General features: G+C 40.1%; 3 protein-coding genes, 2 long non-coding RNA genes and 1 other non-coding gene across 18 annotated transcripts; 3 read left to right on the forward strand and 3 right to left on the reverse strand.

Annotated features, from left to right (window-relative positions):
- The first annotated feature begins 10,977 nt into the window (after positions 1–10,977).
- trnal-aag (transfer RNA leucine (anticodon AAG)) lies at positions 10,978–11,059 on the forward strand. The gene has a single exon. It is a non-coding gene; the product is annotated as a tRNA-Leu (tRNA).
- A 610-nt stretch (positions 11,060–11,669) lies between these two features.
- On the reverse strand, positions 11,670–16,636 carry LOC108183698 (uncharacterized). 3 transcript variants are annotated; one of them, XM_073948761.1, is made up of 3 exons: positions 16,322–16,636; positions 13,417–13,459; positions 11,670–13,117 (listed from the first exon to the last, which is right to left on the reverse strand). In XM_073948761.1, the coding sequence occupies exon 3, from the start codon at positions 12,860–12,862 to the stop codon at positions 11,786–11,788; it is 1,077 nt and encodes a 358-aa protein (XP_073804862.1). In that variant the 5' UTR covers positions 12,863–13,117; positions 13,417–13,459; positions 16,322–16,636; the 3' UTR covers positions 11,670–11,785. The 3 variants fall into 3 exon arrangements, with proteins under 3 accessions (XP_073804862.1, XP_073804861.1, XP_073804863.1); XM_073948760.1 differs by having other exon boundaries at positions 11,670–13,302; XM_073948762.1 differs by having other exon boundaries at positions 11,699–12,909.
- Positions 16,637–29,814: 13,178 nt separating this feature from the next.
- Positions 29,815–41,401, reverse strand: LOC101882060 (protein NLRC3). Of its 10 annotated transcripts, none has more exons than XM_073948294.1 (12): positions 41,354–41,374; positions 40,559–40,653; positions 39,987–40,100; positions 39,291–39,390; positions 38,837–38,950; positions 36,095–38,050; positions 35,007–35,180; positions 34,182–34,355; positions 32,497–32,670; positions 31,623–31,669; positions 31,026–31,096; positions 29,815–30,786 (listed from the first exon to the last, which is right to left on the reverse strand). In XM_073948294.1, the coding sequence occupies exons 5-12, from the start codon at positions 38,902–38,904 to the stop codon at positions 30,754–30,756; spliced, it is 2,697 nt and encodes an 898-aa protein (XP_073804395.1). In that variant the 5' UTR covers positions 38,905–38,950; positions 39,291–39,390; positions 39,987–40,100; positions 40,559–40,653; positions 41,354–41,374; the 3' UTR covers positions 29,815–30,753. The 10 variants fall into 10 exon arrangements, with proteins under 10 accessions (XP_073804395.1, XP_073804393.1, XP_073804392.1 ...); XM_073948292.1 differs by having other exon boundaries at positions 30,960–31,096; positions 41,354–41,372; XM_073948291.1 differs by having other exon boundaries at positions 30,900–31,096; positions 40,834–41,370.
- A 13,444-nt stretch (positions 41,402–54,845) lies between these two features.
- On the forward strand, positions 54,846–58,248 carry LOC141381864 (uncharacterized). Of its 2 annotated transcripts, none has more exons than XR_012402708.1 (5): positions 54,846–54,916; positions 56,155–56,260; positions 56,385–56,451; positions 57,633–57,817; positions 57,982–58,248. It is a non-coding gene; the product is annotated as an uncharacterized lncRNA (long non-coding RNA). The 2 variants fall into 2 exon arrangements; XR_012402707.1 differs by having other exon boundaries at positions 56,385–56,455; positions 57,982–58,120.
- Positions 58,249–60,438: 2,190 nt separating this feature from the next.
- LOC141381990 (uncharacterized) lies at positions 60,439–63,209 on the reverse strand. Its single transcript, XM_073949095.1, has 6 exons — positions 63,159–63,209; positions 62,659–63,045; positions 61,896–62,241; positions 61,256–61,425; positions 60,929–61,183; positions 60,439–60,849 (listed from the first exon to the last, which is right to left on the reverse strand). The coding sequence occupies exons 1-6, from the start codon at positions 63,207–63,209 to the stop codon at positions 60,439–60,441; spliced, it is 1,620 nt and encodes a 539-aa protein (XP_073805196.1).
- Positions 63,210–64,259: 1,050 nt separating this feature from the next.
- LOC141381922 (uncharacterized) lies at positions 64,260–66,937 on the forward strand. The gene is made up of 3 exons (XR_012402829.1): positions 64,260–66,483; positions 66,565–66,753; positions 66,828–66,937. It is a non-coding gene; the product is annotated as an uncharacterized lncRNA (long non-coding RNA).
- The last annotated feature ends 5,152 nt before the right edge of the window (positions 66,938–72,089 follow it).

Here is a 72,089-nt window from a genome sequence, read left to right on the forward strand (position 1 = left end):
GGGACTAAGCCGACAAGAAAATGAATGAATAATGTGCAATACTAATTTAAAATACGTATCACTAACCTTATATGTGAAATAGCAGGGCCCGCTGTAGCACTTTCTCAAGAAGAGCAAATGTCAAATTATTAGCGCAACGCACATGTAGCGAGCTCATCTGTTTGTCGGAACTACTAGACACAAATTTTTTATCAACTATAATGTGTTTAATTAGTTAATTTGAAATTTATTTCATTATTCCAGCAATAATTGTTGAGTGAAAGAATGCGCTAGAAATATGCATTGCGGCTCTCTTTATTGTACAGGCTTATTGCACTTAAACTTTTTTAGGTTCGGCTCTCGAATTAGTAAGGTTATGAGTAAATGTTATTTAAAATATTTAAAGCCTGCCATCTAGCCTACAATAACAGCAAATTTAATAATAAAAAAATAATAAGACAGGCCTACTTTGGCGTTGCAATAAAATAGTATTAATTAGCAAATAAATAATTACAATATATAATTAAAATAGGAAGAAATAAATGAAAACAAATGGTACCCTTTGTTTTTATAGCAGGGCCCAAAGTGTTCTTATTCTGGTTCTGCTAACAACTATTAAAAAGAAAAAAAAAACACACCAAACAATAAAAACACTAGTAACTGATAATAATAATAATAATAATGATAATAATAATAATAATAATAATAATAATTATTATTATTATTATTATTATTATTATTATTATTATTATAAAGCCCTTGCTCTGAAACAATAATGCAAACCAGGTGCTGCTCGGAAATGGCTATCTTTGCTCAGCATCAGGTGCACAGCAGCAAGAAGCTTGGCAGTGTACTATGACCTTATTTTAATGACAAATGTCTAAGTATACTGCTTTATGTTTTTATTTAATTTATACATACGCAATGAATGTAAGCCTGCTAACTGTGTGTGGTTCAAATGATATATGTAAAGTTAGTTAATATATAATTAAATAATAATAATTAAAAGCCTGCGTGTAAGGCTTTTATTTTGAGGGTGACGTCACGAGCGCAGATTTGGTTGACCAATTAGAGGAAAGTGGGCGTTTCAGCACCGCCTACATGTGTAAAATGAATTTTAAAGTCGTTTATCCGTTTTCCTACCCTAAACCAAAAAACGAAAATCCAGCCAAAATCTCGTTTTTTCGTTTTCTCGTGAGCAAAAGAAAAACGGAAAAACGGCCGTTTTCTCCATTTCCTTTATTCCGTTTGAAAATGGAAAACAAATGAACAAAACGTACACGGACCAAAGTGCCTGTATTGTAAACAGGAGATCCTGGGCTCAAATCCCAGCAGCGCCTTAGGCCAGGTGGTGCGTGTGTTTGTTTTATAGAGCTTACCGGAATGAATTATAAAATTGTATAGCTTTGAGGCGTAATGAGTACTGTGACAAATAGAGTTACAGTTTTTTACAATTGCTATGACACTTTTATCAATACATTTAACAAGTTTCCTAAACTCTTAACACAGTTAGCACAACATCCGTCTTCGTGGGCTATACAATTAACACATTTCTTGTTGTTTTGACACAAAATGCATCCAGTTAACACAAATTTAAAATGCTTTAACTTCTTTTACACACAAGCACAACCAAGAACAAAACAATGTAATTTTACAGTCAAATTTACAAATGCTTTAACACAGTATGTCAGAACAGATAACACCATGTTCTAAACAGAAATTATATAGGATAAAGTCAAAAGGAACAGCTGTTCTAATTGTGAATTGAAACACAAGTTTATTCCCTGTATTTTATTCAATTGCCAATGAGAAACAGCATATTGCGGTTATATAAATAAATAAATAAATAAATGTATATATATATATATATATATATATATATATATATATATATATATATATATATATATATATATATATAACTGCAATATGAGTCTCTCATTTATATATATATATATATATATATATATATATATATATATATATATATATATATATATATATATATATATATATATGACAGCTGATTCCCATCTAGAAAGCACACTCATGTCTTGTTTTGGTTTTTCCAATCACATGATCATGTTCTAATAGAGGACTCTTGAGGTTTTTGAAAGGAACATCAAAGAACTCTGTCACCAATACGTCCATGTAAGATTATGCAATACAGTCATTACTGTACTATACACAGTGTGTTTTGCAGTAAACTACTCTTTAAACCTGGAGTTCATTAGTACATACAGTACAGTACAGCATTTGCATACACTGTGTCTAATTACTTTCAGAGAGTCATGAAGTTAGAGGCCAATCAAGTACCACATGAAATTTTCAATGTTGACAAGGCTGGGGATGTCGCCGTAGGAAAAACATAATAGGCCAAAGGGCCACAGTTACCGTGCCGGGCCAAAGAAGATATCAAGTATAATGTGGATGAGAACATGTGGCAAAAGACCGGGCAGTATAGAAGATTACTTTGTTATTTTATTATAATTGTGGTGCTTTTCCTGTTTGCAGTGATGTCCTTCTGCAAAAAAAGTCTGTACTGCAGAAATTCTGTGTCTGTATTTTTTTTACATAAACTGTAAATTTTATAAAGCAATTTTTTTTCTTCGTTTTGTATAGAATTTTTGCCGTAAACGAAAGAAAATGCATGCATTTACTTAACCCAACGAAACAAAACTGTAACGAGACTTCAAATATAAGGGCAGAGCTGACACATAAACTAATGGAGTTTCTGTAATGTCAGCTGATGATAGTGTTTTTATTGTCAGTGTGTTCTGATTGACAGAATGTTTATGTTGGAAGAGAACATGTGTTTGTGTTTTGAACAATAATTTCATTTTGAAACATGATTGCAGTGTTTTGTTAGACATGGTGTAGTGTGTTCGTTTATTATTGTATTTTGAAAAGTAGTTTAGAGGTTTAGTTTACAATGTGTGATTTTGAGCATAAAATTAACTGTTTTGCCAATTGTGTATTTTAGGTGTGTTGTTGCGTTAAGAGTTTAGCAAACTTGTTAAATGTATTGAAAAAAGTGTCATAGCCATTGTAAAAAACTGTAACACATTTCTTGTTGCTTTGACACAAAATGCATCCAGTTAACATAAATTTAAAATGCTTGAACTTCTTTTACACACAAACTCAACCAAAACCAAAACAATGTAATTTTACAATCTAATTTACCAATGCTTTCACACAGTATGTCAGAACAAATAACATTATTTTCTAAACAGAACCTATATAGGCTAAAGCCGCCACAGTAAACAGCTGTTCATATTGTCAATTGAAACACAAATATATTCCCTGTATATATGAATGTATACACACACACACACACACACACATATACATGTATATATATATATATATATATATATATATATATATATATATATATATATATATATATGACAGCTCCCATATGAACATGATTCCCATCTAGAAAGCACACTCATGTGTTGAGATTTTTCAAATCACATGATCATACTGTATGTTCTAAAAAAGGACTCATGAGGTTTTTGAAAGGAACAATGAGCACATTGCAGAACTCCATCACCAATACGTCCACATAAGGTTATGCAATACAGTGATTACTTTATGCAGTGTGTTTTTCAGTAAACGACTCTATAAACCTGGCGTTCATTAGTACATACATTAGCTATAGTACAGTGAACCATTTACACTGTGTCAAATTACTTTTAGAGAGTCATGAAGTTGGAGGTCAATCAAATACCACATGAAAATATCTATGTTGACGAGACTGGCTTCAACTTGGTGAAAAGGCGTCGCCGTAGGAGAAACATAATAACATAATGAAGCCAGAGAAGAAGTCGGGTAAATGCAGAAGACCAGGCAGAATAGAAAATTATTTTGTTTTTTAATTATAATTGCGGTGCTTTTTCTGTTGGTATATCTTGCAGTGATGTCCTTTTGCAAATAAAGTCTGTACTGCAGCAATTCTTTGTCTGTATTTTTTTTTTACATCAACTGTAAATTTTATAAAGCAATTTATTTCTTTATTTTTGTATTGAATTTTTGCAGTAAAAGAAAGAAAATGCCTGCATTTACTAAACCAAACAAAATGAAAATGTAGAGTCTTAAAATATAAGGACAGAGCTGACGCATAAAATAATGCAGTTTCTGTACTTTTAGCTGATGATAGTGTTTTTATTGTCAGTGTTTTCTGATTGACTGAATGTTTCTGTTGAAAGAGAACATGTGTTTGTGTTTTGAACAATTATGTAATTTTGAAACATGTTTGCAGTGTTTTGTTAGACATGGTGTAGTGTGTTCGTTTATTATTGTATTTTGAAAAGAAGTTTAGAGGTTTAGTTTACAATGTGTGATTTTGAGCATAAAATTAACTGTTTTGCCAATTGTGTGTTTTAGGTGTGTTGCTGCGTTAAGAGTATAGCAAACTTGTTAAATGTATTGAAAAAACTGTCATAGCCATTGTAAAAAACTGTAAACAACCTCTTTGCTTGCCATTTTTAGACTCGCTGTCTTTTTTAAGTCTCTGTGTGCAAAAACGTATTGCCTGCTTTTCATGGTTGGAGCTGTGGCTTAGTTGGTCAAAGCGCCTGACTCATAAACAGGAGATCCTGGGTTTAAATCCCAACAGTCCCCATGTACAGGTGCCAGGGTGGCTTTTTGTTAAGAGTGCATGCAGCGCTACAGTTGTTAGTTATTTTTCTTTTTTCAATTAAAAAATTAGCCCCTGTCAAGGTCGTTTGGCGCTGTAGCTTAGTTGGTCAAAGTGCCTGTCTTGTAAACAGGAGACCCTGGAATCAAGTTCCAGCAAAAGTGACTATCAGCTATTGTTGAGATCAAGCCTTTTGGATTTGTTGTACAAGAGCCTCTTTATGCACACACATACACACACACACACACACACACACACGTGATATGGCTGAAAAAAATGTAAACAGGGATTTTGACAAATTATTGACTATTATGAGATTTTAAATACAGTATGTCGAGACCAGTTGTAATTTCCATATGTTGCCATATATCATGCCATATATCAGCTTTCTATATGGGGACTTGCAGTGAGAAAAAATAACAGTCAACCTACATTATGATGGAATGAGAATTAGCCACTAAATCAAAAAGTTACGAATTGCCATGAGATTGCGTTGGAATAAACTTAGTTTAGTGTATCCACTGTCTGTACTGTTCCCTCTACACTTATGTATAAACCATTATGAAACCTGTATCATATATTTTAAACAAAAATGACTGAAAAAGATTGTTTATTGTAACAATGTGCATCTTGTGTGCTGGTGATCTAAAGTTTGTTCCTGTAGTATTTATATGATAACAGGATTATGTGAACCAATGATCCTTCAAATGCAAGACTTCTTAAAGGAAATGAATGCAGCATGCAGAGTATTGAACACTGGAGAGTCTGTGTTTAAAGTAGTGAATGTTCGAGTTTTGAAAATTGATAACAGGGTTCTGAAATTTGTGGCAAAACAAATGAAAAAAAACTGTAATCTGGGGTTGCCACAGTGGAATGAACCACCAACTTATCCAGCGTATGTTTTACATAGCAGATGCCCTTCCAACAACAACCCATCACTGGGAAGCACACTCACTTATTCAGAGACTCATACACTACAGTCAATTTTATCATGCTCAATTCACCTGTACTTCTTGCTGTGAGATAAGGTGCAACCCACTAGCATCACCCATTAGCAGGGCTCGAAATTAACCTTTTTGCTTGGTAGCACCGGTACTCATAACTTTAAAAATGTAGGCGCATCAGCAAAAATGTAGTCGCACCCACCAATTATAAGCATCATTACTACAAGTTTTATAAAAACATATTAATTGCATTTGAAATCAACAGTATAAATGCAAGCGTGAGGAAAATATGTCTAGTCCCGTTATCTCAAGAAAATACATTTTTATAACATAACTGAGTGTCCAAAAGATACACAGAGCGCCCACCGGCCCTGCACGCACTGCTTGACATGAAGAAATCTGTTAACGATATAACTGTGCTGTTCTCACGGGTGCTGTCTGATACTGCACTGATGCTTTTAACATGTACTGCACCTTATTATATGCATACGTCATGTTAATAGCAATACCGGTCTTTTCATGAGTAGCGATATTGGTTTACTCAGTGTAGGCCCGTTTGCGATGTCCGTTTAACTGAGTGATTGACAGCTGATATTTCAGTGCTAGAGCAGTGGGCCAATAAGAAGAGCGCGAAGGCGGGGCAAGGATTACGGACTTGGCTTTGTTTACTGCAGCAAGTTGACATGACAACTGTTTTAAACCATTCCTGAGCACTGCGTTTCCCGTTTCAAGCACAGAGATGCATTCAGCATGAATGTCTCCCGAATTCGCGCATGTGGTGAACATTTTGCAAAGTAAAACTGTCGCACACAACACATTCTTGCACTCGCACAAATGCTCCCAAATTTATTTTGAGGTCGCATAGATAAAATTTCGGGCACATATGTGACCAAAATGGTCGCAATTTCGAGCCCTGCCATACTAGTGTCTTTTTTCATGTTACTTGTGCTTATTTTTCAGATATCTTTTAAATTAAATACTTGTGCTATTAATTAAAAACTAGAGTTTTCAAAATATACTAGTGCTTACTCATTAGACACTGGTTTATTTTATTAGATACTAGTACTTATTCATTAGATAGTACTTATTAAATATATAGTTTTTATTTATTAGATACTAGTACTAATTTTATTAGTTACTAGTAACTATTCTGTTGTTTAGGTCTTGTTGTTGGTCTAAAACATTAGACCATGTTTACACAAAGATGGGGTAGACTCCACACTCCAGGACAGGTTTCAACACACAGACTGGGGTATGTTTGCTTCCCAGGCCACACATGGCTTTCAAACAGACATTGACAGTTACACTTCCTCTGTTCTGGAATATATCTGTTATAACCCAGAAACAGATCACTACATACCCGAATCAGAAGCCATGGATAAACAAGGAGGTGCTCCTCCTGCTGAAAGCACGCAACACTGCCTTCAGATCAGGCGATGCACAGGCCTACAGCACTTCCGGGGCTAATCTGACGAGGGGCATCAAAAAGGCCAAGCACTGTTACAAGCTAAAGCTAGAGGAGCACTTTTCCAACTCTAATCCTTGGCGCATGTGGCAGGGCATCCAGGCCATCACCAACTACACACCCAGCCAGTCCACACCCACAGAAGTCTCCTTCCTGAACGAGCTAAATGACTTTTATGCCTGCTTTGAAAGAGACAATAAAAAACCCTACGTCAGGATCACTTGCTCCACCGACCACTCACCTATCACACTCACCTCCTCAGAAGTACACAACGCACTGAGTCGGATCAATGTGCGAAAGCCTGCTGGACCAGATGGTATTCCTGGGCAAGTCTTCAAAGCATGTGCAGAACAGCTCGCTGGGGTATTCACAGACATTTTCAACCTGTCGCTTATCCTAGCAGCTGTGCCAACATGCTTTAAAGCCACCTCTATTGTGCCAGTGCTCAAACACTCCAACCCAACATGCCTGAATGACTACCGCCCTGTAGTACTCACACCCATCATCATGAATTGCTTCGAGCGGTTGGTCCTGGCACATCTTAAAGACTCTCTGCCATCCACACTGGACCCACATCAGTTTGCTTACCGTGGCAACAGGAGCACAGAGGATGCAGTCTCTATAGCACTGCACTCTGTACTCACACACCTGGACAATAAAAACACTTATGCAAGAATGCTGTTTGTGGACTTCAGCTCAGCATTCAACACTGTCATACCCTCCAAGTTACTGATCAAACTAAGAGACCTGGATATCGACACATCACTATGCAACTGGATTATGGACTTTCTGACTAACAAACCTCAAAATGTTAGATCAGGTCACATCTGCTCCACCAGCGTCACACTCAACACTAGTGTACCACAGGGCTGCTGAGCCCCTTCCTCTACTCCCTTTTTACCATCGACTGCAGGGCTGTGAACAGATCCAACATCATCATCAAATTTACAGATGTCAGATGCTAGTGTCAGGTTTTGCATTGCAGGCTCGCTGTTATGGCCCGTATGTAGTTAAAGAAAAGGTGAGTGAACTTGACTATGTGATTGCTACTTCTGACAGAAAGAAAAAAACTCGGCTGTGTCACATAACCATGCTTAAGCCTTACTTTGAACGATCGTCAAATGTGTCTAGAGAGAATGCTGCTGTTTTAACTGTGTTGCCCACAGAGACTCAGTTGACTGACGAGGCGCTGTCCGGTGCTGAAATTCCTGATCACCGTGCGCTGTCCAGTGCTAATCCGTTGATCAGTCCTTTGTCTCCCATTGTTGCTGACGGCGTGTTGTTGGAGGAAGACGTGGAGTTTCCTGCTCCTGAGTTAGTGGCGGGAAGACAAAAAAATTCTGAGATTGTCCAAAACCTTGACTTTTATCTTTCCTATTTAACAGTTGTTGAACGATCGGATGTGGTTGGTCTTACTGAAAATCATCTTGAGTTATTCTCGGATGTTTCTACCCGTACGTCTTTAATTGAGCATGATATTGATGTGGGTGACGCGTTACCAATAAAACAGCATGCTTATCATGTAAGTCCAGAAAAGCGAGAACAGATGCAATAAGAGGTGAATTTCATGCTCGAAAATAACATCGCTGAACCAAGCTCTAGTCCATGGAGTTCACCCTGTTTGCTTGTAAAGAAATCTGACAACACATTTCGATTTTACACTGATTTTAGAAGTGTAAAAGATCTCACTAAGCCTGATAGTTATCCGTTACCTCGTATGGAGGATTGCATGGATCGCGTTGGGAATGCGGTTTTTGTTTCAAAAATTGATCTGCTCCGAGGTTATTGGCAGGTGGGCCTTAGTGACCTTGCTAAGGAAATATCTGCGTTCGTTACACCGGATCGTTTTCTAAATTACACCGTAATGGCTTTCGGCCTTCGAAACGCACCGGCCACTTTCCAACGTTTAGTAAACCGCGTAATTGAAGGCTTGCAGAACATCAAAGCGTATTTGGATGACTTGGTTATTTATAGCACGTCTTGGTCTGAGCATATAAAACAACTAGAGACCTTATTCAACCGTCTGTCGAGTGCCAATCTCACTATCAATTTGGCAAAGTGTGAATTTGGTCGAGCAACTGTGACTTATCTTGGGAAAGTTGTGGGTATTGGACAAATCGTCCGGTCGAGTCAAAGGTGGAGGCAATTCTTAATTTTCCAGTGCCCACTACGCGCCGTGAACTCCGTCGCTTTTTAGGGATGGTTGAATACTATAGAAATTTTTGTAGAAATGTTACTGTAGTTGCTTGTCCCTTAACTGACCTTCTCAGTCCAAAAATACCATTCAAATGGTCTGAGGAATGTCAGATGAGTTATGAGAAAATAAAAGCCATTTTGATTAGTTCTCCCGATTTTTCTTCTCCCTTATTCTTGCTGTTGATGCAAGTGACACTGGTGCAGGTGCTGTTCTCCTCCAGACAGATATTAATGGAATCGAACACCCTGTCTGTTTCTTCTTGCGGAAATTTAATAAACATCAGCGAGGTTACTCAACCATTGAAAAGGAGGCGCTCGCACTTGTCCTTGCTCTCCAACATTTTGATGTTTATATTGGTTCTGTTTCGTATCCTTTAACTGTTTACACAGATCACAACCCCTTACTTTTCATTAGTCGGATGAAAAACCACAACCAGCAATTGATGAGGTGGAGTTTGTTTTTACAAACATTTCAACTAGACATTCGACACATCCGTGGAAAGGATAATGTTATTGCGGACGCTTTATCACCTGTCTGATAGAATAAATTGTAGTTTTTGTTTCAGGTATGTTTTTTCTTCCCTACAATTTATTCACTTAAGGTGAAGGGTGTTATGTAGGTCTGTGTTATTTAATTAATCTATTTATTCCCGGTTTGTGGTTGTTGCAATCAAGTACTAGGATGAGTGTTTCTACCCGGCTTATCCAGGATTGGATGATGCCCGTGACGTCACTGGGGATTCCCACTATATAAGGCTGACAGCGATGGCATCTCTGTCTCTCTCTGTCTTGCAGTCTCTCGCCCTCCCTCAGCTCGGTGGTGGCTTGCGCTCAGGCGGTCTGACTGGCGGTGCTCCGCAAGCCCAGCGATCATTCATCTAGATGCTGCTCCATTTAATGTTTTGCTCCTGTTCATCTTTTGATTCTTAGTTTGTAATGTGTTAACTAGTTTGTTTATTTTGATACTTTGTTTTGTAGCAGGTAGGGGTTTATTTTTCATAGTCACGTTCTGTTATTTATTTAGTTTAGCGAAGGTAAGCAGTGGCCCGGAAGACTCACCATATTTTTATTCCTTTTCACGGGAGTTTAGGTAAGATCTGTCCATTTAAAACAGTTTAGTCAGAGACCTGTTTACCTTAGCTTCCCTACCTGTCTACTTGATTTTTGTTAATGTTTTGTCAATTTTTGAAAACTTATGATTTATGGAAAAATAAAACGTATTGACGGAACGTCAATGTAACCATTTCAAACTTCTGTGTCTTTCATATGTTCGGCTCAAACCTTGATTGTTGTTGTTATTCGAGCCAGATTAGAGTTTGGGCCATAACACCCACGATTAGATTGCAGCATCTTAACAAAGTCTGCACTGGAAGTCTCTCTCTGCCATTGCACATTTTAGCAAGAGCCCTATTGAAACAGGAACAGTAAAGATTCACAATTAAAGTAGTAATACTCTAAAACTGGATTTTAATATAATAACAACAATGTGGGGTCTGCTGTGATGGAATGAGTAATTTCACTCGTTTGTGAAATAACAGTTACCTTGTAATCAGGTGCTTAAATGCATTGCAGCTGGCTGCCGTTTGGAGTAGACTTTAAATGCCTTCAGGGGTGCTCAAATAGAGAAAGAACTATGGTTGACAGGAAGGTGGGAGTGCTTCCTAAGCTGGTATTAAGGAGCTCTCTTTCTTTGTGGAGGAGCTCCAGCAAGATGTTGGTGCGAAAACTGCTCAGGGAAAGCAGCTTGACAAGGTAGCGTGGCCGAGTGGTCTAAGGCGCTGGATTAAGGCTCCAGTCGTTTCGGGGGCGTGGGTTCAAATCCCATCGCTGCCAGGCAGTCCTTTTAGGATGCTTGAGATGACCTCTCTGCTTGAGCAAACAGACTTGCAAAGTGATACTGCATGCTTCCGCTCACATCCAAACGTAGACTCCTTGGCCAAAGTATAAGAGCTTCACTAGGAAGCTCGGCGTCCTCTCTGCTTCCGTTAAATTGGGCAGAAAAGGGACCACTGCATGGAGTCATCTGGGATAGCATTGCCAAGGGTTCTAAGGCGCTGGTTTTTGGCTCCAGTCTCTTCTGGGGCATGGGTTCTAATCCCTCCGCTGCCAGGCAGTCCTTTTAGGATGCTTGAGAATGATCTCTCTGCTTGAGCAAACAGACTTGTGTAGGGGATCAACCTACGTTTTAATATCGATCAGGGATTAAATAGCTCATTTCAATGAATCGGATCCTGAAGATTCAAATCATTGTTTTGACTCAAATGAGTCAGATTGAATCAGATCAAAAGATTCACACTTTATCTACCATTTGTCCCGCAAATAGAAGACATCGTATCTTACCAATCTTGTTTATAATATTTACGTGGCCAACGATCATAACATAACACAGTATTGGGTTAACTTTTAGCAAGGTAACAAGATCTACAGCTCGAGGCAATGACTTAGAAGCACATAAACAAGAACACAGTTCTTACAAAATGAGTACAAAGATTTATTGAGCTACACCACGAAAAATGAAACTAACTACGTAATAAGCAAACAACAAACAAACACACACATTCACACATACACACAGAGGCAGTTCAGAGAAGACTCATGGCGACCTTGTTTCGTCTCCAGGGCAGCTACAAGTTCTTGTTCAGACTCGATGTCATCAAACTCTCTGATGAGGGCTTCTCGGAGCAGGAGGTAGTCAGTCTTTGTGTGAGCCGGCTGACGGTCCAGGAAGCTGCGCACTTCAGGGCTGGAGGTTGCTCGGAGCAAATACAGTCTATCTTTGTCAGTGACATTGGGTCTCATTTCCAGGTGAAAGTCAATGTCTTGCAGATAGGCGTGAACATCTTGGCTACCTGGCAAATTCGGCGTGAACTTGCCCAGGTTCTTGACTAGCTTGTCAAGGTCTCTGAGGTCCAGGCCACATAGTGATACGTGGCTGTCTGGAACAGAAGGAGATGGTGAGGGTTTTGGCAGTGACCCCTCAGCTTTCTCATTGTGTGTCAGTTCATTTGCATGCTTGAGTTCATCTTTAATGCTGTTGGACTCTTCTTTGATGTAGTCCAGCTGCTGCGTTAGTCGTCTGACCTCATGTCTAGCTTCACTCAGGTGAGTTTCGAGGGCTTTGATTCTGCTGTCCTTGTCTTTAGAGTCAGCATTTACCTCTTCCAGTAGCTGTTCGACATACTCAAGCTTGTTAGCGACGTCAGCATGTTCGGCTTTGGCTTGCTCCATTTCTTGGGTGGTGGCGGCTTCAGTCTCTTGAAGTTTATCGATCTCCTCTTTGGCAGTTTGATCAGTCTCATCTGGCTGTTCCGGTCGTTCCTGAGCCTCCAGTTCTAGCTGGTTGATGCGGGACTGCACATGTGTCAGCTTGTGCTGGAGCTGGGCAGAATGCCTGTCACTCAACTTAAGGGTGGCGATGAGGACGTGACTCAAAGTACCTGTGATCTTGGCTAGGTCTTTGTGATTGTAGCTTTTGCTCGGGTCTTGCTTCATAAGGCTGTTCAGGTTCTCATCCAGCTGGTCCTGTGTCAGATGCTGTAGCGTTTCGGCGGCCTTAGGGAGGAGGCTATCCATTGCAACACTTAGCCATGCTTCTAGGTCCTTCCAGTGGCCAACAGGGTCTTTAGGGCGAGCCATGTTTGCGGCGGTGAGGGGGAAGACCTATAACCGACACTGATACAGACCTAGGGGAGAGAGAGAGAGAAAAGAACAAAAGAAAACAAAAACAAATGGCAAACAAAAAGTGTCAGGGTGTAATGTCAGGTGTGAGCTACTGTTGAGTGACGAATAAACAGATGGGTGTTATTCTCTGTGACTGTGATCCTCTAGGGGGTGTGCATCTAACTTGTAGTCTCCGTGGGGACAGTCAGTAAACACACACAGTTAGGACAGCTAGAGAACAGAGAAAGAGAAGAAGACTGATAAGGAGAAGAGTGATAATTGGCTGCTTCCAGGTTCCTAGTGAGAACGATTCCTTTAGCTTTGTCAAGCATGAGGTGAAAGGATGCTTCTCTGCTGGAAGTTGGAGATAGGGAGCTCTAAACACCAGGACTGTAATTGTTATTAAATTTCCTCCGCTGTGAAAAAAAGTACAATAACAATGACAGTATTGGTTTCTTACTCATTAGGATTGACACCATACACCAAGTAGACCACTTTTGATGCGGATCTAAAATCAAATTTTAAAACACCTGTCTTCTGGTTGACTCGTTTCGTCCTTAATCAGGTAGCGTCCTATGGCGAGAAAGGGTAGAGAGTCAGATAATTATAACATGAAATGTTTAAGTTTCACAACATCTGTTAAATGTTTCTAACATTCTCTGCTTTCATGATTCACACAGGTACAATCTCAAAATGGCAGCGGTAGTCAACTCGGAAGAAGACAATTAAAAGAAACAATAGAAAGTGAAGCAAGTTTTCAAATTACAAAGTTGACAAAGTGGTGGCACTGTTGAGTCAATACATCAAAAGGGGTTGGTTTATTGTGTTATCAAGATAACTAATTAGCCTAAGTAGACAGGAAAATCCTATATTTCCTTCTGTGTTTGGCTAATCGAAGGCTACTGCTCTGGTATGCTAGGTTTAACGATGACTTGAGTTCAGTTGTAGCCACCTACAGGCAACACTGTCTCATTGCATCAACCAGACACCAGGGGGAGCACTGTCCTGTGAGGCAATTTAATACCTGAAGGATAATAAAAAAAACTTGATTGCAAATTAATTTAAAACTAATTCAAATTAGTAATGACATGAAACGATTCAGAAATATGATTTTTATCAATAACCTTGATTAAGAGTTGCTATAATTAAATAAATCAATAATTGTAATAGAAAAGGGAAACCAAACACCAATTAACTATTAATGAAATTAAAATTTTCAAATAGTAATAATGTTGGTTGAGACTAACACTCAGTGAGGTTGTCATTAAAGTCATAAACACAATTATGATTTAATTAATCAGTAAGCATTCCTGCAAATCAGTTATGAGAACAAATCAATTTCAAAATCAATGATGATAGGGAATGCGTGGTATTCCTGATGTCATTAAATTTGATCAAAAGTGTTTATTTAAAATTAATCAATAACTGTTATTGAGATAGGGCAGCCAAGCATCAATGAACTATTTAATGAAATAAAAATTTCAGAATAGTGATTGTGTTTGTAAAGTCCTAGTACAATAAATGTTATAATTTGATTAATCCGTAAACACTGTGCTTATAAATCAACTTCAAATATCAACAGTCATAGAAAATGGTTGTTCCTATAATGTTGATAAGTTTCAGAAGAGCAAAGCATTAATCTTTAATTAAGCATTCATTTGATTGAGCAATCAAAAGCATTATGTTATAGTCATAAACTATAATTCATTGCTAATAAACCAACAACTTATGAGCATTTGAATTAATAAAACAGGCCAGGTTAAACAGGAAAAGCATTTGACAAATGTGATTAAACCAGCGATGAGATCGCGTACAATGGGGTTTACTAAATCTGCATTAGTCAAAGCCTTTTCCAAGAAAGGGAGAAAAATGAGAAATAAGGCAAATATAAAGAGTGAGAAATCAAGATTCAAAATCTCGCTAGCGTGAATTAGGTTGTCACTTCAACTTAACACACTGCATTCAAGACCACAAGAAGAGCGCTACTACACTAGCCTTTAATGCTATAATGGCATAGCCATACCACACACTTCACTGCAACAGCGTGAGCTTCAGTTAGCTTAGCCTTGTGCTAATGTCTACAGCCGATGCAAGCGCGGAGGACTGCGCATGCGCACTTGAGAGTACTCTGAAAAGTCTTCCAGGACTTTCGGGAGGCTGTTACTATGACGACGTACACAGAATGAACCAATATGCGGTTATGCCCACAAACATACATGCATTACATGAAATGGCGGCGCATTTCACACTGCTCAACATAATATAGCACTATTAAGATCTCGGCGGATCCTAGCGCTCTGTGTCAAGACTATTCACAGTCAAAGACACGCGTGGATTCAATCACGCACACTTTACTTGATCAAGATAAGTTCTCCCGTGAGAATACGCTCTGCCGCTCTCTCGAGCGCGGCGCGCTGAGTTCACTAACTCTGATGCTAGTGAATTAGATGGCAAAAAGACAGTTAGCTACCCTGTGCTTAATTTGACCAGGGAGAAATGCACAGTTAGTCTTTAAAGCTGGGACACGCACCTTTAAATCAACTGTGAAGGCCTTATAGGAGAAAGAATAAGGAACACACTTATTGTTTCTCAATCCGTGCGCTTTACAGCGACGTATCGTTTTTGTCTCGTGGACAAATAACTATTTACTGCAGTTCGCTTTCTCAGAAGCACTCGAGTTGCGCATTCATGCGTTTAAACACACTGGGTACCACAATAAATTATACAGTAACACAACAACTTTGTTTCTCTGTCTCTGATCTATTCTTCCGGACAAAATAGAAAAGATAAACAATGTTTTTGTGCTTAAAAGTCAGATCGTGCTGTGCCTAAAAATTCTCCACCATTAATATGTAGGGGATCAACCTACGTTTAATATCGATCAGGGGTTTATTAGCTCATTTCAATGAATCGGATCCTGAAGATTCGAATCATTGATTCGACTCAATTGAGTCTGATTGAATCAGATTAAAAGATTCACACTTTATCTACCATTTGTCCCGCAAATAGAAGACATCGTATCTTACCAATCTTGTTAATATTATTTACGTGGCCAACGATAATAACATAACACAGTATTGGGTTAACTTTTAGCAAGGTAACAAGATCTGCAGCTCGAGGCAATGACTTAGAAGCACATAAACAAGAACACAGTTCTTACAAAATGAGTACAAAGATTTATTGAGCTACACTACGATAAATGAAACTAACTACGTAATAAGCAAACAACAAACAAACACACACATTCACACATACACACATAGGCAGTTCAGAGGATGCAAAATGAGTTGACAACGTCCCAAATTAATTCTAATACTTCTTGCAAGATCTTAGAATAACACCTGAGAAACCACAAAAGCAGAGATATGGCTTATCTTTAACTGCTTAAGATCAATCTGCACAAGATCAGCAAGAGACAACATTAGTTTGTGTTACTTGCGCCCTTTTTGCTGAAGTTGAATCTCCCTCGCCGGCTGGCCTTGGGGAAACACGGTGCTCCTGATTGGGTGGTTTCTCGCTTTGATGACGTCTTTGGGATTCACGCGCTCGTGAATGGCTGTTGTCCTGGGTTACCGAGGTGACAGACTGCTGAGAGTTGGTTTGCGGAAGTTCATGCAGCTTCGGGAGTCCCGAAACTTAAGAGGTTTGCGTGGAAGTTCGTAGTGACCCAATCGCGTGGCGGCGCGGTGTCCGGGCAGGCGAAAGGGGGCAGAGAGCAAAAGCATGCGCAAGCTAGCTGATGCAAAAAGCAAAGTTTCTTTGTTGCAGGGCGTTTTTAAGTGACCTGGTCTGGTTCGTCCCCATGGCACTGTCTGCCAATGAGCAGTTGCCATGAAGGGCGGGGCCACGCCCCGTACTGACGTAGGAAAGGTCAATAATTAACAGACTGCATGTAGATTTCACGTGGTAGAACTCTTGCAAGATTGAAACTATCTTACATCAAACGTTACAAGTTGAATACTGTTTGTACTACTAGTTTTTCATTTACACCAACATATTGCAAATGTCACTAGCTTTCGTTCAATACCAGACATCATACATTTCAGACACATACAGAACATTTTACTCTGTTATAAGTGTTAAAACAACACATTGATTAACCTAGTTGAATGGAATAAACAGCATATGAGGAATATTATGGCATATTATTCAAAGATACATCTGCCTTAGTTCTAACATTAAGAGATTAGCTTTTATTCATATGCATTAATGTTTCTAGAGATCTCTTTGTCTCTACGAAATTGTGCTTCTAGCAGGATGTGCCCAAGGCGAGCACATGACCAGGAGTCAATTAAAAGTCTCGTGAAATGGTTTCCGCTGAAGATCCTGTAAGGGCCATTGTTTTTAATTTAACTGATTTAATTAATCATTGGCTAGTTAGCCGAAGGGTACTAGAACATCTGCGGAGAAGTACTGGTCAGAGGAGCCCGAAATCAATTGGCGCTCTGTTATCCTGATGGTATAAGCCCTCAAGCTAGTTCAATGAATGAGACCATTGGAGATGCCCAAGATTTCAGATTCAACTTGTGTTGACCACTGAAAAAATGCCGATGAGTTCCTACACCACTAATATATACAAATAAAAAGTCACTTTCTGTTTAATTATCACATACTGAGTATAATACATATCATTTACTGGGAAGTCAGTTATAAACTCACCCCAACTGTCATTTTACTGGTACTTTCATCTGAATCACTCCTCTCAATTAACAACTGTAAATATGCTATTCACTTTAAAAAAAACACATAGGAAATGTGTACTCATATGTTTTTACATGAATTATAATAAACATATTGACTTTTTTATGAAACATACCTGAATTATCAGGAGAAACAAAATCACAAGAAAACTTCAGTGACTTTCCTCAGGAGCAGCTTAGTAGCATCTGAAGTAAACACAACAAGTATCGCCATGGTAACCCACAGCGCATGCTTTCTCAACTGTTGATGTTATTTTGTTTTAAACCCAGTCATTAGTAGTGATAATAAATGACTTTTACAGTATATACATAAATAAATAGATACATTAATGACAAAACAAACATTACTACTGTGGATACACAATGGTGTATCACACGGTCATACACTAAAAACAGAGCGGCACCTATTTCAAACGGCGGCGGTACATGCTGCAGCGTTAATAGCCACTTTGAACTCTCACCTACTGTAGTTTAGAGATGGACTGCAACATGTGCTCAAAGGCTGCATGTGCTGAAGAACGATGGCAAAGCTAAGTGTGATCACTGTAATAAATGAATGTTGCAGCAGGGTGTCTCCATCAACATGAGCAGTATCTGCGCTCGCTTCACCAACAGCAGAGGAAAAGAACGCACTGTGTTACATTCATTGTGCATCCCAGCTCAACCAACAAGTGTTGTGTGTTTTAGCTCAAGAGTTTGGAGCGTGTAGCTCCAAAGCTCAGTGCTAGCTTTAGCTTATTAGCTGAGGGGGAAACTAAACAGCTCATTCTCTCCATCTGTTTGTGTTTACAGTCTGGATCATGGAGGACACACGAGGATTACAGCAGGACCGCGCAAATGTAGGACTACACACACACACACACACACATATATATATATATATATATATATATATATATATATATATATATATATATATATATATGTGTGTGTGTGTGTGTGTGTGTGTGGCTAGTTTTTTTTTATATTCACAATATAGTCAAAACACTCAAAACATAAAACTCTTTGTAAAATAAGAAAAAGAAAAACAAGCATGATATATTTGCTTGATTGTTTCTGCTGCAAACCTAGAAATATGATACTGAATTCAGCATAGCTATTTTTTTTTCACAATTTGTTACTGCTAATTATTTTACAGAACAATTTTTTTTAATAATAATTATTTAATTTAAGTGTTGATCTGGAAAAATGAATCAAATGTTTTTTTTGTTTAGAATTAGTCTTAATACAAAAATCAATAAAAAATCCAATTAAGCAAAAGAAACAAATAATAACAATGAAATCAACAAATTACTTAAACTTCTTCATAATAATTTGGGGCCTAATGTAGCATAATGTTTGTAACACATTTGCACATTCATTTGTGTGATTGTATAGCTAACGTTAATTTACATGGTACAGAATTTTGTTTTAATATAAATCTTAATAAAATCTCATTAGTCCATTTGGTCTTTTTATAAAATTATACAGTTATTTTAAAAAATTACATTATCTGAAATATGTAAAGCTTACTTACAGTATATTGTAGGTGATTTTTGACTTGAGTTGATAGACTTCATTTGGGTTGTAATGACATCAACGCTACTTAAAATGGCACATTCACACTGAATCAAAACAATATTGGGTCTTTTCGATTCTAGGGACTGGGTGGGTCAGAGCCGGCATATGTTATAGTAGGTCTGCTATAATGCAGCATAGTCTCTTTTTACACTAAATTCTAAACAGACAGAGACCCGCTTTTTTGACTCACAAAGGTGAGCTGATGTCTGAAGTTTTGCATGGAAGACAAAACTTGCAAAAATTCAAATTAAGTACATGTTAATGTATTCATATACATTTAACAATAAAAAATGAAATAATATGACTTAAAAAAACATATATATATTTTTTTATTAATCCCTTTAAAAAAAATTATCCTCAATGAATCAATTTATTAAGATTATCATTTACGTATTATGTTCTTTCTGTCTTTATTCTTTTAATGCTTTTGTTTTTCATTTGGGGAACAAATTTGTCTTTCTATGTCTGAGAAATTGCCAGCTGGTGTCCCTCCTTAGTATTTAAGGCTATGAATTTGAAATCTAAACAAAAATAAATATGTAATATATATATTTGTATATACACAGATGTAACGGTTCACAAAAATCATGGTTCGGTTCAATATGCATGAGAACATTTTTTTGATTCCACTTTTTTTATTCATCAAAACATCATAAAACCCATCTTCTGGGATTTCTTCTTAACAACAAATAAAAGAAAACCTCATTTATGCCCAAAACCAAAAAGCTATTTATAAAAAATGAAATGTGCTATTGTATATGGAATTTATAACAAACCTTTAGGCTGCAAGAGCTTAGTTTTCAGAAGCTATATATTTATATAGCACATTATCAATATGCATACAATGAATCATCCATTGTACAACCAATACATATTAGTTGTTTATCCTGTCCCAAACAAAACTGCATGTAAATATATATATATATATATATATATATATATATATATATATATATATATATATATATATATTTTTTTTTTTTTTTTTTTTTTTTTTTTTTTAATCTCTAGGGTGGAGATTTATTTGTTTTGGACGAACCAGAGGAGAACACTTTTAGCACATCTTCTGAAGACAGAAGATCCAACGCCAACTGATGATCCTCCTCAAAAAATTGGCACGGACAAAGGCATGGACAATATTCTCAAATCTACTGGCTCCGTCACAAAGGCTGAGGCTCTACTGCTGATAATGACTCATGCTGCTGTGCATAACATTACTGGCTGTCAACTAGATGACTTGTTCACCCTGATTAATTTCCTGTTTGGTAATGATGTTGTTCCAGGTTCAAAACATTTGTTTAACAAGGTTTTCAAGAACAACTCAGAGACTGTAGACTTTCACCTTTATTGTCAGGCCTGCAAATGCCACTTAGGCACACAATAACAAGTCACTGACCAGAACATAAATCAATGTCCATCCTGCAGCAAAACAGTTGACATCACTACTTTAAATAATGGTAGCTTTTTTATCAATGTGCCAGTTGCACCACAAATCCAGAATCTTCTGGAAAATCCAGAAATACAAAAGCACCTCGGCTTCGCTTTGACAGACCACACAGTGTTGAGAATGTTATCTCAGACATATTTGATGGAGCATTTTATGAAAAGCTGTCTGAACCAGGAGGGATTCTGTCAAATTCTAACAACTTTTCATACAATTTTAATTCAGATGGGTCTCCTGTTTTCAAATCTTCAAAATTTTCTATTTGGCCAATACACCTATACTTGAATGAACTGCCTCCCAAAATGAGATTAAAGCATGTGATTCTTGCCGGTCTTTGGTTTGGAACCCATGAGCCATCTATGCAAGTTTACCTGAAACCATTTACTGAACAAGCAAAGTCACTCAGCTCTAAAGGTGTTTCATGGAGAAAAAATGGTGTTCAGATAAATAGCAAAATTGTTGGCATCTGCTGCTGTGCAGATTCTAAAGCAAGACTGGCAATGCAGAACATGACCCAATTTAATGGCTATTATGGGTGTGGCTTCTGCCTTCATCCTGGTGTTTTAGTTGAGCGACACGTAAAGTACACTGTGTCAACTTCAGGATACGATGACAGAGACTCAAAATCTATAATTAGAGATATGAAGATTGCCTTTGCTGAAGGTAGGCCTGTCAGAGGTGTTAAAGGTCCATCCCAACTGATAAACATGCCGTTCTTTGACGTAGTGTGGAGCTTCGTACCTGATTATATGCGTGCTGTCCTTCTTGGTGTTACCAGACAGATTACTGAACTTTTTCTTCAGAGTAGTGATAAGCCCTATTATATTGGTAGACCAGACACATTACGTGTAATAGAAAATCGCATCAGAAGCATCCAGCCTCCACATCTCATTACCCGCTTGCCTAGGCCAATTAAGGAGTTCAGGTACTGGAAGGCATCAGAATGGAGAGCTTGGTTGCTTTTCTATTGTTTGCCATGTCTTGAAGGTGTGCTTGATACTCGGTATTTGAAACATCTCAGTTTACTTGTATCGGCAGTATTCCTTCTTTTGCAGGAGTCTGTCACCTATGAGGAAGTCAACAAAGCAGACATCATGCTCCTTGAGTTTGTTGTCAAATTTCAGTTACTCTATGGAGAGACAGGCATGACTTTCAATGTACATCTTCTCACTCACCTTGCGAAGTCAGTGAAACTGTGGGGTCCATTGTGGGCACACTCGGCTTTTGTTTTTGAAAATGCGAACAGACGTCTCGAAGTTGATCCTCGGAACTAAAAGTGTTGCTGTTCAGATTGTCAACAAGTTTCTGTTGCATAAAGCCATGTCATGCTTTGCAACAAAACATGTGATCAGTGACCATGTGTTAAACTTCTGCAGAGAATTCAGTGAATATCCAAGAGTGCAGAAATGTCTGCGTTGGCAGGGCAGTTTTAGACAGTGGCACAACTAAGCAGTTAAAGGATGAGGAAATGAGTGCCTTCATCTCAGCAGAGAGACAAGTACCAGAAATTGTACTAGTACACAATAGGATGGTCCATAGTGGTCTGGTTTTTACCAGCAAGGCCTACTGTCGGTCTAAGAGAAGAAGGGAAAGTGCCATTCTGTTAAATAATGGATGCCATGGAGAAATACAGGACATTGTGTCATTTACAGCAGAAGGGGAGACAGAAATTGGTCTGTTCTTCAAGAGATTTGATACACAGCCGATCTTTGCACTTCCTCAAAACTTTGGTTTTGTGCCACATGTAAAACTTGTTAGAGATTGTCAGTCCCCTCTGCAATTTGTCCCATTAAACAGCATCAAACAAAAAAGTTTTACTATCTGCTCTTCAGATAATATCTTTATCTGTGACTTTCCAAACTCATATGAGAGGGATTAAACGGTGTAGAAAGTGTAGGTTGAGTTTTGGGTGGGATTAAGTGAGGGAAGAGAAACAGGCTGACAGCGGTGACAGAAACATAGCAGCTCTACATGGCAAGAGCTGTACTGTGACACACCTACATCTATGATCACTGTAAACGCTCACCCTAAACAGCCAGATACACATCACCCACTCTTCCTCATCGACACCCCTCACTCAAACCTCCAACGGCCATACACCTAGATCCCACAAACCCACTCATGCTACCACACTTTACTCATCCAACTCACCTTTCTACACCCGTATCCACTACACAACATATACACAAATAACCCCTTACACAAATAAGTCAGACACTCAATACCACTCCTACAAACACACTATACATCCACTAACACTCAAACCTCCACTTACGCCCTGTATACACATTTACACTCAAACCTCCACAAACACCCTGTATACACACTAACACTCAAACCTCCACTAACACCCTGTATACACACTAACACTCAAACCTCCACTAACACCCTGTATACACACTAACACTCAAACCTCCACTAACACCCTGTATACTCACTAACACTCAAACCTCCACTAACACCCTGTATACACACTAACACTCAAACCTCCACTAACACCCTGTATACACACTAACACTCAAACCTCCACTAACACCCTGTATACACACTAACACTCAAACCTCCACTAACACCCTGTATACTCACTAACACTCAAACCTCCACTAACACCCTGTATACACACTAACACTCAAACCTCCACTAACACCCTGTATACACACTAACACTCAAACCTCCACTAACACCCTGTATACTCACTAACACTCAAACCTCCACTAACACCCTGTATACTCACTAACACTCAAACCTCCACTAACACCCTGTATACTCACTAACACTCAAACCTCCCCTAACACCCTGTATACTCACTAACACTCAAACCTCCACTAACACCCTGTATACACACTAACACTCAAACCTCCACTAACACCCTGTATACTCACTAACACTCAAACCTCCACTAACACCCTGTATACTCACTAACACTCAAACCTCCACTAACACCCTGTATACTCACTAACACTCAAACCTCCCCTAACACCCTGTATACACACTGACACTCAAACCTCCACTAACACCCTGTATACACACTGACACTTTTAGTGTGTATACAGGGTGTTAGTGGAGGTTTGAGTGTTAGTGTGTATACAGGGTGTTAGTGGAGGTTTGAGTGTTAGTGAGTATACAGGGTGTTAGTGGAGGTTTGAGTGTTAGTGTGTATACAGGGTGTTAGTGGAGGTTTGAGTGTTAGTGTGTATACAGGGTGTTAGTGGAGGTTTGAGTGTTAGTGTGTATACAGGGTGTTTGTGGAGGTTTGAGTGTAAATGTGTATACAGGGCGTAAGTGGAGGTTTGAGTGTTAGTGGATGTATAGTGTGTTTGTAGGAGTGGTATTGAGTGTCTGACTTATTTGTGTAAGGGGTTATTTGTGTATATGTTGTGTAGTGGATACGGGTGTAGAAAGGTGAGTTGGATGAGTAAAGTGTGGTAGCATGAGTGGGTTTGTGGAATCTAGGTGTATGGCCGTTGGAGGTTTGAGTGAGGGGTGTCGATGAGGAAGAGTGGGTGATGTGTATCTGGCTGTTTAGGGTGGGCGTTTACAGTGATCATAGATGTAGGTGTGTCACAGTACAGCTCTTGCCATGTAGAGCTGCTATGTTTCTGTCACCGCTGTCAGCCTGTTTCTCTTCCCTCACTTAATCCCACCCAAAACTCAACCTACACTTTTAGATCTTCACTGCAATGTCTGCCATGTCCTTTGCTATTGAGAATTGTATTCCATAGTAAGTGTTGAAAGCCAGATGACAGTATGTTTAGTGTATATAACTTAAAATACTTTTGTATAAATTCTCTGACTGAATTAAATTAATAATAATTTTAATGCTTTATAAATTTGATGCCAAATATATTGTAAATATTGTTTCTAGTTTTTGTTATCACATAAACTATATAAATTTACTATAGATTTACTGTTGAAAGACAGTTTTTTTTTGTTATTTGTGTACACATCTATTCAAAACCATGGTGAATGTGTTTCTTTTAATGTGATTTGAGTCAGTGCTACAGATTTAGGCTGTACTTTATGCCAGGGGCAGAATGGGAAAATTTACTTACACAGGCTGTCCTTTTGCAAATTAACCATCACTGGCTGAATGTTTGGCAAATGAAACGGTATAAAAATGACTTATACCATTAAATGTCAATAATTAAATCCTTTCTCTTTAATGCTACCCTCTCTTCCTTTGTCCATCTTTTTTTTCCACCAGAATCATCAGGGCTTCTGGTAGTACCTCGAATAGCAAAGTCGAGTAAAGGAGGTCGAGCCTTCTACTTTATGGCTCCTACACTCTGGAATAGCCTTTCTGATAACATCCGAGGCTCAGACACACTCTCTCAGTTCAACACTAGATTAAAGACCTATCTGTTTAGTAAAGCATACACTCAATGCATCACTTAGCGGGTTTCCACACAAGTTTCTGCATCTTGTTTATATACACTATGAACAGCAGCAACGCTAATTATTCTCTTTATTGTCCATTTCCACCTGGGTGTAACCACAGGGGGGAGTGACAGAGGCAACTGGAGGTAAGATCCACAATGCAGGTTTATTCAGTGTCAGGCAAGCAATGATCAAACAGGTGCAAACGGGTATATTCAGGCAGTCCAGAATTGTAGTCGTATAAACAGGCAATAGGTCTATAGGCAGGCGGCTAAACAGGAGGACAAAGGTAAACAAGGCTAGGGTCTAACACGGAGAAACAAGACAGGGAGAAACGTGTTGTAATGTGACTGAAACAGCTAACAAGACTCGGCCAACTGGATGAGTAAATAAGTGTCCTATGTAGGGTGTGTAATCAGTCTCTGACAAGGCTCAGCTGGTGAGAGTGTAATCAATCTTGATGAGTGAGCATGTGAATGTGACCGGAAGGCATGTATGTCTATGTAGTCCAGAGGAAGGCGGAAGTGTAGTCCATGGTATTCGTGTGAGAACCAGCGATCTCTGGCGAACGATCGCTGGTTATGTGACATTGCCCCCCCTCTAGAGTGGATTCCAGACACTTCAATTCTGTTCAGGTGAGTGGTGGAGTGGAGGTGGAACAGGGGGAGGGATGGAGGGCCAGAACCATGCAGCTGGGGTGTACCTGGGGCGTGGAGCTGCGGAAGGCCTGGAGAGTGGACTGCGGAGGGCTTGGAGCATGGAGCTGCAGTGGCCCTGGATCATGGAGATCCAGATCCAGGAACTGGAGTACTGCGAGAAACCGGCAGGGCTGGAGGCTTGTGGGGAGCCGGCAGGGAGAGCTGCCTGTGTGGCGCCGGCAGGGCGAGAAGTCTGGCTGGGATCGGCAAGGCGAGGAGCCGGGCTTAGGAGGCGGCGGCCCTTCGGGAAGCTCAGGCGGCGGCGACTTTGGCAGCGGCGTTGACTCTGGCAGCGGCGCTGGCTGCGGCGTCGACTCTGGCTGCGGCATCGACTCTGGCTGAGGTGCTGGCTGCGGCAACGACTCTGGCTGCGTCTCTGGCTGCGGCGTTGACTCAGGCTGCGGCGCTGGCTGCTGCGTCAGCTCTTGCAACGGCGCTGGCTGCGGCATCCTCCAGTGCTGCCAGACACTGGGGATACTCATCCCGAGACCCTCAGATTATGCGGAGTCACTGATTGGACCCAAGACCAGCGACGAGTTGATCCCAAGGTGTCCATATCTGGGACCAGGCCGTATCCTGAGCTGCTGCTGCGCTGTTGGTCATGGGTATTGGAGAGTATGAGACTGATTACAGTGACGCTCCAGGGACAGACGAGTCTTCGCTGAGGCCAGCTTCCAGCCTCCACCGCTGAGACTGCAGCTCTGCACAAGACTTTTGGCCAGCGGAGAAATTAAAATGGTCGTGATGAACTGAGTCTGGTTCTCTCAAGGTTTTTTTCTTCACTCTCCTATAGAGATCTGCGCGGGACAAAATTTTGAATCCGGCTCCCGCCCGCACCCACCAGATTTTAGCCCGAACTCGACCGCTCCCGCTTATATTAAGAATTTATTGTCCCACTGCCCGACCCGCCCCGTTTTCTGGCCGCCGCGCCCGATCCTACTAATGAGCGGGGGAGAACAAAACCAAAAATCCCCCAGCTATACAGTCCAGACAGCCAAGCTGTCTGTATAAACACACACACAGCAGACACACACACACACACAGACAAATCTCTCTCAAATCTCTCGCACTGACACACACACAAGCACCAAGCAGACACACAGGTGTTTGCTGTTATATCAACTCAAAGGCTTGTAATACCATGTATCAAGTACCAATGTAATACCAAAAGGTTTTATATAAAGGTATATAAATACTGAGTCGCGCCAGCTCCGGGTCGCAGCGCACATTACTCTCAGGCCGATTCCGGCGCGGATGCGGCAGCGTCGGCTCGCTTACGGCCGCCGCATCTGGCCCGATTGATTCGGGCCAGAATCGGGCAGTAAGTCCACAAGCATCCGGAGTCCGGCAGCCGGAGCCTGGCTGAGTGGTAAGTCTCCGGCTGGCGAGAATCTTGCCAGATCTGGCCCGAGTGTATTTTGCTATCTGGGAAAGCTCTCTCTCTCATTCGCGGGCACGCACTAACATACACAAGCACCAAGCACACACACAGGCAAAGCTCGCGCTCTCTCTCTCTCATTCGCATAGCAATATCCGCGATATTGCTAGACAGCCCGCTCCCGTCCCAAATTAAACCCGTTACCGACCGCTCCCGGGATTAATTCGGAAATTTATTCCCGCGCCGCAGAAATCTGGTCGGGTCGTGTGGCGCCCGCCGGACAGCCGCGGGAATGCAGACCTCTACTCTCCTATTGGTGAAGTTTTTTTCCCTCTCCGCTGTCGCCACTGGCTTGCATGGTTCAGGATCTAAAAAGCTACTCATAGATGAATTTGCTCTTCAGTGTTTGGACTCTCAGTAATGACTTCAAACCACACTGAACTGAGCTAAACTGAACTGAACTGAACTTAAACACTAAAAACTGAACTAACCTGATCCAGTTACTATGACCATTTACGTGAAGCTGCTTTGACACAATCTACATTGTAAAAGCGCTATACAAATAAAGCTGAATTGAATTTAATTGAATATTATACACACGGGCGTAAATCCCGTAAATCCCGCCCCAAAAAAAAAACAAAAAAAACAAATAAAAACTCTCAATTGGGAAAAAAAAAATATCTAGCTAAAATAATTGTCTAAGTAGAAATAAAACCGCATTTATCATTTAAAATGCATTTAGAAACAGTTGAGTTCCCCCTCCCCTTCCTCAGAGTGGTTCGGTCCACTCCGTGCTTTCCCTCATCTCACCTACTCTCTCACACACACGTCTGCGGCTTAGTTAATGTTAAATTTCAGTAAGTAAGTAGGGGGTTTTTATCCACCTTAAATAAAGCGATTCTCTTCATTGTAGTTAATACAGACTCGTTCATAAATTAGTTGCGGCAAAAATGCTGATTACAGATGTAATTGTCCATGAATCTGCTGTATTAGCATTAAGTTAGCTTGTTGCTAACGCTAAAGCCGTTTCCCATGCATTGTTTTATTTGTGAGGGCTTGGCATAATGTTAACTTAACACTAACGACCACAATTAGCATATTGTTTAGTTGTGTATTTGCTAAATGAGCACTGTGCACACTAACCCCACTGTATTTTTGTATAATCAGTTTCTATTCTGTTTTAAGTGACTCAATTAATTTGAAACTAAAATGTTAACCTTTTTTTAATTCTTTGTTTTTATTGTTGTGATTATTTTTATGATCGTTTTGCATTCTGTATGTACAACACTATGAATTGCCATGCTGTATAAAATGTGCTACAGTATAAATAAACTTGCCTGGCAGTGTCATGCATTGGATAAATTGACAGAGAAAATAGACATAAGATCATTTTCAGTGCAGTTAAACGCCAAGTACAAAAACAGATTACATATTAAGCATACTGGCTTTTCAGAATGAGTGCTTATGAAAATACTAATGTCAAATTATCAATCACAGGCAAAGGAGAAAGAGATGATTGAGGAACCGGCAGAGCAGGGTCAATCAGATGCACAGTGTCAGGTAAGGGTGTTGTGCTTAATTGACGGGATGATGACAATTCTGTTGGGGGGGTGAGCAATTTTTTTTTTATGTTTTCTGAGTTGTGGCTGTTAAGCAGATTTCACAGGCTCACTGATTTACAATATGATCGGCTATTTTAATGTTTTTAAAGTTAGTTATTATAAGTAAGGAAAATGTCTTTTCCTGCATTTATTCTGTTTCAGGAGTCAGACTGTTGACTGTAAACAACACAACAAACAAATAAATAGTTTTGAAGAAAAATTTGCTGTCGTTGAACCTGAGAAAACTTTGACAATAATCATAATGACGTAGTCTCCATGCTATACTAATAATTACGATGAAACCATTTTTAACTGTGGGAACATATCAAAAAAATGCTCGAAAGAAATTTTATATTTAACCCCCCCCCCCCCCCCCCCACTGTTAAATCTGATTTACGCCCATGATTATACAGGAGCAAAATGTGGGAGATTATTAGCATTGTTTTTAAGATTGTTTAACTCTTGTTTTACTTAATGAAGCTCCAAATTTACCTGCACATTTAGCTTTATTACAATCAGAGACAGTTTAAGAGCAGCAGTCTTGTGTGTTTAAGACTTTATTTCTGCTCTAATAACTTGTTTGAAATTGCGCAATCACACTCTTCAATCTTCAGTATTCTGAGAGGCAACAAGTCATAACTCTGCATTGTAATACTGTCGAGGCTTCATTTGAGTAAATAATTGGGAATAATATGTGTGTGTGTGTGTGTGTGGTCTTGATTATAGAAGAAAAACTGCTGAAACACTCATCAGAATCTCAAAGTAATAGTGTCATCAAGTGTGTGTTAGTGATGGAGAAAACTCAACATGTGATGGAGATTTAACTCTACTGTCGGTGTATTTGTGTGTCTTATGATGATCAAACTCTACATTAAGGTGCGTTAATGTTAATTCATAACAGTAAATGAATCTTGTAGAGCATTTATGAATCCTAGTTACTGACTCGTAATGAATGAGAGTGATCAGACATTTACTGAAGCATTATTAATGCACAGTTGTGCTTGTGAACATCAGTTAATGCACTGAGAGTCAACAAGAACTAACAGAGAACAACTTTACTGTCATCAACTAACATGAACAGATCAATAAATACTGGAATAAATGTGTTTTTATTGTTCAGTTCAAGTCAAATCATGAAGAAGAAGAAGATCAGAAGAGCAGAAACAAACGTCACACTTCATTTCTCCTTTATTCATTGAGCTGCTGGATTTCTCTACAGTTGATTCAAGATTTGACAGAGATTCAGACAGGATTCAGACATTTCCATGTTCATCATCACATTCTAATATCAGCAGTGGATTTGACATTGACTTTTATTATTTGTGCTCAAACAACAGAGAAACAATGAAGAAGATCAATCTGTAGACAAGAATGAGCTGATCTGAACACAGCAGCATCCTGGAGGACACTTCATCAACATCAATGATGACACTGATGAAGACTGAGAAACACACACACACAAACACACACATGCACGCACACATACACACACGCACGCACACACATAACAGTGAACACATACACACACACACACACACGTTCTCTCTCTCTCTCTCACACACACACGCGCACGCACGCAAACACACAAACTCACACATGCACATGGACACACACAAATACAAACACAAGCACGCACGCAAACACACACAGACTTTCTCACGCACACACACATGCACATGGACACACACACTGTCTGTCGTGCACACACACACACAAATACAAACTCTCTCTCACACACACAAACATAGACACTCTCACATTACACATGCACACACGCGCGCACACGCACACACACACACACACACACACACAATCTCTCTTACACACACAATCTATCTTACACACACATACATATACACACACACACACACACACTGCTGCTGACTGCTCCTGCAGAGGATTCTGGGTAAATCTCTCGTCAGTCTTCAGCTCAGTTTCACTGATGATCCAAGACTAACCCAAAACCCAGGGCAGAGCGGCTCAGTGAATGTGGTCTGGACTGAGTGGATGAGGCTCATTGTGTCTCTATAGATGTTGTAGAAGATCAGAGTTCCTGCACTGTGATCCACAAACACTCCTATTCTCCTGCTGAGCGCCTTCACTGAGAGATCAGTGCGTGTGTGATTGTGTCTGAATGAGAAACTGGAGGAAGAGCAGACCAAACTTCAGGACTGAGCATTACCTCCAAAAACACACTCATCACCTCCTCCCTTTCTCCTGATGCTCTTATATGACACTGATATAAACACACTAACATCTCCACTCCAGTCAATCTCCCAGTAACAGCGTCCACACACACTCTCTCTGCACAACACCTGAGGACAATATTCAAATCTGTCTGGATGATCAGGATACGGCTGATTCTCTCTCACACGCTTCACCTCTCTGTTCTCCTCAGACAGAATGAGTTCAGTGTGTGCTGTGTTTGGATCCAGAGTGAGGAAACAGACATCTGAACACAAGAACACACATTTATAACCACAGCTGTGTGTGTGTGTGTGTGTGTGTGTGTGTGTGTGTGTGTGTGTGCGTGTGTGTGTGTGTGTGTGAGAGAGAGAGTTTGTATGTGTGTGCATGTGTGAGTGTTTGAGTGTGTGCATGTGTGTGTGTGTATATGTGTTTTTGTGCATATCAGGACACAAATCTGTATAATGACATGGGTATGACACAGGTATTACAAAAAGCAGGAGAAATATGAGGACATTGGTGACGTCCTCATTTCTCAAAATGCTTATAAATCCTGCAGAATGAGTTTAATCAGAGAGTAAAGCTGCACACATTCTCCTGTGATGGTTGGGTTTAGGGGTGGGGTGAAGTGAGGGCAATACAATATACGGTTTGGGCTGTATAAACTGAATGGAAACTTATGTAATGTCCCCACTTTTCACAAAAACAAACGTGTGTGTGGGTATCTGAGTGTGTGAGTATGTGTATGTGTGTGTGTGCATGTGCTTGCGTGTGTTTGTGTGTAATCCTACATTTGCGTGGTCCTGCTGTAATCCTCGTGTGTCCTCCATGATCCAGACTGTAAACACACACAGATGGAGAGAATGAGCTGTTTAGTTTCCCCCTCAGCTAATAAGCTAAAGCTAGCACTGAGCCGCTCAGCTACACGCTCCAAACTCTTGAGTTAAAACACACAACACTTGTTGGTTGAGCCGGGATGCACAATGAATGTAACACAGTGCGTTCTTTTCCTCTGCTGTTGGTGAAGCGAGCGCAGATACTGCTCATGTTGATGGAGACACCCTGCTGCAACATTCATTTATTACAGTGATCACACTTAGCTTTGCCATCGTTCTTCAGCACATGCAGCCTTTGAGCACATGTTGCAGTCCATCTCTAAACTATGTTCAGATTATTAAAGCTGCTCGCCAGCGCCCAAGTTCCTGACAGATTAGCAAGTGAAAAATACACATGTGTGCACAGAGAAGAGGAATCCAGATGTTGATTTTAGAACAAGAGTCTGAACATTGATCCAAGTGTCTGATTCCAGAATCTGAATCCATCTTCAATCCCCAACCCTATTCCTGACCTGATATTGTAGGATTCTTCAGCAGAAATGGAGGAAGAAGTTTCTCTGCTCAGCTCAAATGCTGAAACTGTACAGTGTGTCCCGCTTAATGTCACTGTAACTGAGCCAATACACTCCAACATTTACAGAGGAGATTCATTTCACACTCAATGATTTGCTCTTCATAGACATGACTGGAATACTCTACAAGCTGTATCTTCTGTCTGTCCTCACCCCATAACCCTCACAGAAAACTGAAGCTGATCACAAAAGAGCTTTCTAGTGTCTTTTTAAAGCCATTCAGTGTAAAAGCACAAGGCCAGTGCTGCTCCACATACTTGAGTTTGTCCAGTGTGTAGTTTGGATCCTCCAGTTGTTCAGAGAGCAGCTTGACTCCTAAATCTCCTGGATGATTGTAGCTCAGATCCAGCTCTCTCAGGTGTGAGGGGTTTGAAGTCAGTGCTGAAGACAGAAAACCACAGCCTTCCTCTGTCACCATACAGCCAGACAATCTACAAACACAGCAATAGTCCACATCACACAGTTGGAAAATCACACATCTCTTTGTGTTGTGAAGATGCTGACTGCTGTTTCTGCTCGTGTCAGCAGCAGTGATGAACACACACATCCTGATTAGCTGTCCTTATTGATCGAGCCCTCGCATCAGCAAACAAACACACTCACACACTCAAGGACTCGACATCATCTGTAGAAGTGTACAGAGCAAAGACATTGTTCATAATACACCACATCAAGCTGTAAAGTCTGCTGTGAGGAGGAAGAAGACACACTTGAGCTCAGAAGATCATCTTAAAGTCATGTATAAAACACAACAGGAAATGAGCTGATTTCATCATTTATATTGTGATTCTGTTGTGGACTAAAACAAAATGAGCTCAGACAAACACAAAGCCGCTCTCTTAATGTGTTCATCACCTGACCCACAGTCACATTCACATTTTAGTCACCAAACATATTCAGAAATTAAAAGACAATACAATTAAATTGAGGCTAATATTGCAGAAACCCAACAAAATTTCAGCTAAGTGTTTTATTGTTTTGCTTTTCTTAATTTTTCCTCTTTTTAAATTTGTATTTAATATTTTTCTATAACACATAAATTTGGTTGTACTTGTTTTTGGACCGTTATGAGTTATTTTGTTAGATGAGCTCCAGATTTGGCTAATCTATTGTATATCCACAAATATAATACTGTAGAGCTTCCTATTAAAATATTAATGTAAAAGAGAGATTAGTGAGGGCTGTACTTATATATGCTGAGCACTTTATATTGTTCACCCAGAGTGTTTACATGGTCACACAGCAGTAATACATCAAGCATTTAGTTTGGGCTAGCTTCTGCAGATGGACATTGCTGTACACTGCCCTTAATGGGTGAGTGGGGGAGTGTCTGTTGTCTCTCAGGTGTGAATTATTCATGAGCATTGTCACTCACATATACAGCTGAGATCACCCAAAACAATCTTAACAAAATGTAGATCATTGTAATGTTTTCTCTGAATTAGAGAACAGAATAATTTCCACACATAATTGTGCAGTAAATATTCTAGTCTACAAGACTGCTTACTCTAAAGTCTTGTTCAGGCACATTCGGAGTGGTTTTAGATTCTTATTTCAGCTATTTTTTCTCTAAAACCTACTAACAACACATAATATTCATTTCGAAAAAACACAAGCATGTACATCAGTATTTCTCACATACTATTGTAACTCAGTTTGTGCTGAATACAACTAAAACACATGTTGGCCAGTTCTGTGTAACAAGTAGCTGAAATAAGCACAGAAGTCAGGGCATGTCAAAACATCTCAGGGGTCCCAAAATCACCTCAGACCCCTGAGGGTTAACTACAGGTATAGTATGAGCAGTGTGAAACAATTACTGATAAACCAGAATTCCTGTTATCTGGGGTTTAGTATCACCCAGGGTTAACATGTTCAAGCATGAAGAGCTCTAATATGAAACTGTCTGTCTGTAGTTATTGTAGAGTGGAGAATCATTTACCTCAGTGTCTCCAGTTTACAGTTCACAGTCTTCAGTCCATCAGAGAGAAGCTTCACTCCTGAATCCGGCAGGTCATTGTTACTTAGGTCCAGCTCTCTCAGCACACAGTTTGAGGATTGTAGAGCTGAAGACAAACTCTCACAGCACTGAACAGTGAGATTACACATGACCAATCTGAGAAATAAGAACATAGATTACATTAACAGTGTGATTTCAGTCATTCATCTGATGTAAAATCAAACTATGAGGTTAATAATATGACTAAACTATTGGAATTTGTGTCAATTAGAATTATTGACTATTGTTATTTAATAAAACTGAATATTAAATGTCATCTAATATATTCCTGAACATGTTTAATGTAAGAAAACTGCTAAATTTGAGTTCAGATAAGAGGAACACGAGACTTTATATATTTATGAACCTGCAAAATGCAAATGATCAGAGCCTGTCAAACCTGCTGCCGGGTCCAGAAACCTCCTCAGACCTCATCCACATTGCTTCTCCTGTTTCATTTTTAGTTTATTTTTTTGTGAGAATGACCAAAACGTCTGACAAATTCCTAAATATATCTTTCCAATAAACCAATTTAAAAATAAACTATAAATATGATCATTAAAAATATAAAATATAAATAAAGATTTAGAGGTAATTAATTAAAATAATCATTAAAATACACTGATTTCCTGAACTGATTAAGAAAAAGAGCAACTTTCATTTGAGAAGCAGCATTTTGCAGTTTCTCCACTAATGCTCTTAAATATATCTGGACATTTCCATCTCAATCAAAACACTTTTAATGTTGTAGAGTGGAGAATCATTTACCTCAGTGTGTCCAGTTTACAGTGTTGACTCTTCAGTCCATCAGAGAGAAGCTTCACTCCTGAATCCTGCAGGTCATTGTTACTCAGGTCCAGCTCTCTCAGCACACAGTTTGAGGATTGTAGAGCTGAAGACAAACTCTCACAGCACTGAACAGTGAGATTACAGAACTGTAGTCTGTGTAGAGGACAAAGAGCAACACAATCAGCAGTAAGAAATGAGCACTTTTGTCAGGCTACATCATGGTGTTGTACCATGGTGTTGGGCTGCAACCCCCACCTGTGGAAATTGGGCTCTCATACCACCCTCATTTTCATTTAAACTAAATTAAACTGCAGGAATTGCTGACACACTCCAGACACATGAGGTCCAGCATTGTCTTGCATTAGGAGGAACAAGAATATTATTTCATTTAAATCTGCTCTTTTTATTTATTTATTTTTTTATTGATTGAATCTACATTAAACTAAACTAAACTAAACTAAAGCTGTATTCCCCCATTCATATGACTGTACTGAATTATTGAACAGATTATTAATAACTAATCAGAGAGCATTTTACTGAGCTCAGTGTAAAGTTTAGTGTTTAGGCCTACAGTAAATGTAATATTAGAGGCATGTCTGCGGCGAGACGGCAATACTGTGTTTAAAATACACTATTTCTCTGATCAGAAAACAAACACAATTATCCAAGAGCAACACTGTGTTAGATTTGAGCAAATACACATCAACAAATGTCCTATTCAGCTGGAGGAGCACAGGGATTTACAGGGATTTGAATTATTTTCCAGGATAAACTGTAAAGCAAATGAAGTAGATTATTAAATAAGTACAAATGTTGTTTGTGTGAGTAAAAAGTCAAGAAAAGTTTGTTAAATACGTTTAGAAATGCTGAAATAAATGAGCAAATAAGGAAACAGAACACTGCCGCCGCGTCCCCATGCAGTAATATGGTGTATCAGCGATCTCACAGGGGAACGATATGGCCAGCTAAAGATTTTCTGTTAAAGCAGGGCAGTGATTCACTAAACTGATCTGAGTCTTCAGTGCAGACTGATGTGTGTCTTCTGTGATCAATCAATGAATACTCACAGAGCTCTTCTGCAGTTTCTCACAGCTGCTGTCAGTCTCCGTCTTCCCTCATCTGATGTGTTGAATTTATTAAAGTCTAACTCATCCAGCGGCTCCTCTGACATCTCAATCATGTAGGAGATTGTTGAGCAGTGAGCAGGAGAGAGTTTCTCCTCTGAGTGTTTGTCTGATTTCACAAACTCCTGAATCTCTCTGGCCAGAGTCTGATCTTTCACCTCCAGCAGACAGAGGAACAGATTGATGGATCTTTCAGCTGAGAGATCATCATCTTCCTTGATCTGGTCTTTAATGTACTGTGTGACTCTCCTGATTTTCTTTGAGCTCTTCTCTGTGTGTGTCAGCAGATCCTGGAAGAGTCTCTGATTGGACTCCAGTGAGACGCCCAGCAGGAACCGCAGGAACAGATCCAGATGACCATTACTACTCCTGACAGCTTTATCTACTGCTGATCTGAGCAGAACATACAGAGACTTCTTAGAGCTGGACTGTAGATATTTATCATATGCATATTTAGATATATCCCTGTCTGACTTATCTTCATCATCTGAATATCCTCTGTAATAATCTGGTAAATGGTCATAAATCAACCACAGCGGTTCTCTGTTCTTTGTTAAATGGCAGTAAAACACAAAGAAAGCAGCCAGAAACTCCTGAAAGCTGAGATGGATGAAGCTGTAGACTTTCCTCTGATGAATCACAGATTCCTCCTTGAAGATCTCAGTGCAGATCCCAGAATACACCGAGGCGTCAGTGACGTCTATGCAGCTCTCAATCAGGTCCTCCTCATAAAACATCACATTGCCCTTCATCAGCTGTCTGAAAGCCACTTCAGCAAGTTTGAGGATCACTCCTCTGTTGGCCTGCAGGAGTTTCTCTGGATCTCTCTCTTCATACTTCTGCTTCCTCATGTTGATCTGAATCAGCAGGAAGTGGATGTACATCTCAGTCAGAGTTTGAGGGATTTCTGCACTCACATCTTCTTCCAGGAGCTTCTGAAGCACAGTGGAGGAGATCCAGCAGAAGACGGGTATGTGGCACATGATCTGGAGGCTTCTTGCTCTTCTGATGTGGGAGATGATTCTGCTGGCTTGATGCTCGTCGCTGATTCTCTTCCTGAAATATTCCTCCTTCTGAGGCTCAGTGAATCCCTGAATTTCTGTCAGACGCTTGATGTATCTGGAGGGGATCTGATGGGCCGCTGCTGGTCTGGAGGTGATCCAGATGAGAGCAGAGGGAAGCAGATCTCCTTTCAGGAGGCTCCGCATCAACACAGCCACTGATGAAGATTCAGTCACAGCACAAACTTTCTCCTCATCTGAAACGTTGAGTGTGATTCTGCTTTCATCCAGACCATCAAAGATGAACACAACTCTACACTGCTCATAAATCTTGGGCTCCAGATCTTCAAGTTTAGGATGAAAGTCCAGCAGAAGTCTGTGAAGACTGTACTGATGATCTCTGATCAAGTTCAGCTCTCGAAATGGAAGCACAAACATGAAATCTACATCCTGATGGTCTTTTCCCTCGGCCCAGTCCACAATGAACTTCTGCACAGAGACGGTTTTCCCGATTCCAGCGATGCCTTTAGTGAGAACAGTCTTGATCTGGGCTTTCTCCTTCTTGATCTTCTCCTCATGTCCTGCTCCAGCTGAGGCTTTAAAGATGTCATTGCAGTAGACTGGAGTGTGTTGTGAGGGTTTTGTTCTGGCTCTTTTCTCCATCTGTAAAACCTCATGTTCTTCATTCACTCCTTCACTCTCTCCTTCTATGATGTAGAGCTGTGTGTAGATCCTGTTCAGGAGGGTTTGAGTCTCTCCATGGTTGATTCCCTCAAATAATCTCTCATACTTGTTCTTCATGCTGGTTTTGTGCTGCTCTTTGACTCTCTGAAGTTCATCATGTTCTGGTTGGAGTGAATCCTGCTGCAGGTCTCCAGTCTGATCATCTCTATCCACACTGCAGGAACAACAACAACACAAAGAGTCAATGAGTGCGAGTGTAAAGATCCTCTAGTCAAGCCATGTGTGTTTTCTCTGAACCAGCTGAGACACAATACACAGATTTAATCAGATTTAACTAAACACCACACACTGATCACATCTACTGCTCAAAATGCTGTAAACATTTAATAGTACTTGTCATTTATTAAATGTAACACTTCAATCATTTGATTTCCTTCATTCACAATGATGCTGGATGCTCACTGAAGACATTTAAAATCTTTTAGGATGAAAATGTGAGAGAGCACAAGTGTAACACTGCCGGTCCTACACCACCCAACCGGCTCTGAGCTGGGATAAAACCGGCGACCTTCCGCATGGGGGTCAGTTGCTCTACCAAGGAGGCTAAAGACCATGACCTCTAGCGTCTGTCACTAGAGCACCTTTAGAGGTCAGAGGAGTGAGGTTTACCTGCACAGCACTTACTCGCTGGCCTCCGTTACAATAGAGACTGTGTGGTGTGTTTGTCTCACAGAACTTGTTCATTCATCTCGTCTATAATCTTTCTCTTGATTATCCACACTTTGCTGACTATTGTAAAAGCCTGTAAACTCACTCGACTAACTCTAACCGTTTGAGTATTAATACTTTATTAGTACTTCACTAATGATCAGATGTGAGTGTGTGGACATTTAGTTTTAAAGTCTCCTGTAAATGTAACACTTGTTAATGTCTGATCTTCTAGAAACACAGGATCATATAAACGCTGCAGTGTGATCATGTGTGTGTAAAGATGATCTACCTGACAGCAGGTCGTGTGTTTTCACTCCTAAATTTTATTGGTAGCTCCATAGACGCGTCACTCTTCATAGACACACAGCTGGGCTCTGCTTCTGCTCTCTTCCTCTTACGTGAGCTAAAACAGAGAAGATTAAAGTTGAAAGCTGCACACACTGCACAAACCTGACATTAATCATTCTTCATTTATAAAAACACTTAAATTAATTTCCTTTATATTTGAACAGAAACTGTCTGAATGTGGAAAATATCAGCAAACACAGATCAAGGCTCATTTCTAGTAGAGAAAGCCCAACAGAAATGCAGCACTATTAGAGCAGATTAGAGCTGAAACTAATCATCAAATCACTGAATGAAGCTGACAATGTAGGTGTGGGAGGAGCTTAATCATGCAGGCGTGTCAATCATCATCACATGACTATATAAGCAGCAGTATAAACTGCACTGTGTCAACTGACTGTTATTCCCGCCTCCAGCAGCTCCCCTTATCCTCCTCCTCATCACTCAGTCTTCAGAAGGTCACTCATCGGGGGTTTGTCTGCAGAGCTCCAGTCCAGACTTTGAGGACAGCAAGACAAGTTCATTTACCATCATCTATCATGACTGAATGAGCAGGAGAACTCGAGAAATATCGATTCTAGAAACCAAATGTGTTGATCAGCAGCATCTATGAGGCCAACACAACATGATGATGACTGCGCTTCAGTGAAAACAGACTCAGATCAGAGGAATGGCTGATCAGTACAGCACAGAAACAGCAGGGGAAAGTGTGCAGGAAAAGCCCTTTATGGCAGGAGATCGGGAACACTTTAGTTTAGCTCACAATTCATACTATTAACTACCGGCTTATTATCTGTGTAATGTGAACATATGAACTGCTCATTAGTAGTCATACAGTATGATCTTATTGTGGATCCCTAACCCTACCCAAAACCTAAACCCACCTTCTACCTCACTAACTATTAATAAAGCGCTGATTGGTTTGTTAACACCATCAATTGTGGCCTGAAGTGTAAAGCGGAGATCTTCAAGCATCCTGCAGAGCTCAGATACAACATCTAACATCTGAAACCCAACAGATCCACAACACTAATTACCTGATTCATTTATTATGAAAATACTCATCAGTTGCAGATATTAAAGAGATGATCTACCTGACAGCAGGTCCTGTGTTTTCACTCTTAAGATTTACTGGGTGATCCATGGACGCATCACTCTTCATAGACACACAGCTGGGCTCTGCTTCTGCTCTCTTCCTATGAACTGAACTAAAACAGAAAAGATTAAAGTTCAGCGCTGCACACACTGGAGTCAACACACCAGATTTATTCAAGTGGTGCTCGCTGCAGAGCCATTTGAGGAGAGCTGAGCTCCAGCAAGGGGGAGCTTAAGCTTGAGCTCCACCTTTTTTGCACTTCTTCTACGAGTGATGTCACTGGGGGTAGGGTTAGGGGTGGGGTTGGTGTATGCATTAAAACAGCTTACAGGAGGAGGAGCAACAGCTCATGCTCCCCCTTGCTGGAGCTCAGCTCTCCTCAAATGGCTCTGCAGCGAGCACCCTCTCACTGTTTAAACAGCACTTTATGATACTTTTCATAATTATTGTATAAAAATCTTGCTGGCTGTGTGTTAAATATTCAGACAAACTAAAAACACAACTAACAGAGAGTAAATATAATATCCTGTAGAAAATAATCATATGAAATGTCAAGTGTAGGTCTAATACCTGCATCCTGCTAACAAATCCTGCTCTTCGGGGGTGTGTGTGTCCTCCATGATGGACCTGAAGAGTTTGATCTCCAGCAGAAACTCTAGAAGAAACTAATGAATAATCACAGATCTCCAGTCATTGATCAGCTTTCATAATTCAGCTGAATGCAGGAATAGATCAGCAGCTGAGACACTAAAATCCAGAAGCTCATCACGAGTAAACTAATGAAGAATCACAGCGTCATCCGTTTGATTATAATAACAGCATATACACATTCACATAAAGCTTACAGGTTTTGTCAAGACATCAAAGATTTAAAGCTGTTCTCTGTTAGTAGATGATGAATTCTGGTTGTTTAAAACTGCAACACAACAACTACTTTCACTTTCGTTTCTGAAGGGCGGTGTTGTGCCAAAAACTGTGACCGGGGGGCGCTGTTCCGCGAAATATTCACTCGGGAACGCCCTTGGCCGCTTATGCACGCGACTGTAAACGCGCAGACACTAAAATCAAGCGATCCGCGTCGAGCGGTGCTGTAAAGCGTGTTTTAAATGCGGGATTCAGCAGACATCATCATAGGAAATATATTGGAGAACTTTGATTTACTGAACAGCGACTCCAGATCACAGATTTAATCTCAACTGCGTCACATCAGGAGTTTAGTAATACACCCGCACAAACACTCTGAACAGAGCAGACAGGGACATGCGGGGGTTACATTCAATCACACGACATGCAGGAGGATACATGCGGGACTTTAAATGAAGCAGTGTAAACGGACGCGAGGCGGACTGTAAACACGACACACACCGCTTCTTCTTCTGCCCGTGTGTTGAGTCAGAGAGCAGAGGAAAGCTGCACACCGCCACCTGCTGTACTGGAGAGAGTAACATCAGTCCTCCTCCAACATTAGAGATATTATGAAGCATATAACTGACAAGCACACAGGATTATATGATAACATAACATATGTAACAATCATACAAAACTGAGAGATGCAGAACACACAGTAAACAAAAGAAAATCACACATATGAGGGCCCTGCTGAAAAATCCAGCTTCAACCAGCCTAGGCTGGTTGGCTGGTTTTAGCTGGTCGACCAGGCTGGTTTTAGAGGGGTTTTGACCACTTCCAGGCTGGTTTCCAGCCATTTCCAGCCTGGTCTTAGCTGGTCAGGCTGGGAGATGACCAGCTAAAACCAGCTTGAGCAGCCAAGACCAGCTATATCCAGCTTAAACCAGGCTGGTCAAGCTGGTTTTAGCTGGATTTGGCAGGTCATTTTCCAGCCTGACCAGCTAAGATCAGGCTGGAAATGGCTGGAAACCAGGCTGGAAATGGCCAAAACCCCTCTAAAACCAGCCTGGTCAACCAGCTAAAACCAGCCAACCAGCCTAGGATGGTTTAAGCTGGATTTTTCAACAGGGGGATCTATCATATTTAAATGATTAGATTGTACAGATAATTGTCTTCATTATCAGATAGGTTTTTAAAGCTGTCTTGTTTTTTTAATTGAGGTCAACGAATTATAAAAGGTTTGTAAATCTCTACAGAACAAATTAAAGGAGGGAGTAAGAGACTTTGTTTTTTGTAAAAATGATCAACTTCAGAGCATTATCAAGCACATCATAGCCAGATTTACAACTCAGAAGAAGAATCATGCACTCCTCAAAATTAATTATGCTGTAAAATGAATCAGAAATCAACCCTGAAACCTGTTTCCAGAAATCATCAGAGAATGTACAAGTAGATGTAGAAGACTTTCAGGCTCAGTGTTACAGCAAGAGCATTGTGCTGAAATGTCTGATTAAATGTATTAGTTTTTTAGGGTTGCTTACACACTAAAATTAAAAGTAGTACACTATTAGCAAAACCTTACACACAAGTATCAAAACATCAGCCCATATTTGCACAACTATAAGCACATTGTCAGCCTCACACTTGTTGCAAAACTCTACACACAGTGATTTGCAAAACACTAAACACACTTAACATACATTACACTCTAAAATCTATCATGAAGTCACTTCCTTGCAATACCAAAGCACGGACTGTCAAATTACTGCACCGTCCAGCCAATTGGTTCAACACAGTCGTCAGGTGTGCAAACACTTGTTAGATTAATTGTAGACACATCAATCAGGTGTTTAAGCACTATAAAATGCCAGTTTCAATGAAAACCATCTGGTCTCAATATCAACTCTGGCACACACCATAAAAAAAAAAACATATTCAAATGAAGCAAATTTATGGAGTGCCTTTCGAGCACAATTTTGAAAGGGTGAAAAGACTGCGGCATGAGTATACAGAGGTATGTATTCACTTTAGCAGTGTGATCTTGCATACTGTCTTATATTCTTTTACTGTACTGTAATACTAGATCTACACTGAACTACACAATTTTGCCTGACACTGTTCTTCAGGTAGTTTTACGAATGGATGGAGAGGAGATCCAGCATGAGTTCATTTACGTAGATGATGGTGTGTTCAACCTGACGAGAACACAAAGTAGAAGAAATCATTGGCCACAGGGCTATAGTCAATGTCCCAGTGCAACGTGGGGGAAATATACAGTAACACTCTGTGCAGCCATTACAAAGAATGGGGTCCTCCACTGCCATGCCCATATGGGCCCTTACAACACCGCACATATACTTACATTCTGGGACCAATTGCACAACATAACAGCAGCAAATCAAATCGATCATACGCAATACATTGTTGTCTGGGACAATGTGTCTTTCCATCGTTCTGCTCTGGTTCAGCACTGGTTTCAGCAACATCCACATTTCACTGTCCTATATCTTCCAGCATATCTCCATTCCTCAACCCTATAGAAGAGTTTTTCTCGGCATAGTGGTGGATGGTATATGATCTCCGTCTTCAGGCTGAGGTACCCCTCATACAAGCCATGGAGGAGGCCTGTGACCAAATGGAGGTAGCAGCAATACAAGATTTTACATTCAAGACACTTCTTTCCAAGGTGTCTTGCTAAGGACAACATTGCAATGTTGATAATTCTCATGCCAGATTCATCTAGGCAAAGAGACAGTGTCTAACTTACAGTTCAATACGTAAAGTGACATGTTACAGTACTTTGAATCCTCATGCCAACATGTTGGACATGTTGAGGAATAAATGAGTTTATTCAGTGTGCAGCATTGCTCTTGAGTAGTGTTTGGTAAATTTACTTTATATTTGTACTTTGTTGATGGTAGCCTACTCTAATCATAAGGAAGTAGAAGTGCTAAAAGTGTTTTAGGTTTATCACAGCAGTGTGTAACTCGTGCAAACAGTGTATAGTAAATGTGAAAATGTGTGTTTCTTATGGTAAAAAAGTGTGGTTTTTAAACATAAGTCTATAGTTTTTATAAGAGTGTTTAATTATGCAAAGGATCTGTAATGTTTTGCTAATTGGGTGTGTGGTTGTGCTAATTGTGTGTACTGTTTTGATAACAAGGGCCCTGTTTTGAAAATCGTGCTTAAGCAATCCAAAAAAAAAACTGTAACAAAGTATGGTCTATTTTTTTTTCCGTACACAACAATGAATCATTTTTAATAGCACTGGCAAAACTACCACATACTTTTAAGGCCATAGAGACACTTTTTGTCAATTTTTAAACAATACTTTTTAGCTTTTTTACAATATTTTATTTTACTCTTGATCCTAAACTGAAATAATTTTACAAAAAAGACAAGAACACTGTCAGTAATAAAATAAAAAAAACTAATTACTTGGTTTCTGACAACAATACATTTCTCAAGGCAGTGCTTTAATAATGTTTATTTTGATAAATGTAACAGATTGCTTTGACCTGTAATGCCTGTACAATTTTGTGATGCTTTAAGACAGATCAGAATACCTCTATTATGTATAAATCACATAAATACCTCATCCAGAAACATTTCTAGCATAATTCTTTTGCCGTAAAGAAATAAAAAGTTGGTCTTCCGGCGGAGGAGGGATGGAGTAGACACGTGTTTAGGCTCGCTCCTACACTTTTTTACTTCTCATTTACTTTAAACCCCACATTTTACTCTACATTTGCTTCCAAGTGGACAACATTTTTACAGCACACAACTAAACTTCGAATCATGGCAACAAAATCAGCCAAACCGAGCAAAAACGAACCGAAAACGGAGGCGAACGGAGACGAGGGCAAGGAAGTTAGCATGTCGGCTATCGCAAAACTCCTAGAGGACCACCGAACCGCTCTCTCAGCCGACTTTAAAAACACAGTTTCTGCACTCGAAGTAAAACTAGATAAAATCCAGTCTACCGTGACAGAGCATAATTCAAAAATCGCCAGTCTTGAAACCTACGCAAATTCACTTGAGGAACGCGCACAATTTCTCGAAGCGACTTGCACAATGCTAATGGAAAGTAATTCAAAATTACTCACCAAGGTCATAGATCTTGAATCCCGTAGCCGACGCAACAACATACGGATCGTTGGACTGCTGAAGAAGATTTCTATTCTCTCTGTATGAAGTATTTTCTAAGTGTAAAGCAGTTAATTTTCTCTTCTCAAAATGTATGTAGTGTTTGCAGCAAACATGCCAGCCTGTGTTAAAAATACAGTGATATGTCTGTGTAAGATGAGAGTGCCTGCACAGAAGCAACACTAGGAGAAGGCTGAGTGACTGATTGTGTAGAATAACTTAATATGTAAAGCACTGATTATATATGTTAAATACTTCTATGAAGCTATATGTGTCAGAAGTTAGAATGAGTAACATATTATCAAGTTATTATCCTATCATGACAATGTATGTAAACGCTTAGTTCCTTTGCATAAGTTGCATCTATACTTTGCTGACATAGACCTGTAACATCTCTGCTGACATGAGCTAGTGGGCTGAGAGCCAAGAATAGCAGGACCCTTTAGACTAAAAACCTATTCAAAAATGGTCAAGAGTTAAAAAGAGACTTAGGGGTGTGTCAAATAATCCTGTATAAAAATTGTAACAAACACAGATACTTCAGAAGGTGCAGGAGAGACTTCAGAAGGTGTCCAGGAGAGACTTCAGAATGCTCTGGGGTCTGCTCTGCTCTTTCTCGGCTTTATTATGGAGAATAAAGTCTATTTTCTGATATTTAAAACCTCTGGTCTGATAATTTCTAATTGATAAGTCAAGATCTGTCCAGAAAGAAAACCACTAAATGCTGAAATAGGTATAAAACTCTATCGAAAAGTGAAAAATAGGAGCACTAATAGAAACATCTAGATACTGTAATATGCAATCTGTCCTAGACATTGTTATCTAAAGTCAATTTCAATGGAGTTAAAAAATTATAAGTAACTAAGAAGATTTAATTGAAGTTAATGTGATAATTAAAATAAATGGTTAATCAAGACAGATAAAAGAGACTTAATGTTGATAATATGATTTAGGAGTAATCAATAGGAGAAGATTTTCCAGCTAAAGTTAATATTGTATGTAAAGATATGTTCTTTTGGATGATAAATATTTCAAGTGGTTTGGTTTCTATTGAGTTAATTTTAGGTAACTACCAGAAGAGGGTAGAAACTTGTTTGTACTTGTGTAGCTTGATGAATAGCAAATACTGTATACACCAGAATGCAGAAAAAGTTAATATTTAGGGAGAAGATCTTAGGATGGACATTGTCACAATATGTGGATGATTGAATTATCTGCAACTTCACAGAGCTCTAGTTCAATTAAAAGACTTGACTGGTGACCATTGCTCCAAACAGTGAGATATGATGACTGTTTTTGGTGTTGACTAGATAGAGAATTATTTCGTAAACAAGCACAGTTGAGAAACTATGATGAGTAGATGATTGGAGATGGTAGCAAAAGCAAATTATAAAGCTGGAACAGTTATTACATTTGTGACAAAAGAAGTACTTCCTAGGATTTGAAACATCAGCAAAAATAAATTTAATAAAGGGTTTGCATTCATAAAGTAATTAAAATTAAAGTTAATAAGTGATCAATAAATAAAAACATCTAAAGGAGTATGAAAAATTATGAATAAAGCAAAAGAGAGAATAATTGTATTATGCTCAATTACCAGAAATGGCTGAAAGAGATGAAGATGATCCATCAAGGCCAACGCTCAATGAAATATGTGAAAATAATAAACTTAATGGGATTAATGTGCTAACAAAGTGCATTGGTGAGTGATGGCATGGAAACTGACAGAAACAGGCATCTAACACTGCATCGAATGAACTGCTATTGGGTCGACCCTTGAAAGAAACCTTGCAAGAAACAGCATGACCCTTGCAAGAAACCACATGAAACTTTGCATAAAACCTTGCATATAATCTCACTTATAACCTTGCACATAACCTCTTGGAATGATTTGCAAAGATGTCTAATGCAGTAGGGATTTTTATGAAGAAACAAATAATTGCCATGTGCAAAGCGATATCTGTGCAGGAAACCAGAAAGGAGCCATGTGAGAGAGCAGTGATACAAGGTCCAATTGGTCTAGTTGATTGAGTCTATCTGAGGATGGTCTGGAGAGCTCAGGAGGAAAGGACCATATCTGGATGAGGGCAAATCCAACAGCTGCCAAAGTGGATGCCATTGATGAGGTACCAATGCCTCAAAGGAGCGAAAGGAAACAACTCCAGCAAGGAAAAGCTGACCGGAAACAGAGGAGCCTGAATATTCCAAAGCTCTAAGCTACGAAGTTCAACTTGTGGAAGGAGAAGTTTATCAGAACAAAGTAAAGAGTGATTCTGATAATATGCCTGAGTACCACATACAGCAGTGCCACAAGTCAAGGGATGATGAATGCACAACTGCAGATTTCAGAACTCAGACTCTTAACCACACATCTCCATCAACATCTTTTCAAAGTTTAATGAAGATGCTGATAGCTCTGAAGAAGAGAAACAAGGATGAGCAAAGATCAAGATCAACATTTGATGCTTTTTACGTTTGCATATTGATTTTGTTTGCATATTGCTTTCATGGTACCTATATATAATATCACTTCAGTATATTCTACATGAGTGTGAAAACTAGCAGCTAGCACTGAACCAACTGAATACTTATGCTTAAAACTTTATTGTCTTTGATGTGTTAAGAGAAAAACAGAGGAGATGCGCATGCGCAACGGACGGTGATGGCTGCTTAGTGAAACGCGCTCTGCTTCAGATGTCCTTTTCTTTTATAAATATTCCTACTGAGCTTTAAACTGAGGTTTTAAGTATTCGCTTTTGTTAAGAGACGTCAGAGATGGCATCCAAACGAGAATTGCTACACTCGCCCTCCAAAAAACGACCTAAAGATGACGAACGCCTTCACGACGCCATTGCCGAGATGCTCGAACAACAACTGAGCGCTATAAAGCTAAGTATGTCTGCGATCGTTCGGGAGGAAATTTCAAAGATTTCTACACGTCTTAACTCCCTGGAAAATGATGTCAAAGCGGTCGGCGACAGACTGGATTATATGCAATCCACAGTGCGCGATATTAAAAAGGATTCGATTGCCAGCACGTCGCGTGTGGAGGAGCTACAGGAGAAGCTTTGGCTTTACGAAGACAAGGCCATACAAAATAATCTAAGATTGGTGGGTTTACCTGAAGGCGCGGAAAGCAGCAATGCAATTCAGTTCCTGCAGACCCAGATTCCTAAGTGGCTGCCGGCCTTGCAAGGGAAGGTGATCGAGATTGAACGCGCACATCGCCTGTACGTGAACGAAGATTCCTCCAGAAAGAAAGCGCGCACTTTGATTTTCAAACTTCTCCGGTACAATGACAGGCAAGCGATTCTTAAGGAAGCCAGAAATTCTTCATCCCTAAATTACGAAGGAACCAAACTATGGTTCTTTCCCGATTACAGCAAGGGCACGTCTCAAAAAAGGAAAGTCATGTCAGAAAAAAGGAAACGTCTCCAACAGTTGGGCATTGAGTCTTTCTTGTTATACCCAGCAGTGGTGAAAGTGTTAAACGGCCGTGAGCAAATTCTCTTCAAAACACCCACAGATCTGGAGAAGTTCGTCTCATCGCTAAATGCTGACACTCCGATGGGAGAAAACCTGACGGCGCGATCAACTGACTAAATTTTGCCTCATATAAAGGGTGCTTACTACATATTTCAAGTAGGAATTTAAGTTGTATTACTGATATGGACATTTGATTAGGCGAGACACGGCTCCCTGGGTATAGCCGCGCAGTTCGAGCGCATGGCCTCGAATTTGTTTATTTTCCAGGCAGGTAAGAGAGACTGTATTCTCTCTCTACAGGCTGCCATTTATATTTTGTTTATTCTGTTTTTATTTTATTTAATCATTTCGTTGTTGTTAACAGGGTTTGCTTTTTCTTATTATATATTCAATTTGATGGTTCTCTGGGGTGACATTCTTGATTACATGTGTGCTATTTATGGGTTTAAAATGATCACTTTATCTGTTAAGTGTTTAATCTATGCGTTCTGTTATGAATGATATCAACGTGATATCGTGGAATGTCAATGGCTTGAATTCACCGGTAAAGAGAACAAAATGCCTGGATTATTTACATCGCAAGAGAGCCGATATAGCTCTCATACAAGAATCCTACTTCAGGGCCTCAGATGTTACTCGTTGTCAAAATAGACATTTTAAAATTATAGCCGCTTCATCTTACACTAGCGCTTCAAGAGGAGTGCTAATACTTCAAAATAGAAGATTCCCATTTATATTAGAGAAATCAGGGAGTGATGATCATGGGGGGATCACATATGTTTTGGGATCGTGGAATAGTTTAAAAATAGCTTTTGTTTCAGTCTATGCCCCAAATAAATTTGACACAGTTTTTTTTCCTTCGCTTACCAAGCTCCTTCTTAGCTTTGGTGACTACAATCTGGTAGTGGGTATGGATGCTAATGCAGTTGTCAATCCCTCTATTGATAAGTCTCTCTCCGCACCGTCCGCTGTACACAGTGACCAGTCTTCCCGGGCATTGAATGAGCTTATTTTGGATAATGACTTGTGTGATATCTGGAGGCTGCAGAATGAAAAATGTAGAGACTATACCTTTTATTCTTCCCGACACAAGACATTTACAAGAATAGATTACATTCTTATATCAAAATATTTAATTCAGAGTGTAAATAACATAGGTATTCTCCCCATGCTCATTTCAGACCATTCGGCAGTAATTTGTAATTTATCACCCCCTACAGGATTTCAAAAGACAAAAAGGTGGCGCTTTAACACAACTCTGCTACTGAAAGATGATTTTAGTAAACAGTTACGAGATAATCTGACCATGTTTCTTTCAGAAAACTCCAGTTCAGCAGTTAATCCGCAGATTTTATGGGAAACAACCAAGTGTTTTCTGAGAGGGAACTGTATATCATTTGCCTCCTATGAACATAGATCTAAAACTAAAGAATTAAATCATTTAGAAAAACAAATTAAAATAATAGAGAGAGACTTAAAGGAAACTTTTTCAGAACAGAAGAGCAGGATTTTAGGAAATTTAAAATCTGATTGCAAGGCAATTTTATTAAGAAAGGCAGAATTTTTGATTCATCGCACCAAACAAAATTATTATTTTAATGCAGAACGACCCACTAAATTATTAGCTTTAAGGCTGAAACATAATGAGGCAATGTCATCAATAACAGCCATTAAGGATAGTATGGGCACCCTGCATACTGCTCCGGACAAGGTGAATGCTACATTCAAGAACTTCTATGAGCATCTTTACAGTTCCGAGGTGGGGGTAGAGGATCAACAAACAATTGAATTTATATCAAAACTAAATCTCCCTTGCCTAAGTGACGAGCAACAGAAATTTTTAGACTCTCCAATTACATTAAGTGAAGTAAAAGAAGCTCTAGAGTCAATGAATAAAGGAAAGGCCCCGGGCCTAGATGGTCTACCCCCAGAGTTGTATTTGGTGATATGGGACTTGCTAGGACCCCTCCTTCTAAATTCCTTAAATTTTGCAATAGATACAGGTTGTTTTCACAGAGATCAGAATACTGCCCTTATCTCACTGATTTAAAAAAAAAAGGGAAGGACCCCTTTAGCTGCTCTAGTTACAGGCCGATTTCACTAATCTGTACAGACACTAAGGTTTACGCAAAAGTTCTAGCCCGCCGTTTAGATCAAATTGCCGGTTCTATAATTTCCCATGACCAGACAGGCTTTCTTAAGGGTCGCTCTGCTATGGATAATGTCAGACGACTTTTAAATATCATAGACAAGTCCAAACTTACTGAGGATCAAAGTGCTATTCTCTCACTAGATGCAGAGAAAGCCTTTGACCGGGTCGAATGGACATATCTCTGGTCAGTGTCTGGGCTTTGGTCCAAATTTTATACATATGGTACAAACTCTGTATCGTAATTCAGCTGCAAGGGTGTCAACAGGGTTGAGCTGCTCAAGTGCTTTTCTGCTGGGCAGAGGCACAAGACAGGGCTGCCCATTGTCACCATTGTTGTTTGCCCTTTCGTTAGAGCCTTTGGCCCAGGCAATTCGTCAGGATCATGTAATCGCCCCTATCATTATAGATAATTCTAAACATCACATCTTTCTGTTCGCTGATGATATTCTACTATATATGTCAGATACTTCTACCTCTATTATTCAATGTCTTAAAATATTTAATGATTTTAGAAAAGTGAGTGGGTATAAGATTAACTGGGAGAAATCTGTACTAATGCCACTGTCGGGGAGAAGTGATATCACGTCAGTGCCCGCTTCAATTCCAGTTAATAGCGCATTTACATATTTAGGAATTCAGATTCTTCCTTCACTTCAGGTGATGGTCAAACAAAACTATAGTTCCTTATTCAACAATATCAGACAGGACCTAGAGAGATGGGGCGCACTATTACTCTCTCTGCAAGGTAGGATTGCGATTATCAAAATGAATGTTCTACCTAGACTTCTATTTTTATTTACCATGATTCCTCTTTCTCCACATAAGACGTTTTTTAAAGAAATAAATTCCATTATAACTAAATTTATTTGGAACAACAAACTAATTAAACTTAAAACATTACAGAAAACACCTGCTAAAGGGGGGTTGGCAGTTCCTAACATTCAACTATATTTCTGGGCATGTCGACTGCGCAGTCTTAAGACTTGGTTGGAAGTAGATTCTGATATTGCTTGGCGTAACATTGAATCATCTGCTGTGCATCCACACCGACTACAAGATTTGTTATTTACGGGATTACCTAAGAAAGTAAAAAAAATTGATAATAGAATAGTGGTTGACTCCCTTCAAATATGGTATGATGTTTGCAAATTTACTGGATGCACCAACAAATTTACAAAAGAATCTCCGATTTGGAACAATTTTCATTTACAATCTGGGGGTAAGCCCTTTATATATAAGCTGTGGTCAGATCAAGGTATTTCTGTGTTGGGTGATATCTTCGACAACCAGGGCTTGAGGTCTTTCCAGGATTTGAAAGAAGGTTACAATCTCCCCGGACATTCCTACTTTCTGTATTTAAGGCTGAGAAGTGCAATGCGTGCTTATGGAGTTCCGTGGAACTGTAATTTGGACAATCATCCATTGCGGGACTGTGTGAATTTCTCTCAGTCACGTGGATCAATCTCATGCATTTACAACAAACTGCTTAATTATGACTCTATTGCACTCCCCATCATCACAATATGGGAAAAGGAACTGTCCTCTTACCAACTGAACTGGGACTGGATATGGGAAAGTATCCAGGTGATGTCTAAGAATCCTGCCCATCAACTCATACACTATAAACGGATCCACAAGGCTTATGCAACTCCATATGTGCTTCACCGCATGAAACGGTAACCTACCCCTTTTTGTACACTGTGTAATTCAAACTCTGTGGGGACATATATGCATATGTTTTTTGAATGTCCACTTATCAGTACATTTTGGGATAAGGTATTTCAAACTACTTCAGAATTGTGTGAGATGTTCATTCCCAAATACCCTAATATCTGTTTATTGAATGATGATTATGATCTAAACCTAAACAATTCCCAACGCAGGATATTTCATACTGCACTAACTGCAGCCAAGAAAGTTATATTTAAAATATGGCATGAACTCTCATTTCCAGCGGATAAAATGTGGCTTATTGAACTAAAAAATATTGCACTGTTAGAACGTTCCACTGCAAGAATTAACAGAGCTAAACCCCATACAATCAAAGTATGGTCCGATTTTATTGAGAAAATTTCTTATATAATAACTAGTTAATTCTCACCCCAGAGTTTTTTCTTTTTTTTTTTCTGTGTATTGTTATTCATTTATTATTGTAATGTCTTTATTTTATTATTATTTGTAATTTCTTTATGTATTTTTATTTAATGCAAACCCTGGCTTGTATATAGTTGTTGCTAGCTATGTATGCTGGCTTTGTTCTGCAATAAATAAATAATCAAAAAAAAAAAAGTTTTAGGTAAAGACGTCAAATTATTCCCACACATGCTGACCCACGATCAGACTTCATTTAACCGGTAAATAAATATAGTGAAATCAGCTTAACCGAGTCATCACACTTCACGTATTAACCAACCAACATCAGTGTTAGGGAAAACCTAAATGTTACAATCTAATGTCATTTAAAACAATTACTTAGTTATATTTTAATGCATTAGTGTAGCCAGAAAAATACCTAAAAAGATACCAAAATTCACATTTTATTACCATGAAAATTGGTTAAATTTTGGCACGGAAAACACCCAACTCAATATGCTATATAACTTTTTTTTCATCATTTTAAATGTAAAAACAAAGATTTATCTTAGGCTACTAGGCCTACCCGTCATTTTTTTTATTAATTATTTTATTTATTAAGCCTTTTTTAATAGCTTATTTTCAGGTTATTTTCATTTTAGGGCCATGAGCTACAAGTCAAAACAAACTCAATATGTTGTATTTTAGCTCTTAAAATAGATCTACAATATATTTTATGTTGTTTAATTTTGGATGAATAGCAAATAGCAGTATAGCCTAAATTACATATTTTTAAAAGATTATCATTCTGCCTACCTGCAGCACGAGAGGTTTCTCGGTTGATCCGCGATAAATCCACTTAAGCACTACACCTATTCCATTTATAACACTGCAAACTTGACTTAATAAACGCAAAAGGCATTTATTATGTGTTATACCTTGAATGCTGCTGCATAATGTGATGTTTCTCTACACAACTGTAAAAGTGCGCTTTTTAGCTAAATGAAAGCAAACATAACCTTATGAGAGTGTTCATCAAGTACAAATAACGTTCTGAAGATGTTTCAAGAACTTAATTCTAAAAACGTTTTCTGTCAACATTATGACAACGTTTATGAAGTACAAATAACGTTCTGAAGACGTTCCAAGAACTTTGTTTTAAGAACGTTTTTCATCAACATTATGACAAAGTTTATGAAGTACAAATAACGTTCTGAAGACGTTCCAAGAACTTTATTCAAAGAACGTTTTCCATCAACATTGACAACGTTTATGAATTACAAATAACGTTCTGAAGACGTTCCAAGAACTTTGTTTTAAGAACGTTTTTCATCAACATTATGACAAAGTTTATGAAGTACAAATAACGTTCTGAAGACGTTCCAAGAACTTTATTCAAAGAACGTTTTTCATCAACATTATGACAAAGTTTATGAAGTACAAATAACGTTCTGAAGACGTTCCAAGAACTTTATTCTAAGAACGTTTTCCATCAACATTATGACAACATTTATGAAGTACAAATAACGTTCTGAAGATGTTCCAAAAACTTTGTTATAAGAACGTTTTCCATCAACATTATGACAACATTTATCCCAGATAGCAGGCAGTAATCGGCCCGAGCTCGGCTGCCCTCCGGCGCCTCTGGCTCCGACTCGGCATCGGCGAGTGTTATCCGGGCCGAGTGCGGCCCGCAGCTCGCTCGCGCACATGCGGTTGTGATGCGGCTGTAAAGCACTGGCCCGATTCCGGTCAACCATATCCTGGCCGCTTCTGGCAAGGACTCGGCTGATGGCAACCGATTAAGTTCTTATTTTATCTAGTAATCTGTTAGCTCCACGTTTAATGATAATTTGAGAAAATATTCATGGTACGATAGCAAAAAAAAAAAAAAAAAAAAAAGAATATTTAGTGTGGATGGTCGCAATGTTTAGACGCAAACAAAACAATATTATTTATAAATAGATTATACATGTCATCTAGAGAAAAACTATGTATAATTCGCTTATTTTTGAGATAGCACGCTCCTGTGCTGACTGTTTGTTTTAAAGCAGAAGTTGGTTTCATAATAAACACATGCATTACTAAACTCCTGATCCAAACTCCAATCCAGACGGTGGCGGTAATGCTCCAAAAAGCTGGTTGTCAACCACCATGGCACGAAGATCACAAGAAGAAAAAGTTTGGTTTTTCAAAGATTCACGTGGATTCTGGTCAGAAAGGTAAGCTTTTTACTGCTTGTGTACTGTATAATTAGCGAATTTAGAGCTTAAAATATTTCCACGGTGTTTGGTTGTAACAGCGTTTAGTAATTTAAAACAGTTTGATACGAAATGTAACTTGCTTTAAGAAACACGACTGGAGCTAATGTATGCTAACGCTAACAGTTACAAACACGTCTGAAAGTTCCTTTTCCTTTTACACAATGTTAGATTGTAACGTGTGTAGTAACTGAAAACTATTTTAATTATTTTAAAGAAACATGAAACGAATTTGTGTGTATGCTAACTTTGCGTTAAAGAAAGTTTCTGTAGACGAATCCATTAACTAACAAGGCAAAATGTGTTTTTTTCCTGATTTAACATTATAAAGTACCGTGGATGTTGAAAAAATCATTGTACAGGCGTATACTTATCCAACAGTATTAATTCTGTGATTATGTGTAAATAAAAACTAATCGTTTTGGATTAATAAAATATTATTGTTTATCTTGTTTATGCAGTTAGTCACGAAAATGATCGAAACTCGACTGTTTACTATTCTCTTTAAATTATCCAAGAGAAATATATTACTATGCACTTTAATTCATATGTGTTAGCCTATGTGAATCAATTATATCTTTTGCTCAAGCTGTAATGGTCAGTTAATGTAAAACTGAACGTCTTAAAGCAGATTTTGATGTTTTTTTTATGTTATTGACAGTGATAAATTCTGATTTAAATGAATGGGTAACAATAGTTGTTGGTTAAGTCTTATTGTTCTTGTTTAACAAAGGTTAGTGAGATCATTTTGCAGTACATCACGACCAAAGAAGTCAATGGCACACTCTTTTAAACGTGAATAGGCATGTTATAGTTGTGTGCTAAAAGTCCATTATAAGCTGTAAACTGCTGATACATTTTCAACATAGATTGAGCTTTTCAGACATTACATTACTAATTGCTTCACAAACAGCTGAAATGGTTTATTGTTATTGGCTATCATCATCAAACATTTTTCACAATGGTAGGTTAATCTTCATGGGTACAGAATAATGCATGTGCTTGGCCATCTTACAAATCTATGTCTCAGATTCATAAGGCTGTCACTCTGCATGAATCTCCGAATAAATCTTGTGCAACCTTCTGTGTACTGATTATTTACACTATAGGTATTATATGCATTAATTAACTTTGATAGTATTTCAGGATTTGAACTTTTCTTTACGGGAGGTTAACAACAATGTGATGTTTTATTATAGATGCATATGAGGAAGCTCGACTCAAACATCCACACGCAACTGTGATTTCTGACTGGTAGACAGATGAGGATGATGATCGCCTGTCATACATCTAAAGACAGAACAGGTTTGTTTGCAATTATTTTAAACACATACTGTCAACATTATGTCATTGATCTATTACAACCTGTGAGTTTTGCCCTGGCACTATACTAAAGTGATGTTTTGTTTTGTAAATGTATCTGATCAAGGGACAGTATAGACACATCTATACCATGATGAAGAAAAATTACTTGGAACAAAGAGGCTGGATAAAAGGCAGGTATGAAGATTTCAGAAATCAATGCAGCACCACAAGTACCATCACCATCAATGACTATGGCAGAAATCTTAAGACCACCATCAACATGCACAGATACTGTACATTTCAGTACACCAGGCGTGTCCAAACTACGGCCCGCGAGGCTTTTTATAAATATCAATAGAATCTGGCCCGCTATACAAAAATGAACGTAATTCAATAAATAACCACCGGGTGTCGCTATTACATGCATTCAATTAAGCAGCAGTTCTTGTTATGATCTATCTATCTATCTATCTATCTATCTATCTATCTATCTATCTGTCTGTCTGTCTGTCTGTCTGTCTGTCTATCTATCTATCTACACACAGTTGAAGTCTGAATTATTAGCCCCTCATTGATTTATTTCTTCTTTTTTAAATATTTCCCAAATGATGTTTAACAGAGCAAGAACATTTTACAGTATGTCTGATAATATTTTTTGTTTTGGAGAAAGACTTATGTTTTATTTCGGCTAGAATAAAAAGCGGTTTAAATTTTTTTATGAACCATTTTAAGGTCAAAATTATTAGCCCCTTAAGTCTTCAGAACAAACCATTGTTATAAAATAACTTGCCTAATTACCTTAACTTGACTAGTTAACTTGATTAACCTAGTTAAGCCTTTAAATGTCACTTTAAGCTGTATAGAAGTGTCTTAAAAATATCTAGTCAAATATTATTTACTGTCATCATGGCAAAGATAAAATAAATCAGTTATTAGAGATGAGTTACTAAAACTAATATGTTTAGAAATGTGTGGAAAAAATGTTTAACTCTTCGTTAAACAGAAATTGGGGAAAATATATATATATACATATACATGTGTCTGTGTGATGTATGTAAAATTTGGCCCGCGACAACGTTTGTTTTTTTGCATCTGGCCCTCGGCCCAAAAAGTTTGGACACTCCTGCAGTACACCTATGAACATTTAAAGACTTTGTTCTAGTGCAGTTTGAGATCAAGACAGAACTCATTGCATCTCGTGATGTCTTTGTAAGAATTGAAGACATCACTAAATTTGTTAAGGTTTAATGCAGCTAGAAAGTAAAGATCAACTAGAGAATATCAGCAGTGTCTAACCCACTGTTGTATTTACAGAAGTTGTATGAGAATAAGCTACAGGTTGATTTATACTAATGTTATTTTTCTTTTTTAGCACGACTGACTGAAGTTTTAAAATCATGCAACGTCATAAAGCAGCAGCTGGGCCTGATTCTCACAAAACCAAAACAGACGTGATGAAATTCCAGATGTAAACACATTTGACCTTCCTTTGGCCAATTTGATTTGGAAAAGCTTGAAAATCAACTAAAGGAGCAGCCTGAACAAATGAAGAAACTGGTAAGTTCAAGCTCTTGCTAATTTCAAAGTGTTTTAAGTTTATTTGTTTTTTTATTGTTTTTTTTTTTTTTGCTTCGTAGGTAGCCTACTTTTTTCCTAATTTTTTCTTTTTTTTACATTAGTACTTGTTCACTACTAATTATCTGTTTATCTTTTAATCACAGATGGAGTGAGGACAAATGTCCATACCACGCCACTGATAAAGAAGTGGAAAAATGCATTACAAGGTAGCTACAACTTGCCCCTGACAGGGATGGAGGAAGAAAGAAGAGAAAGCTAATGTGTCAAATGTCTACATCACTATTTTGTTTTATTTTTTAAACAACATTTTAAGTGTATTAGGATGTTCCCTGATACTTGAACAATTTGTTTCTTTCATTTGCATTTATATATATATATATATATGTATATGTATATATGTGTGTGTGTGTGTGTTCTAAAGAAACATCTTGATACATTTTTAATAAATGTAATACAAATAAAATTATAAATAAAAAATTGCACAAGACGTGTATATATATGAAATGCATAATCATCTCACTCATGTCTTGCTGTTTGTGCAATTGATTTTGTTCAAGTTTATTTAAAAAAAAAAAGTTTGACTTTATACTTCTGCAATTATATATATATATATATATATATATATATATATATATATATATATATATATATATTTGTTTGTTTATTATTATTTTAATGTTTTATTAAAAAATGTTTCAAGATGTTTCTTCAGAATTCTGCAGTACTTTTTACAAGTTTGACTTGGATATTTTACGGATTGTCATTGGTATTTTTAAGATGTTTCTTGCTATATCTTAAATTGGTTTCTATATTTAGGTTTATATAAAATTTAGCTGTTTTTTTTACAAATTTTTAATTCAAGTCTATTGGGAAAACAGGGTTGTTTTAAAAAACATCTGTGTTTGTGTGTAGTTTTTAGAGTTTTTGTTTAAATCTTTCTGTGTGTCTTTATTGTGTTGTTTTATTGTTGTTTTTATATTGATATTCTTGTGCACTACAAAATTATTTATAAAATTTTAGTACTATTTTTTTCATGCAATCAATAAACGTTTAACATGTATTTATTTTGTCATTTGTCTGATTATTTTCGTTACAGAATATGTATGCAGTTTGCACTTTATTCAAAGGTTAAACGCAGTGCTTACACTTTGTGTTTATATTATAGCCTGTGTTTGCTGTTATATAAATTCAAATGGTTGTAATACCATATATCAAGTACCAATGTAATACCAAAAGGTTTTATAAGGTGTTTAAATACGGAGTCGCGCCAGCTCCGGGCCGCAGCGCACATTACCCTCGCGCCGATTCCGGCGCGGATGCGCAGCGTCGGCTCGCTTACGGCCGCCGCATCTGGCCCGCTTGATTCGGGCCGGAATCGGGCAGTGAGTCCACAGGCATCCGGCCCGAGTCCGGCAGCCGAAGTTGGGCCGAGGGGTTAGTCTCCGGCAGGCAACAATCTAGCCGGAACTGGCCCGAGTGTATTTTGCTATCTGGGATGAAGTACAAAAACGTTCTGAAGACGTTTCGAGAACTGTTCTAAGAACGTTTTTTATCAACATTGTGGCAACATTCATCAAGAACAAATAACGTTCTGAAGACGTTTCAAGAACTTTGTTCTAAGTACGTTTTCCATCAACCTTATGAGAGTGTTCATCAAGTACAAATAACGTTCTGAAGATGTTTCAAGAACTTTGTTCTAAAAACGTTTTCTGTCAACATTATGACAACGTTTATGAAGTACAAATAACGTTCTGAAGACGTTCCAAGAACTTTATTCAAAGAACGTTTTTCATCAACATTATGACAACGTTTATGAATTACAAATAACGTTCTGAAGACGTTTCGAGAACTTTGTTCTAAGAACATTTTTTTAACAACGTTACAAGAACGTTAACAACGTTAAGAGACCCTTCTAAAAACGTTATATTGATAACGTTTTGTGCTAACATTTCCACAACGGCAGAAATGGTTTATTGTTATTAGCTATCATCATCATCAAACATTTTCCACAATGGTAGGTTAACAGTGTTTGGTAACTTACAACTATCTGATCCAAAAGGTTTCTTATTTAAGAAATATGACCTATTGACTTATTGTTAAATAAGTAAATAAATGAGTCAGTTACTGTGGTCACTTACTCCATAAAGTTAACCTCCACTCCACAGCTGCCCTGTCCTGACCTCTTTATGCATCTCAAAGGACCGAGCTGTCCCGGGAGAAGCTTGCTAATATACAGAATTGGACTCAAGGCCATCTGGGCGTTCAAAGCATTTGCAGACCTGGACAGATTTGTCCAGCCCAGCACCTCCTTGTGCTGCAAAAGGGATGAATTCTCCCTATGAGCTATCAACCAAGGCTGAACCTGGACGGGGGCATCCCACGAGTCACTTTTAACACACAAGGCAGGGATAATTTGTCCCAATCGGAACGTAGCCAAGGCAGAACCTGGACGCAGCAAGCATCCAGCTTTGAACTGAGAAGACAGGGCTCATTTGTCCCTACTGAATCTACTTTTACCACACAGATAATAAATAAAAGGAATAATGAAGACACTGAACACCATTTGACTGTTAAGTTGTACAATATTTATTCAGGACGATTCAGAGTCTTCTGTTGGTTTGAGTGGACGAGCGCCCTGGCTTTTTCCCCTGGCAGGACGCCATGGCAGGACGCCATGGCAGCGTCCTCCTGCTGGTTCCCTCCTGGAAAAGAGACACATAAAGGGCAGTTAGCCAATGCCACACGTTCTGCTGTCCACGCCAAAGAGAATCTGATTTTACCAGGGGAGAGACGGGAGTCTCTGTCCTCTTGTGCCCTTTCCGCGGGGGGCTTTCAGTGCCTGCTGCCTCCCCATCCTCCTCCTCCACCAGGGCCCTTTCAAACAGTCTGCGGCGCTCGCGTGCTTGGAGAAGTCCGAGGTGAAGTGCATAGAACTTATCTGAGGTTGAAGTGTCATGGCACATGAATTGCGCCACCTTGCGGCGATCCTCTGAAGAGTGTGCATTCTTTGCCTGCGTCGGAGAGAGACAGAAGCTTGATTAGGACCGAAGCCGCCGCTGGTAGTTACAGGGGCGTCACATGCATACTCACATGGGTCGCGATCGCAGTCCATACTTCAGTAAAGGTGGGTTTGCCTGGAAGGCCCATACTGATCCAAGCAGACTGAAAGTACTTGTTCAGGGTCCGACAAGGACTGGCTCTGGAAGTGAAAAAGAAATAGGTAGCCTGGCTCCCTCCAGGGAGACCAGCCTGCAGCGCCAAGAACCTGCGGAACCAGCTGTATTCCTCCCTGTTTAGGGACAACTGCGCCGCCCCGAAGGCTCTGTTTGTCTTGTGCGTGGTAATCTGCCATCAGAGAACAAGCAGTGAGTGAGAGCATGCTACTGGTGACCCCCACCTTACTAGCGCCATACTCACGTTAATGACATAAGCAGACTCGTCGGGGCTTCTGGAGGCCTCTTCAACCTCCTGGATTGTGAGATTCTGGAAGACTCCACAGCGATGCCCAGAGATGGAAGTTAGGTAACCAGTCAGAAAGCCATAAAAGCGCCACTGTTGCCTAGTGCTTGGGTTAGACTCGAGGCTATCTGATGAAGGACATTAGCCAAATTAGACCACCGACGGTTTTATTTCCTCTCTGGTTCACCAACAGCTCTTGGCTACTGACTTGTTCTCCGGGGCGCCAGCAGCCCAACCAAGAGCTGCTGGTGGCCCGGAGAGGAAATGTTCGTTTCTTCTCCAGGGGCACTAGCAGTTCTTGGTTCACCCAGTCACGTCTGTCTGCCCCTCTCCCCCGCGAATGGGACTCATTCGGGGGGAAGGGGGGCGGACAGACGTGGGTGGATGAACCAAGAACTGCTGGTGACCCAGAGAGGAAATTAAACCTAGGCCACCAGCAGCCGTTGGTTCACCCAGCCACGTCTGTCTGCCCCCCTTCCCCCCAAATAAGTCCCATTCGCGGGGGAGAGGGGCAGACAGACGTGGGTGAACCAAGGGCTGTTGGTGCCCCGGAAGAACGAACAGGGGGAATTGTTGGAAGGGCGGAAGGCTGGCTTACCTAGCAGGGCAGGAATTTTCCTCCCAGCGGTCCGGTGACAGCGCACTAGGCTGGCCTTGGGGATCAGTCTGTTTTCCTTCACCTGCTTGGTCCGTACCTCGTGCACGACGACACGCCGGCATATGCCGCGAATGAGGGCTCTGACCTCCCTTCGAATCAGAACCAGAGCCGTGCTGGAGAGGCGGCCAGCGGGGTTTCCGATAGGTAGTCCAGGAACTGGGCCACGTTCTTCAGATAGTGCTGCCTGGTGGGCTCGGCCATCCGCGTCTGACCTAGCAGGGCGGTCCACGCTCAGATTCAGGCTGGTTGGTTGAGGAAAAGGAAGGTCCCTGGCTCCGCAGTGCCCCTGGCCATGTAACCAAGGAAGGCTTTGATTCTCCCTAGCTTCGAAGTGACGTTGTTCCGCAGGCGGGCGGTGGGCTCGCTGCCCAGTTGGTAGCCTTCGAACTCCCCCAAGAGAAGGTCTGTGGAACGAGCACAACCAAGAGTCAACTTCCCCGAAGACACACACCCAGCACAGCGACAGTGACATGCCTGAAATATACTCAACTCAGCACAGGGACGTGGTCCGGGAATGGGTAGGCATGGGGTTCCAAAGCCTCCGGAGGCTCGGGGGGCGTAGGACCTCCGGGTGCCCCTCACCCGGGAGTCGATGATGCAGTAGGTGACCTGGTTCTCCTCGCCCTCTTCCTCCTCCTTCTCCCCTCCTTAACTTCCAGTAGAGGCGTGTGATTTGGAGCAGGGTGGACCGCATCTTGGTAACCTGCTTCCCCAGGTCCGTTAGCTGAGCCTGTATGCGCTCCGTGTCACGCCTGCAGCCGCGGTCGGCGCACGGGCGGCCGGCCTCTGGGCCCTCCGAGTCCCGCTCCTCCTCGGAGGACGAGGCTAGCCGGGACACGAAGGGGCTAGCCGGGACACGAAGGGGATTGCCGGCTGGGTGGACTGCAGTCACTGCAACTCCCGAGCTACTTTCCGACGTTTTGCCCTCCCCATAGCCTCTTTCCGGCCCGAGGTCGAGAGCTCCGCGTGCTGCCTCAAGTGCCTGTCTAGTCACAGGACGCCAGCCCGGGACTGGGCACGGCGTCTTCCGCGTGTCCACGTGGCCGGCAGCCAGCGCGAGCAGCAGCCACTTCTCGTCCGAGTTGGTCACCTAGTGAACGGCCGTCAGGTGAGGAGCAAGCCGACTGTAGACGTTGAAGCATAGGGCACATTCAGCCATGGCCGTGCTAGAGCCAATGCAGAGGGGGAAAGGGGCCCACACGCCAGGTGCGGCGGTTGATAAGCGGGCGGAGGCGGTGTCCACTTCTGCGTCATGACGTTGGTGGACCCGTATTTCTTAAAGAGGAAGGATACCCCCCCGCACCAGGGGGTGTAAGCCGATGCCCTACGGGGATCCATTCGGTTCAAGCCTTCTTTTGTTACGACTCTCAAGTAGGGGGGAGAGGGGTGTCCACCTCACTCCCCCCCCCCCCTTTTCAAAGGAACCAGAGGGGGGTGTCCCGTTCGACAATGCACTCCCGCCCCTTCATCGCTGCCCCGGCCAGCGGTTCGACACTTCTCTCTCTTGTTACGACTCGAGTAGGGGAAGGGGTGTCCCACCTCACTCCCTCCCCCCTTTATTGCTGCTCTGGCCTGCGGGAGCTTTTCCACAGCCTTTCTTTCACGTTCACTTTTTCCACCCCAAGAAGGGGATTGTTTGAGCCCCATCGAACATGCACCGTTTTGGGGCGGGAGCTTGACTCTAGTCTGGCACTGTGAAGAGACATGAGGGGTGTAGAATAAGTGGGAGGCCCCCGGGCTACCCGGGCCGGCCGCCGGTGAAATACCACTACTCTTATCGATTCCTCACTTACCCGGTTAGGCAGGGAGGTTGGGTAGCTCTTGGTCAGTGCTCTCCCCGCTTCTGGTGTCAAGCGCCCTGGGGAACAGCCTCCCGGGCGCGCGACCTGCCCCGGGGACAGCGTCAGGTGGGGAGTTTGACTGGGGCGGTACACCTGTCAAACGGTAACGCAGGTGTCCTAAGGCGAGCTCAGGGGGGACAGAAACCTCCCGTAGAGCAGAAGGGCAAAAGCTCGCTTGATCTTGATTTTCAGTATGAGTACGGACCGCGAAAGCGGGGCCTCACGATCCTTCCGGCTTTTGGGGTTTTAAGCGGGAGGTGTCAGAAAAGTTACCACAGGGATAACTGGCTTGTGGCAGCCAAGCGTTCATAGCGACGTCGCTTTTTGATCCTTCGATGTCGGCTCTTCCTATCATTGTGAAGCAGAATTCACCAATCGTTGGATTGTTCACCCACTAACAGGGAACGTGAGCTGGGTTTAGACCGTCGTGAGACAGGTTAGTTTTACCCTACTGATGTGAACCGTTGTTGCAATAGTAATCCCGCTCAGTACGAGAGGAACCGCGGGTTCAGACATTTGGTTCGTGCGCTTGGCTGAAGAGCCACTGGTGCGAAGCCACCATCTGTGGGATTATGACTGAACGCCTCTAAGTCAGAATCCCGCCTAAAAGCAGCGATACTGCAGCGCCATGATCTCCGATAGGCCCCGGGTAACCGGGAAGCCCCTCTCCGGGGGGGCCCCTGGCGCGGAGAGCCATTCGTGACAGGAACCGGGGGCGCGGCTAGAACGAGCGCCGCCCCCTCTTCCAGTGACGCACCGCATGTTTGTGGGGAACCCGGTGCTTAAATGACTCGTAGACGACCTGATTCTGGGTCGGGGTGTCGTGCGTGGCAGAGCAGCTCCGTCGCTGCGATCCATTGAAAGTCATCCCTCGATCCAAGCTTTTGTCAGCTGAAAGAGCGTTAGGGGCCTTTCGGTTTGACTATTCCTTTAAAGTTGCGGTCCACCAACGGCACAGCTCCTTTAAGAAGGGGTGTAATCATCCGGGCGCCCGAGGGTATAAAAGCCGAATGCCACGTCAGCATAAACACTCTTGACCATGGGTATGGGATGCGCGTTGTGTGGCGGCGATTACACAGATCTTTCCCAACATTTGAAGCGAACGCACGGTATACTTAACCCCCAAGAACGGCTCCTTTTGCTCAAATTGTCGTCCGGCCGATTCGACATAAATAAGACCGTTTGTCCATTACCGGACTGCCTCAAAAGGCCAGCCCGTATGGATCGTCACCTGAAAGGTCACGGCTTGGGCGAAGCGTACAGAAATTAAACGGTTTCTCCGTGATCTATGGTCCAGCAATCCATCAGTGGCGGTGGTTAGTCGGTTGTCGGATGAGGAGGAGGAGGCGGCGGCGCCGCCGGAGGAGAGGGTTGGTGATGGGTCTGGGGCAACAACGCGGGTCGACCTGCAGTCTTTGGCCGACGACGTCAATTCGTTGCGGGCGCATTTGCTTGATCTGACCCGCATGTTTAGTCAGCTAAGGGCTAATGAAAAGGCCGTGATCCAACCTCATACAAGCCGGGTCCGTGGTTCGTCTCCGGGCAAAGTAACGGGATTACGTGAGTACTGTAACGCTAAAATTGACCCGGATTATTGTACCTAGTTTGACCGCGTATGTGGTGTGCTTGGCAGGCCAGTTGGTCTGCGAATACAAGGGATACATCCTTGGCAGCGATCCGACCCCCAAGACCCGAAATAACGCGGCCACGAAAGTGGGTCACGTTCGGTCATTCTTGCAGTTCATGAGCGCTGGTTCGGAGCAGGTAGACGACCTGTTATTCTTGGAGAACCCATCTAAAATACGAGAATGGGTGGTAGATTTGGGCCGGTCACCGATAGTTGAATCCACCCGCTCTCAGTACTTAAAGCATGTGATTCAGTTCCTGCAGTATGTGTACGAGGCTCCACCAACCTCGTGCCGGCTGACGCCACGTGCCATGGTCATAGTTATGAGGGAATTAAGGTCATTATCCCGCGGGCTGCATCGCAAAGTCGCAGCCCACGAACGCTCTGTGAGGTGGGCAAAAGAGGCTAGGCTGATATCCAAATGTGACCTGTTGACCTGTCATCAGCGGGCGGGCTCGATCATTCCCAAGCATCTAGGTGATCTGATTGCGGTCGCTGCGTTAATGACTGGGGGACATGGGCTCCGCTAACCCACGCTCTGTTTCTGTATCAGATGATCTGTCCTCCTCCCCGAACACGAAAGGTCAAATGGCGGCTATACGGCTACTTAATTGCCTACCTGGTATTTATTACCGGTCATAGGCCAGGCGTCTTCCAAAATCTTTTAATCCAAGAAGTGACCGGGGCTAGGCGGTCAGCGGATGGCCTGTCGTTGGTTATTAATGTGAGTAACCCCCCATCCCCATACTAAGGGGACCAAATTAATTAAGCCGCGTAAATCGGCTTGGTCTCTGTGTAAATAAAGGTTGTGACGCACAAGACAAATCAGGCCTACGAGGCCGCGCAACTGGCTGTTACGACCGAAGAATACCAATGGTTCAATAAATTTCTGGGTCTGAGATCCAGCCTACCCGGTGGGAAGTCTGCCAACTACTTTTTCTTCACGTCAAGGCCATCCAACTGCAAAAATTTGAACCAATATTTCCAATTGGCTTGGGCCGAGATGAGACTTCCAGGGACCCCCACATTCACCGATGTTCGTTCATCAATCGCAACCCACGTAAGAGATCCTTTACCCGGGTTAGTAATTGTGATATTTGCGGTATAATTGTGGCTAAATGTATCGTCTCTCTCCCCCCAGATTAAACACGCTCACAGCGGGGAACATCGAGCCAAGCTCGCGGATTTTATGGGGCATGACACGAGCACATCGGACCGCTATTACAAAATGAATCTAACGGCCAGTCAAGCCATGTCCTACCGGCACCTGTTCGAACAGGCCCTCTCTGAAACCCCCGGTGATAATCAAATTGACAGCCATCCTCCAGCGGTAAGTAAGTGTGTTGGTGGCCGATTTAGATAGCTCGATCCACGGCTGAAATGTGTGTGTGTTCTTCCTTCTAGGACAGTAGAGTGAGAGCGCCCAAGCGCAGCAGCGATGGAAGCCGGTTATCTTCCAACCCCAAACGGAAGAAATTGTTTCAATTTCCCCCTTAAATAAAATGGAACAAATTACCTCTCTGTGTCTGTCTCATGTATCAGAATCGGGCAAACTGACATTAGACTTGCGCCCTGGACATCCGTCCTGCAGAACCAGCTACAGGCGTCTGTCCTCGGTCATCCGGCCTAAGTGAGGAGTTAATCTGTATTAACCGTGTACAGGTTGCCGCTTAGAGAAACGTCGGGCCGGCTGTGGGGACTCGCGATAACACTTTCTCCCAATATTGTATTTTTGATCTTTATATTCCTAGATCATTTGAAGTACTTTATCTAGGAGATACTCCTATTAATCTTAAAAAGGAAAATAAATATCTATAAGATATTTTTGGCAACAAGTAAAAAAGCTATAACCCGGAAATGGTATAAAGAAGAGCCACCAACTAAAGACGAATGGTTCGAAATTATAGCAGAAGTTAAGGAAGTGGAAAAATGACACATGCACTTGGATTACAATTAGAAACCTTTGAAAAGAAATAGAGTAAATGGCTGACTTTCTCCTCAACGACAATATAATTATAACTGAACATTTACATAATTCTATAGGTTATGTATCATTGTGAAAATATGTTTGGCAACCTTTTATTATAATTTATTTTATATTTATTTATTTTGAGGTTAATTTAATATTTTTATGCATATGTGTGTACATGGATATACATGTGGAATGATATATATATATATATATATAGATATATATATATATATATATATATATATATATATATATATATATATATATATATATATATCAAACAAGAGATGCAAGTAAAGCTTAAAATAATATCATTGATGGTTAAGTGCACCATTTCCCAAAAACTATCAATTCTTGAGCACTGCCAGAATATATGCACATGATGTGCCTCTTTTACTCAGCAGTTCCTCCAACAAGGATTAGTCCCCAATTGTAATGATTTAATTTAGGGTGTAATTAAAAAAAAAAAATAAATAATCAAATTAAGTTTTTCCAACAAAACTCGCGCCACATTCTTGAGCTTGTTGAGGTGTGTGGGACAGCACATATTTTAACCCATTGGTTTTAATTTAGTATAATGCCTACTTCATTTTCCAATTTTAAATCTTATATAGTCTGTTGAGAGTCCTCTAGAATTACTTATTGCTCTATATAATTTAGACATTTTTTTAGTCATACTTTTATGTCTGTTCAAAAATCTGAACAAGCTGGTCGTTTCAGTCCTCATCCTGTATTTATTTTATTTAATAGTCCAGCAACTGTAAAGATCTAAATACATCTTGCTTTAGAAGACCAAACTTATCTTTTAAAGTTTAGAAGCATTCCATTCTGCCATCTTTTATAATTGTACAAATGAAGAGATTCCTAAATATACCCATCGTTTAAATCTATTATCCATAGTTCCAGGTTTGAAATCAGAGTCATGCGCCACCCAATTCAAGATTTTAATTTGTTTTTCCAAATGAAGTTCCTTCACCACTGTATACCAAGTTTTCAGAGTAAACTCTGTTAGTGGGTTAAAATAATGGATCTTCATCTGGAATTTTTTTTTTACCTATTAATGCTTGAATTGGTATTTCCTGAATTTTGCTCTCTATTTCCTTCCATGTCCTGTAATGTCAGACAGGGCAGAACAAGACTTCGCACAGGACTTCATTGCTTTTATTTGGCGGATCGCACCAGTTCTTGTGCATTATCCCCACCTGCCTGTAACCTGATTCAGAGACTCTACTGTTCCCATTATAATCCCTTCCCCTAACCTAATGAGAGACTTCGTATCCGCCAGCGCCGCGTCTCCAGTTCCTCTGACTTCTGCTCACTTCTCCCACTATGTCAGGTTCAGAAAATAACTCCCTCCCTCCCTACCTTAAACTTTATAAATTTGCATTAAAGTAATTCTAAAAATGAAATCTTATTAATCAGTCCTGTATCTTTTAAAAATCTAAACAATGCAGTGTACTTAATATGCCTTCCTACCTCAGGATTTAATAAAAATTTCAATGTGAACTCGTAATCTCTTTCTTGACTTCTTCCCATAACTCTCTTCATTATACCGCTCACAATGCATGATCACATGTTCAACAGATTCATTTTTACCCACACTCATAGACCTGTTCTGTGCTTCGCCATTACCTTCAATGTACTGTTAGGTCCAGTATGCCCAATTCTTAGTCTGGATAAAATAGTATCCTCTTTCCTTTCGAGTGCCTCCCTTTACCCACTTTTGGCTGAATATTGTACATTTGCCTTCTATTCTTTCCTGCTTCCCAATGGAACTGCCATTTCCCCATTATTTGTTTCTTTATTATTGTTTTAACTTCAATTCTACTGTAATTCACTTCCATTCCTATATTATCTTCTATTGTAGCTTGCTTTGCCATTTTATCTGCTTCTTCGTTTACTTGTAACCCCTCATGAGTTGGCACCCAGATGAACACTAACTTTACTCTTTCTCCTTCTAATTTATACAACTCGTGTAATATTTCAAATGCTAAACTTGCCTACAGTCTAAGGGGTCTATTTTGATGGTCCAAAACGCAGGGCACAACCGCTTTCAGGGCGTGTCAGAACGCATTTTTGCTAATTTAAGGACGGGAAAACCCGCTTTGTGCCGTGGCGCATGGTCTAAACGGGTTGAGTTTATTTTGTTAATGAGTTATAGGTGTGTTTTGTGAATAAACCAATTAGAGTCTCATCTCCCATTCCCTTTAAGAGCCAGCTTTGTCGCGCCATAAGCGCATTCATTATTTACAGGACGTATAGTAAGTCTAAGTGGAAAAACTGAGCATTTCACTAGCAAACAGTGAACAGTTTTTTTTTGTTTTGTTTTGTTTTTTTTTTACAGAAAACTGTTAAACAGAGCATCTATCGAGTGAGAATGAGTGATAATGGATCTACTTTCACTTACACTCTTGGATAGGGAAACCTTTACACACAGACATCCATTAGCCTATAAATAATCAATTGCGTTTGTTAAGCGCAAATATTAGTTTCAAAACTTTTTCTAAATTCAGTTCCAATTTCCAGCAAACAAATAAATGAACAACAATAACAAGTGTGCTCAAAAACCTGAGTTACATCCTAAAACACATGCTGTGCCCCATATGGTGTAAAACCTGACAGGTGGGCAAATCTAAGCTTGTTGTTAATAAAACAAATATAAATATGAATATAATAAATAATACTGCTAACAACAACAACAACATTATACAAAAGCAAATTGTTATGAATAAACTGAAAAAGCCTCCCGAGATGAAGACATAAAAGCAGTGATTTTTTCATATTTATGTAGGCTAGAAAATAATGTTTTGTAATATTTTAATCCTTTATATTTATTTCCTATATTTATTCTTATTTTATCCTATATATGTTCTTAATATTTAAATGTTTTCATATGTAAAGATACTTGCCTATTGCTCCCTTGTGCGTATTAAACAGTGTGTAAGCGAGGCGCAACTCTGCACCGGAGTTTAGTTTTGGTCTAATGAAAAATCTATTTTAGAACGCCTATAGGTGCACATCTGAACGCAAATGCATTTGCTATTTAAACAGCGTAGCGCAACTCTTGCGCCAAGCTGAAACTAGCAAAAGACTATTGCACCGCGCCTTCCGCCACATTGCGCCGGGTGTATGATAGGGCCCTAGGTGCTTCAATGCTAAAAAAAAGAGCAGAACTGCAATCTGAGCAAACTAAAAAACTCTTTATTTCAGCATCTTTCACCCATTGTAAAGCTAAACTTATTGCCAACATTTCCCCTCTATATATTGCTAATTTGTTTGAAATCCTTATTTTTTTTACTATATTGAACTTTGGAATTACAGATGCTATTCCTAGCTGGTCATTATCTGGATTTTTTGATGTATCTGAATAAACATGTACCATATCTCCGTATTCTTCCATTAAATATTCCCTTACATACATTTCCTCCAATTCTCCCATTCCCACTTTTTGTCTATTTTCTAAAATTTTTAAATCCACTACTGGTTGAGGCAGAACCCACAGAAATACAGCAGGTATAATCAGTCTGGGAGATATACTTAACTCTTTAATGTTCACTTCCTCTACTAAATGTTCCACTATCCACCCAAAACTGTTACATTCACTTTTTCCATACTCCCAGCATTTCTGTAAAACCTTAGTTGTAGGGTGAGACTCCTCCTGCCCCATTAGATTAACCCAATAAACTGCCGTTAACTGTTTCCTCCTTAAACTAAGAGGCATCTCTCCTACTTCAACTTGAAGTGCTGACACAGTAGATGATCGGATCGCTCCACAACAAATCCTTAATGCCTAAGCCTGTATTCTTTCTAACTTCTCTAGATGAGTCTTTGCTGCTGAACTGTACACTACACAGCTGTAATTCAACACTGATCTAATCAGTGTAAAATATATAGTTTTTAAAGCCAATCTGTCTGCCCCCCAGACCTGCCCAGCTACACATCTCATTTTGTTCAGAACCTTTTGCATTTATCTTCCATCCATTTAATATGTTCATTCCATGCAAGTCTATGATCTAACCACATACCTAAAAATCTTATTTTTGATAGCCGTTCTAACTGTTGATTATATAACCTTAACTTCAAATTTGTTCCTTTACTTTTTTTGTAAACAAGACCACTTGCATTTTTCCACTGAAAACTTGAAACCCCATTTAAAATGGACCACTCTTCAACCTTATTTAATGCCTCTTGCATTTTCCTCATAATATAATCTATATCTCATCCCCTAAACCACAAAGCTCCATCATCCGCAATTAAAGACCTACTTATCCCCCCTATCTACTTTCTCAAATACTTCATTAATCATTATAATGAAAAGCAACGGGCTTATGACACTCCCTTGAGGAGTACCATTCTCTGTCAATTGTTTTGGTGTTATAAATTCTCCTACTTTTACCTTAATTGATCTCTCTTGCAAAAAAAAAATATTTAACCCAATTAAACATTCTCCCTTCTACTCCCATTTTTTCCAGTTTTATTAACAGTCCACCATGCCATGCCATATCATAGGCCTTTTCAATATAAAAAAAAAAAAAATACTGCTCCCACTGATTCTTTATTCATTAATGCTTTTCTTATATCTGTCTCTAAACATACTACTGGATCCATAGTCCCTCTACCCCCCAAAGCCACTCTGATTTGGTAATAATTTCTTACCCTTTTCCAAATGATACATTAATCTGTCAGTTTTTTCC

Source organism: Danio rerio, chromosome 4 (assembly GCF_049306965.1).
Source record: "Danio rerio strain Tuebingen ecotype United States chromosome 4, GRCz12tu, whole genome shotgun sequence".
NCBI classification, from domain to species: Eukaryota; Metazoa; Chordata; class Actinopteri; order Cypriniformes; family Danionidae; genus Danio; species Danio rerio.

Coding starts and splice junctions, on each gene's coding strand:
- LOC141381990 (XM_073949095.1), bottom strand. CDS start 63,209: ATGACGCAGAAGTGGACACCGCCTCCGCCCGCTTATCAACCGCCGCAC. Junction 63,046..63,158: donor CTTATCAACCGCCGCACCTG/GCGTGTGGGCCC, acceptor GCCGTTCACTAG/GTGACCAACTCGGACGAGAA. Junction 61,426..61,895: donor GAAAATTCCTGCCCTGCTAG/GTAAGCCAGCCT, acceptor GTCCTTCATCAG/ATAGCCTCGAGTCTAACCCA.
- LOC108183698 (XM_073948761.1), bottom strand. CDS start 12,862: ATGGCTCGCCCTAAAGACCCTGTTGGCCACTGGAAGGACCTAGAAGCA.
- LOC101882060 (XM_073948285.1), bottom strand. CDS start 40,608: ATGGAGGACACACACACCCCCGAAGAGCAGGATTTGTTAGCAGGATGC. Junction 40,101..40,558: donor GATTTGTTAGCAGGATGCAG/GTATTAGACCTA, acceptor TTTCTGTTTTAG/TTCAGTTCATAGGAAGAGAG. Junction 31,097..31,622: donor TACAGCAGGACCACGCAAAT/GTAGGATTACAC, acceptor TCTTGTGTTCAG/ATGTCTGTTTCCTCACTCTG.